Source organism: Lepisma saccharinum, chromosome 1 (assembly GCF_977018435.1).
Source record: "Lepisma saccharinum chromosome 1, izLepSacc3.1, whole genome shotgun sequence".
NCBI classification, from domain to species: domain Eukaryota; kingdom Metazoa; phylum Arthropoda; class Insecta; order Zygentoma; family Lepismatidae; genus Lepisma; species Lepisma saccharinum.
In genome coordinates this window covers 95,235,125-95,307,213 of record NC_139229.1, presented here as the reverse complement: position 1 = coordinate 95,307,213, position 72,089 = coordinate 95,235,125, and the positions used below count along the sequence as shown (strand labels likewise).

General features: G+C 36.7%; 1 protein-coding gene across 1 annotated transcript; it reads right to left on the bottom strand.

The window, feature by feature from the left end:
- Positions 1-18,894: 18,894 nt before the first annotated feature.
- Positions 18,895-71,812, bottom strand: LOC145985034 (NFX1-type zinc finger-containing protein 1-like). Its single transcript, XM_083118548.1, has 11 exons — positions 71,728-71,812; positions 52,312-55,286; positions 50,406-50,489; positions 46,906-47,177; positions 44,965-45,108; positions 41,346-42,615; positions 35,682-35,847; positions 34,179-34,362; positions 31,967-32,193; positions 22,805-23,079; positions 18,895-20,000 (listed from the first exon to the last, which is right to left on the bottom strand). Exons 2-11 carry the CDS (start codon positions 55,259-55,261, stop codon positions 19,222-19,224), a joined length of 6,351 nt encoding a protein of 2,116 aa, XP_082974674.1. The 5' UTR covers positions 55,262-55,286; positions 71,728-71,812; the 3' UTR covers positions 18,895-19,221.
- Positions 71,813-72,089: the final 277 nt, after the last annotated feature.

The following is a 72,089-nucleotide window of genomic DNA, read 5'->3' as shown; positions in this document are numbered from 1 at the left end:
AGGAAACGTTCCCGCCCGCGGTACTGAGGTCCCCAGGGGGACCAGTCACTTTTGAGGCATGTAAACAACTGAAAAACCCCAGAAAAAAGGTTGGAGCGCCTCTATGTTTTCGTGGGAATAGTGTAGATAAGTTTCATAGTGCTTTCCAGACCATTCTTGCACTGATAAGGAGAATAATTCAAAATTTTAGAAATGGCGGCAGAGTGCCGCCGCACTGGTTACGGAGGGTTAATGTCCGCAACAGACTTGTAGAGAAGGACATGTGACAGGTGGAAATAACATTATAGTGTTGACGTATCCATAAAAATAACGAATATTTAACAGTTTCATTAAATTGTTTAGATAAATGCTAACACAAATCGCAGGAAAATAGTTTTACTTTCTTGTTGTTGCTACAATATTTTACTTTTTAAATTTAATTTTGCAATAATAAAAAAAAAACACATAGCACGCCGTGCTTTAGAAATAATGCATTTGACCATAGCCGTTCCCGCTTTCGCAATACAGACTTTTCATAAGCTTTCCTTGCGTACTTTACTGCAAGCCAGTGTTAAATAAACTCAGACTTTATAATTATTTCCCCTTATTCTTTGGACTAGAGCAGTGTTCTGCAACCTTTTTTGACTCACGGCACACCCCAGACGGGCCTAGACTCAACACGGCACACCAAAATGTCTGTCCCCTTTAGGGGCGGCGCCAGAAATTTTCGACCGGGTGGGCAGAAGCTCCATATTAATAGTTTAGGGTGGGCAGTATAAATGTAAGACCATATATAGTACATACGCATGTGTATGTAAGACTTACGTATCCTCTCTCTTACACTCCCGATTTTCCTCTTACTTCTTTTCCCTTTCCTTTCCTTGCTTTCCTCTTTATTCTTTTCTAATCTATTCTTGCATCTTGTTTCATTTCCTTTCGCTTTGTCTCTGATGGACAAAATTATTTCAAGGAAGTGTTTACCCATGCGCAGCCATACATTCTAGTCACATTTATTCATGCATGTTAATAGAGTAAAATAAATGTGAATTAGGTTTATTTAAGCTTGTGTTGCAAATACAAGACACATACTTGATTTTATGTATTCGGCGACAGTGATAGAAAGTGCGATGGTAGACAATCGTTAAGTTTCTCGTAATTTAAATGCATGTTCCAGGTTCCTGAGCATTTTTCATCGTATGAGTTTTTGACTGAACGAGATTTCTTACTCTTTGGGGGTCACATTTTTAGCTTATAAGGTTTCTACAACTGAGAAATCTATCTGAATGTTTGCAGCAGCGGCGATCGGGTGCCAACATTTGAGGGGCAAGGACAATATACGTTTTCTTGGTAGAAAAGGCTTAGCATAAAGAGGCCATAGTGCGGGGGCAAGAAGTGGCAAAATGTGGCGGGGGAACTGCATCCCCCACTTCCCGCTCCTCCTAATCGCCGCCACTGAATGTTTGGATTAAAATGAACGTCTTATTAGGAATGATTTAAAACACACACGGAAAAACAATTCTTTGTTCATTGTCCATGAAGTATTCCTAGGTTAATGAAAGGCTATTTTGACAAAATATCACTCATAAGTAATAAACAAGTAAGATTGAAAAATCTGTTCAGAATTGAAGAGATTATTAGCTAAGTTGCTATTCGTTTTCTGATGTCAGGTTACTAATGCGGGAGAAGCAATACACGTATGGTTACGTGAACATATTTTATGAGGTTACAAAATTATTTAGGACACAAGGAATTCATCAAAGTTGATCATCGTACCAGTAATAATTCATCTATTTTGTATGGTGTGTCCATTTCGAACATATTAGAATGTCAACCTCTATCCTATGCAGCATACCCTGGAAACTTTATTCTTGCAGGGCAACGAGTCCCTGGCGCCTGGAACCACTGTCAAAGTAATAATTTATGAGGGTTTGTATTTTGAGTGTCAGCGTGTGTTTGTTTTCGCCCCTTCGTTACTTTCATCTAATCACCATTGAACCTTATAACGTCGTCATTATCAAAATTAGCAGAAAAATGACTTAAAATAAAATAAATCAACCACAACTTACTCTTCCAAAAATGGAGTTTCATTAGTTCATACCTCTTAGAAAGTTGAGGTGATAGTTTCAATCGCACAGCGTTTCATTAGTGGACCAAGGCAGTTAAGTACGTGAACAATGACGTTGTTTTCCGAAAGTCTCAAATATTTGTCTCAGTCAATCACCCTCTAAAAGTAGACGCATCTTCTGTGGTGATAAAATGATACGTTTGGTGCGAGATCTTTCTGTATATTTTTTCCCCAACGGCATAACGCTGCCGTATTATAATGAAGAGGTCATGTGTTCGACTTCACCCTCCTCTGGTGGAAGCACAATGCACACTGGTTCTAACTACACGTTAAACTGTAGGTTTAGTCCCGATTAGCCTACATGAGCCTAAAAGTGGGCATAAATTAAACTAACAAAATCGTATTCTGGATACTTCGTGACATAACTTTTTTCTTTAATTCAGCTGCATCTACAGATTCTGTCGACGTTTTCGGCTGATTCGCGTGGCAAAATTTATGTGTCGAACGAGGATTTCTAAATATGATAAGCCAGTCATTAGCAATTGAATAATTCTGTAGCTTTTTTCATACACAACTGGTTTATTAAAATTTATTCACTTCGGTATTGTAGTGATTATTGTGATTCCTTCTTATTAGTAGAACGAATATAACGTTGATATTTCGCATCCAATATTGATATTTGAAGATGACAGGTATATAAAAATTGTAATGAAATAAAAAAGGACACTTCTGGAATTTCAATGCAGAGTTAATTAAAATTATACTATACTCTCTAGCATACTTAAACCCGAAGGTTTATGGCTGCATGAACACAAGCTTTCCATTGTCCCTATTCTGGGCAAGATAAATCCAATCATTTCCATCCTTACCGATTTCCTTGAAGTCCATCTCAAGGTTATCCCTCCATCTTCGTCTTGGCCTTCCTACAGGTCTCTTACCATCAGGTTTCCCAACGAGACTCCTGTAAACTATTCTTTCCTCTGCATTCGTGTCGCATGGCCTTCCCATCTAAGTCTTCTTGATTAAATTATTCTAATAATAATAATTAAAAAGTCGAAATAATTTATTGTGTTGCTGAAGGAAGTAACGCTAAGATGATGTTTTTATTTGTTTATTTGGAGATTATTTTAACCATACTCAGGCCGAGATTTATATACGTATGTAGAGACCCGGAGCAGCACCAAAACCTCTCTCCATTCCAGAGGCGCAATCACGAATTTTTGTCTGGGGGGGGGGAGTACTAATAATAATAATAATGTTATTATTATAACATTATTATTATTGATTTGCTTTATTTTACTTCACTTCTTGTGCCACTTTTGTCTAATTTGCGAACCTGGGGATGAGTGATGAAATTGATGAATGGACATTCACAAACATCCATGCCTAAGCCGGGATTCGAACCCGAGACCAACATTATTATTATTATTAGTAGTAGTAATAGTAGTAGTAGCAGCGGTAGTATCAAATACGTTATTACCCTCGTAAACTATGCAAGAAGGGGTAGAAGTTGGTGCTAAAGCATTTTGTGTTCGAACAAACAATTTGAATTATTTTTCCAACACGTTCAATTTCACATTAATAATGGAAAACAAGCACGCAAACTATTTTTGAAAGACAGAAAATGCTTGATAAATGAATTCCAAATATTATTGTTTTTTACATTAACATGTATAACTTGCACGATATATGTTTTGAAGAATGACATATCGCGAGCGAAGCGAGCAAGAAAATTTTGGATACAAAATTTTTGCAGGCTGTAATGAATATTGATTTAATAGGGTGGAAATAATTTCACGAGACGCCAATGGATTCACTCTTTTACAACTTTTGTGCCTCGCCGATGGTGAAGTGGTAAGATCGTCGTCTTGTAAGGGTCCCGGGCTCGATACCCGGTGGAGGCACATGGCACAGTGGTTCGGATCCCACTTTAAACTGTAGGTCCAGTCCCGATTAGCCTTTCAGTGCGTTCGGCGACCAGGACGACTCCCGCCGCCCCCTAGCTACGGTCCTGAACTTGATAAGATTAAGAAAAGCAGTGATTGCGAGCGATGCGAGCAAGAAAATTTTACAAAAAGTGTTATTATTTGCTAAAAATTTGAAGTTGTGGGCGGTAATTGTCCCCTGCAGGTACACTTATACGTCAATGTTTTCCCCCTTTGCCCCCCATAACTTATTTCAGTCCATGGTTGGGGGCAATGCCCCCCTGTGGTTGCGCCATGCTCCAATCCCCTCTACACAGTTTCTTTGTTATTATATTCTTACCACTTTCGAAGTACCTATTTTTTTTTCATTATGTGGTACTTTTCAAAGCAGTCTTTCCCAGTGAAGGCCCGGAGCTGCAGTTCTCAAGTTCTACCTAAATTTTGATCTAATCTTGATCACACCCTGTATAATTTTGAGCCTCCTAAGTCTACTTGCTGCTTTTAATCATGGAAGTGTTCATTTGATCAGTTTTTGTTTCAATAGCTCTAGTAAATACTTTCACTTTCTAATGACAAAATTGGCTCTTTATGGGTTGATAATATGTGAACATTTCTAGCATAGATAATATTCACAAGTTAAAAATACATGTCATGAACACCAGAATACACTATTGAATCATTCATATATCCTCAAGTATATGTACTTATTGAATTTGATTGGGTGGGCAATCGGGTGGGCACAGGAATTTTTGGGTGGGTGCTTGCCCACCCGTGCCCACCCCTGTCGCCGTCTCTGGTCCCCTTAAAATCATATGAATCTTAATATAATTACGAAATATTACGTCGTTATGTAATCAATTATTATTATTATCATTGTTGTTGTTGTTATTATTATTATTATTATAAAACATGAATAGACTTATGCATTGATTTAAAATTTATTAACTTTAATTCACTGTAGAAAATACACATTTCTAATACGAATTTTAAAGTAAACAACTCTACTCATACCTTGAGCCTGCTGAACTGCACACAGACGGCTGATTCGTGGTGGAATCGTTGACAAAGCAAGCCTAATTTCTTCATCGATGGATTGAGTCTCTCTCTCTTTGCTGTTTTAATTGCACTCAACGTCGAGAAGCCCAGTTCACAGAAATAAGTAGTTGCAAATGGTAATAACACATTAACTGCCATCTCGGAGATAGCAGGGTATTCACTGCTTATTGACAACCAAAATGTATCCAAAGGCACTTCGAAAAATTTTAATTTCAATGTTCTGTCTGCTTTCAAATCTGCCAGTTCCTCTTGTAAGCGTAAATGTTTCGGAAGATATTTCGAATCCATACTGAATGGATCACGAACCCAGTCAAAAACCTTCAACGCTCTCTCCAAAATATTTTTTGAAAGTCTGCTGCAAGAGTACTAAATGTTCTTTAATTAAGTCCATCAACACCTTGTTATTGTCAACAAGGGCCCATACAGTTTGGAACATCTCACACGATCCATTTTCAATTGTCTGTATCCACAAGTTCAACTTATTAATAAATCCTTGAATCTTATCCATACTAGTCAGAATATTTTCGTTTCTACCTTGAATTTTTCTGTTTAGTTCATTCAAGTGTACGAAAATATCGGAAAGATATGCCAACCTAGATACCCATTCAACCCATTCATCATCAACAAATAAATCCGCATACTCATGCCCCATCAATAGTCAAAAATGAAAGTACCTCCTCTTTAAGTTCAAACATTCGCATTAACACTACCTCAAGATAACCATTGTACTTCTGTATGTAGCAGAAGTGTAGTGTGCTCTGATCCCATTTCCAGTGATCAGAACGCTACATTTTAAAAGTAGCTTCGCTACAACTACAGCTACTCTTCCAAAATGTAGCTTCGCTACAGCTACAGCTACATTTACCAAAAAGTAGCTCGCTACGCTACTCATGTTCGCTACTCGCTACTTCTGCATAAAAAACACTTAAAAACAACGATATGGGTATTAAAAAAACTCCCCTACTACTGGTAAATAGATTCTGTTATTCATTATAATGATTCCAGTCATTTGATAATTTTGATAGCAATGTTACTTCAGTTACTTATTTTTACTATAGTTTTTGAGAATACCATACCTATGCAAGTGGCATATCAATTCAAATTTGATATATGAATATTGCAATTAGGGTGTTACCCAAATTACATAATTATTACAATTATACACATAAAATTTCATAGAATTAAGTATTTATGTTCACATCAACATATTTTTCTTGAGAATAAATATTTCATTATCATTCTTCCTCGTTCTCACAATTAGCCGAAAGTGGCAGAAAGCAACTATAGATAAGAGAATAATTAAATAAACCATTTATCCTCATTGTCATGATTGAGAGAAGTGGAAGAATAGATGAGGAGGTAAACAAAGGAGGACAAATGAATGGTGGTGGACTATATCAAAGCGTTCGAAGATTAATATGGAATAGGGATGTACCTATGAAATGCAAGAAGGTAATATGTAACACATACTATGTGCCAATAATTACGTATGGAGCATAGACTTGGACAATGACATAGAGAGACAAAGAAAAGATTCAGGCAGTGGAGATTAATTATTTAAGGAGTCTTGTGAGGAAGACTAGAAGGGATAGAATGAGAAATGAGGAGATTTGACAGACAGTGGGTGTAGTGAAGCTTCAGGACAGAATAGATCAGGCACAGATGAGATGGTTCGGACACATGAAGAGGATGGATGCAGAAAGACTACCAGTAAGAGCTTACAATGCACAAGGAGTGGGAATAAGGCCAAGGGGGAGACCAAGATGTCGGTGGAAAGAGCAGATAGTGGAGAGTTGGTTGGTTGATTTGGTGTTTTAAGTCCACTTTATGCACACTAAGGCTAATCGGGACTGGACCTACAGTTTAAAGTGGAATCCGAACCACTTGTGCCTCCACCGGGTATCGAACCCGGGACCCCTTGATTACAAGGCGACGACGCTACCACTGCGCCATCAGGGAGGCTCAGATAGTGGAGAGTGTTAGGAGACAAGATTGGAACACCTTGGAAAGAGAGGAGTTGTGAAAGACCAGGAAAAAAAATGGAGAGGCTTGACTTCTATGCCAACCCAGCCAGAGACAGGAAAGAGCGAAGGATGATGATGATGATGTCATGATTAGCAAAAGTTACAGAAAAGTGACGCAAAAGTAGGAGAAATACATAAATTTGAAAACTATGTATATTAACTAAAGAAAATTGTCGTTTCTGCAGGAAAGTCAATAACTTGTACATACTTTTTGCAATATGATAAAATTATTGAGGAAACTGTCGTGTAAACCTGAGTGTTCTAAACGTATTGTAATTTTAAAATTTGTGAACTAATACTATCTCGAAAATAACTGCAATTCCAGAAACTCTATCATTCTTGTAACAAAAATTTCTTGCTGGTGAGATCTTATATACTGACGATGATCAATGCTGTTAACGTACTGAGCCATTTATTGCTGGCACTATTCCCTTGTCAGTGCAGTGGAAATTCCATCGCTCGTTTTTGCACTGCAAGTTGTGTCTTACACAGCAATTAATGACATTTTGGTGTCTCTTACACCATGAATATCCAAAGGATTTGTTCCGGGGGTGACGCAAACGAGGCACTTTTTTCCAGTGGTGCAGCAAACGAGGCATGTTTCTCCCCAAAATAGCGATGCAGCTAAAAAAACGTAGCTGTTAGCAGGAATATATTCATATATGTCACTTAGTTATCTGGATATCTGAATTCTTCAGATACTAATTAAATAAACTACGCAGATATATATAATCTACAATCTAGATAATCTGTATCTCCATGTAATAGACTGTCTTTATGAACCTCCTGCAACATTAAGGGTTATTGTCGATTTTTTCTGACACTGTTGCCACATTCAAAATTCACCTCAAAATGCCAAGAAAAAATGTAGCTGTAGCGAAATTTTCGCTACAACTACAGGAATTTTGTAGCTTCGCTACCGCTACAACTACAACTTTCAAAATGTAGCGTCGCTACAGCTACAGCTACAAATTTTGTAGCTAGCTACAGTAGCGACGCTACAAGTAGCTCGTTACTTCTGACCACTGCCCATTTCTTGACACAAAACGTTAAAAAGCCGCATATTTAGGGGCCGCGATTTGATTAAGTTCACGACTTTTACTACTTCGTCCATCACAATTTTCAGAGGAGATGGCAAAGACTTAGCAACAATAGCTTCGCGATGAATGAGACAATGGTCGGTTCGTAAGTTAGGATTTACTTCGCGTACTTTACCCACGAATCCTTTCACTCAGCCTGTCATAGAAGCGGCTCCGTCTGGACAAACACTAACGCAGTCCTCTCATGTTAATTCATTAAGGACCACATATTCATTAGTCGTACAAAATATTTCTTCACCGGTTGCTCGCTCGGGTAGTTCTTTGCAGAAAAAGAAATTACTTGCAATTACATCCCCATCCACATACCTTATGTAGGAAAGAAGTTTTGCGTGACCGCCAATATCGGTGGACTCGTTGATCTGAAGTGAGAACTTTCGACTGCTCTTATTTTCTCCTTCATAATGTCTTCGATGTCACTGGACATGTCACTAACTCGGCGGCTGATTGTGTCAGCAGAGAGAGGAATTTTTGAAATTTCAGTAGCAGCTTCTGAACCTAGGACTATTTTTACCATTTCTTTACACGCGGGCATTAACTATGTTTTTCTGCTATTGTGTGTGTGTTTAGGATAAGTTTGGCTACCTTATAGCTAGCTTCCTGTACTTTTTGTGAAACACATACCGATGTAGTCATGACCATCACTTGTTTTTTTATTTTGTTCCAACAACCGACGAAAATAATTCACATCTTTACTTAACAGAGAGGAATGTTTTGTTGACAAATGTCGTTTTAATTTACTGGGAACCATAGCAGCATTACAGAGTTTTTCACCACACACAAGACACTCAGGGATTGGACATGTTTTGTCACCACACCAAAAAAAAACCGTAAGATAAATAGTTATCACTATATTGCCGGTGAACTACTTTCTGTTTCTTTTTTTCGGGCTCGATGGTTTCACTACTTGCACTCGAGGACAGACCAATCCGTACAAGGAACTTATCCATATCGATTAAAGAAAATAGTAAGACTGGTGTAGCAATCCAATATTCGCACTACTGCAGAGCACAGCTGTGATAGAACTGAACTGAAATTGTTGTCTGACAATGTGTGGGTCCTTCGGCGAAGGAAAAGAGCAATAAAGTTTAAGAAGCGTGGACAAACAGGCACAAAACAGCCAGCCGTACACAAAAGATGCAGTGTTACAAACAAAGAACTCACTTGAATAGCTCTATTGTATGATTGGTGCGGGCCGCTGAAAGGCTTGCTAAAAGTCTTACACGGCTTTCTTTGTGGTGAGCACAAAGCTTGCCGCCTGTAACCCATCAAACCGGCCCAATATTTCAGGCGAGAATACATATAAGATGCGCAAACTATAACAATATTGAGTAAACAAATTACATTTAATTTCTATGAAAATATAACAGTTATCAGCAAGAATAAACAAGCACTTTCTTACTTAAAATCGACAATTAATTTCTTACAATATTGCAATAGTAGGTAAAAGTTCGGGTCACACCTTTCAACTTGTGATGGCACACCTGTTGCAGATCACTGGACTAGAGGAAGAGATTTCGAGGATAACTAAATATCGTACATATCAATATTGCCTGAAAGTCGTGTTTATGACCTCAAATTGTTCAGAATACACTAAACAACATACTGGTATACTTGTCATATCACCTCGTTATTTTGAAACTCTTTTTAGAAAAAATGTTAACAATATTCATAATTATATACTTAGTACATAGTAATAAGTCATGTGTTTTGCTGTCTCTGGTCATAGCCCCCCCCCAAAGTTGATGGTTTAGCAACATTTTAACCCCCCCCCCCCAAAGTTGAAGGTATTTAAAGTTAAGTTCATGTGGCCCAATACAGAGTAAACTTTACAAGAGAAGAAAAATAATACATTAGATCTTCTTAAGCAAAATTATTTGAGGGGCTATGCCCCAAGGTCATTAACATTGGGGGGCTCGAGCCACCCAAGCCCCATGGAGTTGACGCCTATGGTGGTGGGTATTACCTTGCAGACGACAAACAACTCGGCCACAAACATGATGGCGGTGCGAATTCTGATGTCACATGAAACCCACATATACCCTGTATAAACAACGGCAAAGGTATTAGTAGACCTCATGGCGAAGTGGGTTAGAAACCCTGCATGCTTCAGGGCAGCTTTGATAAGGCACCTGAATTGTCTCGAGCTGAACCAGGAAGTGGGCGATCTTTAATCCTCAAGGCCATTCTGCAAAACGAATGCCAGAAGATGTTTGCGTGTGGATTTCCTGGGTGATGATAAGTGTGTATGTTCTTCTTTTCTGTTTTCGTTATTTTATGTTGCTTTGCTACCTCTGGAATTTGAATGATGAATGGAGTGATTTGATGAACTGAACACCAACCCTGTGGGAAATTGGTTAGCGTAATGCGCTTCAAAGTCGAATAGCTGGGTTTAGAACCTGGTCTTCATCCCACCTCCACCTATCACATCTTTAATCTATATCATCGCAATTAACGGAGACTGGTAGAACAATGGCATGAAATAACAAAAATCTAACCTTCGGTGTCGGCTTCTGAGCTTAAAGCATTGTTGTTTCGTCAATCAATAGCAACGATAGACCGTGAGAGTGAAATGAAATAATTCTTATTTTCTAATGAATAGTAACTAATTTCCAGTCGATGGTGATAATGAACTCTATTTAGTGCCCGAAATATGTTTAAAATGAATTTATATTAATCGATGCAGATATAACCCATTACGGAGGACCTTCACGATGACGTAGTGATAACATCAAGCCTTGCAATCAAGGAGCCCTGGGTTCTATACCCGGTGGAGACATATGAAGGTTTGGATCCCACTTTATACTGTAGGCCCAGTTCTGATTAGCCTATCTGTGCATAAAATGGACTTGAAAGAAAAACCCAAACTAATTAAGAACTTACTGTAAAATGCTGCCTTTATCAAGAATGGTAACAACAAAACTGATTTCGAAAAGCAACAATACGCAAAGCACCTCAAATCCCCACTGGCTTAGAACATGATGCTATTCGTCACATAAGAATTATTATTTTAGAGTTCAAACTCTGACATTTGCAGAAATTTGCAGCCTTGAAATTCATTGTTTCTCTCAATGATTAAGTGCTTTCTTTGCTTTGCATGACTCTGGCTCGCTCAGTCGCTATCTTTCTGTGAGCTTAGATTAAATGTGTATCGTCAATCCTTCACACAACTTCGCTATATGCTACACGTTTGACATCTTAACAGAACTTCTATCGAACATCGCTCATGAAATATATCTTACTATCTGCTCTTAATTCACCTTTTAATTTTCACGTGAAGTCAGAAGGGGAACAGATTCTAGTAAAGAAATCCAGGTACAGCAGTGTCAAAAAATCACTTGATAGTACATTCAGTTTAAAGTATTGTTATGTCACAGAGGAAAAACACTTCATAATGGGAAATTAATGATTCTATAATACAGATAATGACTTTCTATATTTACCCAAGTAGAGAATTCAAATCATAAATTTGACATGGGGGACTGGAAATGTCATTTAGAAGGCTCAAAGAAGCTTTTAAAATGTTATTCCAGATTACCTAAATAACAAATGAACTATCCATGAATATTGCCAGGATAAAAAAGAAGTACGAAGTGGACTTGTAAAGGAAGGAGAGCCTGTGTCAATAGAGTTTACACAATTTTTTCATTTGAACAATTCCAGAAAAAATACGATTTTTAATGGAAAAAGGAAAAATGTATTATTTTTTTCAGTTTTTTCCATAACTATTATTCTTAATAAACTGAACAAAGTTAACAAATATTAGTAGGAAAACCAAACAATATGTATGAAAACAAAACACAAAAGTTACAAAATCCTTTATTTATCTAATAGCTATGAAAACAATCAGAATAACAGCAAATTAAATAGTGAGCACAATCAAGTTGTAATTTACTCTAAAACTGTGTGAAACTATTCATTTGGCACAAATACAGGTCCTCATCATCAACATTACCAACAACACAGATCAAACCAATCCATTTTTAATGACTTGAATGCTTCCCTACTCTTTTCACAATGTATTCTTGTCAGTGGTCTTCTTTTGCATCTCCCCATCTTCATTTCATATGCCATCATTACTAGCTTGTCCTTGTCCTTTTCCTTCTCGTAAGTCATTAACATCTCATTCTGGATCTTGCATTTTCTCTGGTAGTGTTCTGCTCATATTTTTCCTGATTTCCCCATTATGTATCTTTTCTTGCTTTTCACATTATACTCCTAAGAAACTTTTACCTGCACTTTTTACTTTGCTTTTCTTCTTCTTTGTCCTGGTTTCTAATGGTAATGTATATATTTATTTTAATCACATTACTGAAGTAGCTATACTTTCATTCTTCAAAGCAAATAAATGGCACCAACTGAACTGAAATAGCCTACTAAATATATTTTAATTCATAACTAGGCCTTGATGCAACTTTGCATTACACTCAACTAAACATGTTTGTTTATTAATACCAGTAACTGATAGTGGAACAACATATGGTAAATTAAGAGCTACGGTGAGTTGTGTGTTCTACCACCCTTCCCACCAGATGTCTAAAAAGGTTATAATCCACAATTGACATTTAAGATGAAACAATAGCCCCTTATATGTCTACAATTAACAATTGTCACTTGACATGGTGAAAATAGAAATTTCACCTCCGTGTGTCTAAGAGGTACTTGCTTGCCCCCCCCTCCCCCCTCAAGACAACTGAAAGTTATCACTCCTGAAGATTAAAAGTAAATCGTTAATTAACATACCAGTAAATATGGACCAGCCCCCATTCACTTTTGACATTTAAAAAAAGCTTTCCTTTGCATGCAAACTTACATGAGCACTTTCTAGTAAGAGGTAAAAAACTGACAATAACTTAGACTAATAGAGTACACGCAGCCTTCCCTTTTCCCTGTTTGATGTATCAAATTAAATGTACAATCCCAGAGATGATATCTAAACCTTCAATCAATCCAGCAGCTCCCCTCCCCCTCCCACATGATGGTCATTAATTTATCACTCTTATTCACTACTTCATCTGTGTTTGTGACTGGGACTGATAAGTATTGCCCCAGTCTGTGATAACATACAATATTTTTAGTATGCAAAATACTAATACTGAAAGAGCATCAGTATCCTTACTGGTACTGGCTTACAGTGGTATCTGCTTAGCCCAAGCATTTAGAAACTGAACACAAAACTATAAAACAACAATTTTATTTTTAAATTCAAACGAATGTTAAAAATAAAGGAAAGACTTTGCAGACAGTTACAATATAAGTAAATAAATATGGAATAAGAAAAGTTATCAGTGATTGTACTGATGAATTAATATTCATTCATCAGCCAATAAACACTATCAATGAATCATATCCATTTCTATTATATATGAGCAGTTAAATACACATTTTATACATTTCTTTCATAATTAGACCTTACAGTTTCTGTGAAATTTTAGGTAAAAGTAGGTATTTCAGTTTTGTTGCTACCACAAATGAAATGTAAAATACCCTCTGAACTAAGAACACTTTCAGACACAATTTCTTCATTCATTATTTTTTAAAAAAACAATTAGTACATTTGCAAATTTTCAGAAATGAACGTACACACACACACACACACACAGGTTTTTATTTTCCAACTAAAAATGATCCAGTAAGGAGAATTTAGTATGCTCAAAGGATTCTTATTTGTGACTAGTTACATGTGCTCACAAAAGGTTCTCTCTTTCAGTAATTATTTATTTCTCACAATGATTATTTCTTATCAATGTGAATAAGTATTGGTAAAACATTTACTACCCCAACATTTCTGGACAGATAAAAGCATTATATTTCTTCTACATGTTTCCAAAAAGAAACTAAAGGATATTTGCATATAACGTGAAAAAATCAAAGATCATTAGGGACAGGAAAAAAAACAAAAAAAAAAAACAAAAACTATAGTAATTAAAGTGCATAGCCACAGTTTTAACTCGTCCCCGTCGCAGTGCCTAACTTTCTTATCGGGAAATTCTTCCGGTTCATGAATCGCGAACATGGGAGAACGAAATGAGAAGGCTTTGGTGGGGGGGAGAAGGAAAGGTGAAAGAGAATAAAGAAAGGATGGATAGAAAGATCACAACCAGAGAAAGGCCCCGGGCGAAGAGAGTAAAATGCTTCGGTGGGAATTGCCGTCGAAAACCAATGAGGGAAAATGTAGCATGAACGTAATCGCGTTAAAGATTCGGAACATAAGGCAAACGCGATGTGAACGCCATCTGTAGAAGTGGCGGACCGTGTTGGTCGTGCAATGGGGCTGTTGCTTGCCTTGGCAGTACGTGAAGAGCTGCGGAAGCTGTACCTGCTTCCATTCATGATATTATCCTGAACACTTTGATTACATTGAGCTTATTCTTGAACATAATATGGCTAATGCACAGGGCTAACCTAAAGGAAATAGACACTTTCAAAGTTTTACAGAAAGAAGAGTTTTAATAATAGGGCTGAAATACTTACAAGGTTTGAAGAGTACGTCCTGAAGTTTACAAACACGACAGATGTCATTGCGATAGTCCACTTCTCCCCAAACGTGACTTTTCCCTTGCACAGACAACCAGTTTCCTCAAATGTCTTTCTCCAATCATAGATTGACTGCCTTCTGGGTGGTTGTTTACCATAGCGTGTTCTAACACGACGCTGCACGATAGTATCAGAATTTGTTTTTGCAAATTCAATCACGCAGAAAGCCTTCTCCACCTGGCTAGCGGCCATACTGCTCGAATTACGTCAAGGATGCTCACGTGATGCTGACGTCACGAAGACAAACGGAAAGTGGAGGTCGTAAACTTGAAAACCTTCTCTATATAACAGTACTAAATGCTTTCTGATGTAACAAACAAATTTCAATTTATAAAGCGTTTAAGCTGTTTCTTTAAGGCTAACCCTGTATTTTAATCAACAACGATCTAGAATTTAACTCTTAAAAGTGTTAGCATCAATCCATACGATTACAAGTAACACATCATTTATACACCATTTTCATTGTTTTTCAATATGGTTGTACACCATTTTGAATAATGTGTTAATATTTTGTGAATATTTTTTTTCTTGTATAGTGGTTGTTATGTGTTTGTGTGTCTTGTGCAGTAGTTGTGCTGTGTAGTGTGTTTGGGTTTGTCTTGTGTAGTAGTTGTGGTGCCTAGTAGTCTAATGTGTTTCTGTTTGTCTTGAGTAGTATCGGTGGTGTGTATGTATGTGTCTTGTGTTGTAGTTGTGCTGTCTAGTATGTTTGTGTAGTAGTTGTGCTGTCTAATATGTTTGTTTTGTCTTGCGTAGTAGTTATGCTGTCTAATTTGTTTGTTTGTCTTGTGTAGTAGTTGTGGTGTGAAGTTTGTTTATGTTTATATTGTGTAGTAGTTGTGGTGTGTTTGTGTTTATATTTTGTTATAGTTGTGATGTGTTTGTGTGTGTCTTGTGTAGTAGTTGTGCTGTCTAATGTGTTTGTGTTCGTCTTGTGTAGTAATTGTGCTGTCTAATGTGTTTGTGTTTGTCTTGTGTAGTAGTTCCTCCATTCATATTGGGGGTTAGGCGTAGAGCTGACAACTCTGCACTGTAAAAACACATGTCAAGAAACAACAATATAAGGCCATGGATGTTCCCAAGGTAAAATATTCCGGAGGTAAAATAGTCCCCCGTTCGGATCTCCGGGTGGGGACTACTTTGGGAGGTCTCTGGACTAAGGATAAGATCTACATTAGGAATAAATATATTAAATTAGGCACTTGGAATGTTCTCAGTCTTTACCGGCCTGGGGCATTTCAGTGTACAGTTAATGAGATAGTTAAGTATAAATTAGATGTAGTAGCTGTCCAGGAAGTTAGGTGGCCAGGAGAAGGGAATTGTAAAACTAAAAATTATACTTTTTTCTATGGTGGTACTGAAAATCATAATTTTGGAACAGGCTTTTTTATAAATAATAGAATTATCTCGGCTCTTAAAACAGTAGAATTTATTAATGATAGGATATCATATGCAGTTTTACAGGGTAGGTGGTGTAAAATTATTTTAATAAACATACATGCACCAACGGAAGATAAAGATGATAATACTAAAGATGATTTTTATACAGAGTTAGAACAGGTCTTTGATAAATTTTCTCAGTATGATATGAAAATTCTGTTAGGTGACTGTAATGCACAAATTGGCAAAGAAGAGACATTTAAACCCACAATTGGTAAAGAAAGTCTTCATGAATTAAGTAATGATAATGGTATAAGATTGATTACTTTTGCAACCTCAAAGAATTTAATTGTGAAAAGTACCACTTTTAAACATAAAGATATCCATAAATATACCTGGTCTTCTCCAGATGGTAAAACTCATAATCAGATAGATCATATTCTCATTGATAAGAGAAGGCATACTAGTATAATTGACGTTCGTACACATAGAGGTGCTGACTGTGCCAGTGACCATTATTTAGTAATTGCTAAATTAAGAGAAAGACTCTCAGTGATAAATCATAAGCAACAAAATCTAAAAGTTCTAAAATTTGATACAGGAAAGTTTACTGATGAAAGAATTAAGAAAGATTACCAAATTAAACTGTCAAATAGATTTGATGTTTTGCAGGATTTAAATGATGATGAAAATATAAATGAAACAGACGTAAATAAGAATTGGGAGCACATACGTAATGCAATAGAATCAGCAGCTAAAGAAAGTATAGGATACCATAAACCGAGAAAAAGTAAGCCATGGTTTGATAATGAATGTCATGATCTAATAGAAATAAGAAATCAGGCTAGACTTAGGTGGTTAAATAACTCTGATGATACAAATCTAAACAATTATAATAGAATAAAGCGAGAAGTTAACCGCACGTTTAGAAGTAAAAAAAGAGATTACTTGAAAAGCAAAATTAACGAAATTGAAACAAACAGCAAAAATAAAAATATCAGAGATTTATATAAAGGTGTAAATGAGTTTAGAAAGGGGTGGCAACCTAAAGTAAACTTGATAAAAGATAAAGACGGTGATTTTCTAGCTGACCCAAGTGATATTCTAAATAGATGGAAGAACTACTTTAATGACCTTTTAAATGTCCATGTAGGAGATAAATCAGAAGTGAATGAAGTACACACAGCAGAACCTTTAGTTCCAGAACCTAACTTGACTGAAGTTAAAGATGCTATTAAAAGGCTAAAGAATAACAAAGCACCTGGCATTGATTTAATACCAGCTGAGTTAATTAAATATGGTGGAAATTCATTCATATGTCAAATTCATAAATTAATTTGTTTAATATGGAATAAAGAAGAAATCCCTCAACAGTGGAAAGAATCCATAATTGTTCCTGTGTTTAAGAAAGGTGATAAAATGAACTGCAATAATTACCGTGGAATTTCTCTACTCTCAACAACATATAAAATATTATCTAACATTCTTTTAACAAGACTAACCCCATATGCTAATGAAATTATAGGTGATTATCAATGTGGATTTAAACGTAACAGATCAACTACTGATCAAATTTTTCACATCAGACAGACACTTGAAAAAAAGTGGGAATATAATCAAAATGTCCATCAGCTATTCATTGATTTTAAAAAAGCATATGATTCAGTCAAAAGAGATAAACTATATAATATATTAGTAGAGTTTGGAATACCTAAGAAGCTTGTTAGTATGATAAAAGTATGCACCAGTGAAACAGAAAGTAAAATTCGTGTGGGTATTAATATGTCTGACAAATTTACAATTCATGATGGGTTAAAACAAGGAGATGCATTATCTCCATTGCTCTTTAATTTTGCCTTAGAATATGCTGTTAGGAAGGTAAAAGAAACTAAAGAAGGACTAAAATTAAATGGTGTGACTCAGTTGTTAGCATATGCAGATGATGTAGACTTACTGGGGGATGATGTGAATACAATTAAGAATAATGCTAAAATATTTTTCAAAACTGCTAAAGAGATAGGTTTGGAAGTTAACAAAGAGAAAACTAAATATATGCTTACAGGCCGAAAGCAAGTGTTAGGTAATAATCAAAATCTAATTATTGATAACAACTCGTTTGAACCAGTTTCCAAATTCAAATACTTAGGAGTAATATTAACAAATGAAAATTATATTAAAGAGGAAATAAAAAGTAGGCTTAATTCAGGAAATGCATGTTACTTCTCTCTTCATAAAATTTTGTCTTCTCGTTTAATATCTAAGAAACTAAAAGTTAAAATATACAAAACAGTAATTTTGCCTGTAGTATTATATGGATGTGAAACTTGGTCCCTTACATTGAAAGAGGAACATAAATTGAGAGTATTTGAAAATAAGATCCTTAGGAAAATATTTGGACCTAAAAGGGATGAGGAGACAGGTGAGTGGAGAAGGTTACATAATTTAGAACTACATAATTTGTATTCATGTCCAGATATTATTAGAATAATTAAATCAAGAAGACTTAGGTGGGCAGGCCATGTGGCACGAATGGGAGAGGAAAGAGAAGTTTACAGGATTCTTGTTGGGAAACCTGATGGTAAGAGACCTGTAGGAAGGCCAAGACGAAGATGGAGGGACAACGTTGAGATGGACCTCAAGGAAATCGGTAGGGATGGAAAAGAGTATATAGATCTTGCTCAAGATAGGGAAAGATGGAAGGCCTGTGTTGCTGCAGTCATGAACCTTCGGGTTTAAGAAGGCTAGAGAGTTAGTTAGTTAGTTAGCCACAGTTTTAACTCACCCACCCCCATCCCCAGGAAAGAACTTTCTCTTTTCCAGCAGTGTAGCAACCTTCACTCTGTCTCACCTTCACAACTGTATCAATCGTACTAGTAGCAAATTTCAATTTCCTCTACGTTAAATCTCAAATGACCTTATGATCACAAAATTACACAATTCCTCTGACTTTCACACTAACGAATATCTTTTAGGCCAAGGTGCACAAATCAAGACACCTGGTCTCAAAACCTTTAATTAAGTATCACCATGAACACTGTAGTCCATGTTTTTAATTTTTCCATAGTTAACTAATAGAGAACACCACGTACTATGAACGATTCTTTGGCACCATAATACCTTCTTCCAACTTTGATCACTGGAGCTCACACACTTAAAATTCACTGAAGATTCATATCTGTACCTGGCCACGCTGGTCTATTTGTTCCATCCATTTCTGGACCAGCAAATCTGTTATCAGACAAAAGACGGTGTTGGGTTCCACCAACATTAGCCTTGCATTCAATGCACTGCGCAATTTCCATTGCACCTCCACAGTTCCCAATGAAGTAGTAGTGTCCGTTTGGACACTTGAAGCACCGGCCTGCACCATCCCTGGCAACCATTGCCTGTACGATCAAGTCCCGTTCCTTTTTAGTTACTCCTTGAACACCTGGTACGTTGCTTGATAACTCATCGAGAAAAGTGCTCAATGTGGAATCTGCCTTGGACGAGTACCGTTCAATACTGAAGAGAATATTTCTACACTCTTCATACATTCTTACTTTTTCGGCACCACAAACTTCCGTGATGTTAATTTTGCTTTGAATTTCATACAGTTGGTAGATCCGTTGCAAGCGACTCAATTCAAAGTTAAAATCTTCCAATTCCTGCTGACTTATGTAAAGTTTTCTTTCTTTAAAGTTCTTCAGCAGGTCTTCGATATGCTTGACCATTTTGTTATGAAACGCAAGCGTCAATTTTGAAGATGAATTTTCCATCAAAGTATTCATCTCCACAAGTATACTAAGACGAATATTATATGTCTGAATACTAAAATCGTCATGAATGACTCTCCTCATGTTGCGAATGGATTCATAATTAGGAGTACGACTTGCTACGTCATAACCAAACATCTGTGCAAAAGTTTCTTGTGCTACTTGATCTATCACAGACACACCTATATAAAATAAGACAATGTATCAGTATATAAATTTGAAACAAAGCAGTTGATATTTCTTTCATTTTCCTTGACAAACATGAGAGAGAAGAAAAATATTTTACAAATTACTTAATAATAATTTAAAAAAAAAAAAATGAATCCATAACACCAATTCTCTGATGTAAGTGCACCTACTACCAAACACATTCTTTTTAGACAAAAGTTTCTAAAATCCGCAGGTAAAAATCAACACTGGTGCTTACCAATTGCTCAGATGTAAAGCAGTTGAATATATTTCAAATTATGCATATGCCCCTACATCAGTGGCAAAGATATAATACAAGCATTGCTTGTATTATTAAAATATTATGTCCTGAACCTCATGTTTTTAGCCTTACGTAGTTTGCACTGAACTCAATTTTACAAAAATTTATGGCCACAAACTCCCTCAGAAACTTGGTGGCAAGCTCTGCTTTTGACTGCTATATGAGAAACCAATGCATGGAAATACAGTCAATAATGCATTCAGGCACACATGCATGGCGCAATTGTCTCTTCCAACTGTCAGGTTTTTTAACATATTACACCTAATATTTTTGAGGACTTAAATGTTCTGTCTTTTATCACAGAGTTTAACAGGATCAAGAGTAGTTTTTGAAGTTTGATTTAAGCCCACTTTATGCTCAAGATAGGCTAATCACAACTGAGCCTACTGTTCAAATTTGGATCTGAACAACTGTGCAATATACCTCAAAAGGGTATTGGACCCAGGACCCCTTGTGAGAATAGTTTCTTGTTTTCTTTACTTATGCACTTTATTCCTCATATGATCATTCAGTTTATCATGGCAATGGAAGGAATTATGAAAACAACAATAGACATGTTTTTGGGGTCTCTCTGCTGGATTAATGGTAATGCTGTAGCATTGTAATCAAGGGGTACCAGGTTCGATACCTAGTGACAAACCAGGCGTATGTGGGTTCAGTTTCCACTTTAAACTACTAGTCTAGTCCCAATTAGCCTATCTATGCATAAAGTGGAATGAAAAAAAATTCAACGACCTTCTATCCCAGGCCTGGACATATTATTTTTAAAAAACAATACGCTAATCTGTAAAACATAGTAGTCTGCTAGGTTCTGCCCACAGAATTATATATTGTTTATATAAAACAGTGCAAGTGTAGGTTAGAATTGATTCTCAGTGAGGTGAGATGCCCAACTGAAATTCGCTCCTCTCAACTCTAACTTCTGGATCCTCCATAGAATGCATCTGGAAATAGCTTTGAGCTTCCAGAAAATAGCGAAACCCAAACAAAAGCACAAGGAGACACTACCAGCAAAAAAACAGAAACACTATGTGTTTTCATGAAGACATAAACAAGCTGATCAAGAATAATAATTTATAATCAATCATGTTATAATTGGAAGCTAAAAATCATGATTTCCATACACAAAACAACACTCTACGGAAATTCTTTCATAGTCACAGCAATAAAAGAATGGAATATACTCCCCAACCACAGACCTAAGGGGAACAGCATCCTGCAACACACAAATCAAAGATAAAGAAACATTTACTATTCAAACAATAGTGACTGGCTTTGTTTGGCTGTAACTGGGCACCGTCGCTGGCTTATGCGAAATGTTCCAAAATTTCAATTGTAAATTCAATCAATGATACGGTTGTTCCATATATATGTGCTTATTTAGTACTTTTTACATGTAAAAATGTTTCTGATTTTGAAATATGTGTTTACTTTTTAATTTAAGGCAAGCAACCTAACCACACTAACTGAGCATTGCAAGTGTTAGATAGGCCTACATTTTGACTTGGGCACCATGGAAAAATCTTGAAACACTAAGGGCACCATGAAACGTCAAAGTTTGGGAACCCCTCCTGTAATGAATAGGAATGAGGTGCTGGTTTTAGTTTTAACTCTGCAAAAGTAGTACACTAATTGTGGGTTTACACTTAACTTTGAATTTGTAGGAATATATGTTCTATTTTTCATTATTTTAACTTTTCTATTGTAACAGTGATTTTCACAAAGTGTAATTTAAAGCGTCAACTGTAATATGTATTTGACAAGGGTTTGTTGTAAAAGAGGTTCTTGAGACCAAATCACACCCTCTTAATAAAGGCATTCTTATCTATTCTATTCTCTTCTATAATACAAACAATTTTAAATTTCATCCTTAAAATTGCAAATTGTAAAATGCATAAAAAACAATGACATTTAGGAGTTAGGGCAAAAATAGTATGGTAACTGTTGGGTATTTCCAGGAAGTGAAATGTCTGCACCTTACATAAACTGTTGAAAACTAACAACATATGCATAAAATTAAAATAAACAAAAGGGTGGGTTCAATACCAGGTGGAGGCAAATAGCGGTTCAGTTCACGCTTTAAGCTGTAGGTTTAGTCCAAATTAGTCTTACCTGTGCATAAAATGGACTTCAAGCAAAGAAACTCAGACTCATCAACAAGTCTTTATGTTTTATAGTTTGTTTGGTCACTATATTGAAAAAGTAACAAAGCAGGTTAATCAATAAATAGGTAATCCAAAACCATTTTTAATCGTATGTGGAATATTAGAAGGTTATTTAAATTCTACTATACTATACGAATAAGGTTATCATAAATTTTGAAAGGAAATATGGCTTTTTTTTTTAGCCCTATTACTTTCTTATAACATTTTGACAAATCCAGCGTTCTTATTTATAAAACTAACTGAGCAATGGGGCATATAACATTTATCATTAAATCTAGAATGTGATCATTTAGATTGAAGACACAATGTACATACAAATATGCATTTTTACCTTTTTTTGCTAGCACTGTCGTAAAAATGTATTCCTCATCTTCTTGCTTCACTGGAATACTTTTACTTTTACCAAATATTTTCTGTTTTATGTTGTGGAGATCAGAATAACATGCCTTTATCACATTTCCATATCGATAATTTCTGGTAATGGTTGTCTTGCATCTTGGACATGTTTTTATTGTAATTTCTTCATGGCCTTCTGTGGGCTGGCACAACCAATATTCTAATCCCTCTGATTCAATTGTATGGCCACAATCTTCTAAGTACACAAATCTAGAACAATAAAAAAATTGCTAGTGTGAGGGCAACATATGAAAATCACTACTGCAGAAGTGCGATCAATTTCAGACAAAAAAACAAAAATCACATAAAATTAGGTATAATATGAAATCTATAAGACGACGTAAGTGAGTTAATAAATTGTTTCCGCGAAACTTACTTGTAAATGTTGTATTAATATTGGTGGCCTCTGCCACCATCCACTTGGGAATTACCACATTGAGTTCCCAAGTGGATGGTGGCAGAGGCCACTGAAATTTATACAACATTTACAAGCAAGTTTCGCGGAAATAATTTAGTAACTTACTTACATCGTCTTATTATCAACAGCTTCTTTTTATTCCCCCTAACATGAATGGAATCTATTGTTTACTAGAATTGTACATCACTATATATATGAGACAATACTTTACAACACATATTGTTACATTTACAAAGCAAATCACTAAATTCTAGTTAAAAACAAACAAAACACACGAACAGCCTGATAAAAGACACATTAAAAGTTTGTACAAGCTTTCGACTCCATCTCAGAGTCATCATCAGGGCTGGTCGAGAGATGACGCAAGTGATACGGTTGTGATTTCACTGACACTCTTCGCCATCTTTCGACCAGCCATAATAATGACTCCAAGATGGGAGTCGAAAGCTTGGACAAACGTTTAAAGTGTCTTTTAAGATGCTGTTCATGTGCTTTGTGTTGGTTTTAACTAGTATGTTGCTGGCACGTGATGTAAGAAGTTTTTTGTTCTCATAAAATGATTAACGTTGTACCACATACTTGTATTCTTAAAGAAAATGTTGAACCAGCCTTGGTTCTTCATCAGAGAAGGAAAGGAAAATTAGCAGTTCACTAAAGGTTAAATTAGAGTTGAGTTTGAGTGAGTTTTGTTTTAGATTCCTTTTCATCTCTGCAGTAATCTTGGATTTGTCACTTAGTGTATGCAGAGCACACAAATCACAACAATGAACATTCATACCTAAGTGCACTATTCACTATCTCCTGAACTACAACGGCTTCTGTGATGATCTCTATAACCATTAGCGTTCTTTTGCTTTTCAGTAGGATCTGTGGCCAGGAGAGTTATGGAATTGTTGCTGTTATAGAGGTGTTCTGTGGTTTTAAATATATCTGCACTTTACGTAACCTGGTGCTCTCAAAGTCTAGTGGTTTCTAACAGCCGAGCGATTCCCAAACCACCAAAACACTTTACACTCCTATTACTAGCATGCACGGTCGACCTAAAGGGTTGGCTCAATGATGCCTCACGGAGATATCTTGTATGTGCAATTTATTTACACACCTCCCCTTCTCTGTATATAGAACATTGTATTACAGCTCCAGTACAAATACATTCCAGGTTGCCTATAACGGAAGAATGACATTTTAGGATTTAGCAAGTGCTAACCCCTCTCTCACAGTTTATCGTGCAGGAGTCCCTACATACGGTGCTCATAAGTGCAAACTAGCTGGTCAGCGCTCTCCAACTGTATGCTGGAATTGACTTCAACTCGACGTCATCTTAAACTCAAAGAACCTCTATCAGTGTGTCTCTCTGTATCTCTCTAACGAGTCGGAACCGGGTATTTATACCTCCAACTACATTGGCCAGTCTCCACCCACTGGGGTAAAGGCCCTTTTCTTAGTTTTAACAAGAAAGCAATTTGGGGGGGGGGGGTAGGGTGGTAACCATTGAATTCCCTGGCTACCGAGCAAGAAGCAACCTTGGAAGAGCATTTACAAACATATAAAATGTTACACATTAGTTTTCCCATTTCACAGCTGTGTGCATTAAAGCCATGCAGCAAGGAGTGGTGTACAGAATAGGTGAGACAGAATATCTTTACATCTGCTATTTAGCTGTTGACCATGGGCATTGAGGGCATCTCTTCCAAGTTGGCAGTAACAATGACATTCATATTCTTTACAGTTTCAAGTCACTCTACACCAGGCATGTCAAACACGCGGCCCGCGGGCCGCATGCGGCCCTCGATATATTTTTGTGCGGCCCCTTTGCTATTACCTGTTTTTAAATAGTAGAGCCTTCAGATGTAGTAGTTGCCAAAATATCTGTGTTATTATATAAGACGATGTGAAATTTCACACGTTTTCCTCTTGGACAGGATATACCCGTCGGTAGGTGAAAAAAGGTGGTCATGTTGCATTATTGGGGTGGTTGACGAATGTAGTGATTACCAGTTGTTTAGAGTCCAAGGCTAAGTCGTCTGCCTGCGCAGTTTTCCCTCCGGAATCTAGAATGAGGGGAGGGTAGAAGGGAAAGAGGAACAAGCTGCCATCGCCCGAAAACCTACTAAAGTAGCTCAAGAAAGCAAAGCTGCGGTACGCGCAAGCTACGCATTGTCGGAGTTGATAGCTAAACACTCAAAACCTTTTGCCGAAGGCGAGTTTATTAAACGGTGCTTGGTAAAAGCTGCTGAAATAGTTAATCCTGTAAGTGTAAAAGCTTTTCAAGGCATTTCACTATCCCGCAACACGGTTGCTGAAAGAGTAACCGAACTGGCCTGTGATTTGAGTGATCAAATTGAAACAAAAGTGTCAAATTTCATTGCTTATTCCATCGCTTGTGATGAGAGTACAGACATTGGTGGTGTAGCTCACTTAGCTGTGTTTCTTCGTGCTTGTGATGAGGAGCTATTGGACATTGTACCGTTGCATGACACTACTACCGGTGAGAATATATTTATTGCTGTTTGTGAACTTTTGCGGAAGTATGATTTACCTGTGTCAAAGTTATCCTGTGTAGCTACGGATGGTGCCCCTTCAATGACGAAAAAAAAACAATGGTTTTGTGACAAAATTGCAAAATGAATTTCGTGAAACCTGCGATAAACACATGTTCCATCATGTGCATTGCATTATTCACCAAGAGGTCTTGTATTCAAAAGTAATCAACATGGAAAGTGTGATGAAGCCTGTGAAAAAAGCTATCAACTTCATAAAATCTTGTGGCTTAAACCAGCGACAATTTTCTGCTTTCTTAGCAGATTTAGAAAGCGAATATTCTGGAGTGCCCTACTACACAGAAGTGCGCTGGCTATTGTGTTCTATGGTTCTTGAAAGATTCTGGAACTTGAAAGATGAAATATGGCAATTTTTGGAAATGAAAGAACAAGACACCAGCCTTTTTTCGCAACTAACGTGGTTACAAGATCTTTCCTTTCTTGTTGATATAACGAAACACTTGTCAGATTTAAATTTGAAACTGCAAGGAAAAGATCAATTAATCACCAATATGAATGATGAAGTCAAAACATTCGAGCGTAAGTTATTGCTTTGGGAAAAACAGTTAAGAAACGAAGACTTGACGCACTTTCCAACTTGTTCTAAATACAGATCAAGTTCAAAGGACCCTGTTTTGTACAAAAAGTACGCCGAAAAAAATCAGGTCTTGAATACTGAATTCGGGAAAAGGTTTCACGATGTTCGTTCTTTCGAAGACAAGATCTCCTTGTTTTCAGCCCTGTTTACGACTGACGTACAAAAAGTGGCAGCACATTTGCAGATGGAAGTAATTGAAATTCAGTGCGACTCAACTTTGAAACAAAAGTACAGCGAAGTGGGTATCCCTGACTTTTACAAGTACTTTCCTGCACGTTTTCCAGAAACCCGGAAATTTGCGTGTGAAATAATTTCCATGTTCGGTAGCCCTTACCAGTGTGAAAAACGTTTCTCACTCGTGAAAGGAAACAAGTCACCAACGAGATCCAAATTTTCAGACGTTCATCTTAGCTGTGTTCTGAAAGTAGCTGCTTTGAAAAGATGTCTCCTGATATTGATAAGTTGGTGGCAGAAAAAAGATGCCAGCTGTCAGGCAAGAAGCAATGATCAAGTTTCAATGAATGTTCAATATACTTTATTAAGTGTTATGTTAGTCATTCTTTAAAATAAAGTAATAAAGATAATTTTTTTTTTTTTCCTTGCGGCCCGCCCTATCTAACACTACTGACTATTTGGCCCAGTTCATATTTTGAGTTTGACATGCCTGCTCTACACTATATACATTGAAACTATATACTATATTACTGTTGGAGATTTATCTATAAAACTAACCACATTTATTCTCTCTTTATGTCTATTTTTATGTTTGCATATAGCTTCAATTGTTTGTGTGTGTATATCAAATGCCATAAGAAACCTGCACTCCCATTGGCTAATTCATTCTGAGCACGGTGTCTTGTTACCGCCATATCTTTGCACTCTACAGTTTCAGTGTGCGTGGAAACCGTTGCGGACAGTTATGGATATCGTAAGCCTAACGTGGCTATGTTTTTAGTGGCATGTTATCGTGACACCAGCTGCAAACTTTATGTAAACAGTTTTCCCTAGACAGGAGTGCAGGGAAGTGTGATTTCGTGTTGTGTGTATAAATTATAATACATAGTTATGGTTATCAGTGTGTACCTGTATTTTTCTTTACAACTCGCAACCACAACCTCCACCATAACAACTGGATTATACTGTTTGAAATAGAAGCTCCAGAGGAACCCTCCAGGATGAGAGACAACCCCGTGTTATTCAGATGATGAGAAGAAGCACAACGAAGGAGAACAAGACAAGAACATCGTTCCCTACAAGACACACAAGAAATACATCCGGAGGATTCTTCCCAGGGTTTAGATATGTCTAAAATTAACCCTTGATTCCCAACTAACTAAAATTACGCTAATATTCTATTTGATACACGTAACATTTTTTTTCTCCTTTGACTTTCTTCTCTATACATATGTTTTTTTTTCTCTTTTTCTCCTTCTTTTTCCTCTCATCTTCTAACTCTTCAATATACGAAATTTCCTGACGTTCCCAGAGGCAACACCTCCTGAAGTCCTCAGGAAAGCCTTTCTTCCAAGTCAATACTGAAGAATTATCAGTACCCGACTACCCCATGCTGGTTTTCCCACATGATAGTCTTTATATTTTCACTCACTAGCCTAGAAACATAATTCTTCTTTATCCTCAGCATGTTGAAGACATTTAAATTAATTAATGTTATATGTGCTAATATGAAATAATGTTACGGTATTTCACAGTTATTGACCCATTATCACCCATAACCATGTATATACATTTAAATTATACTTAATTTACTTTAGTCTAATTGCTACTATTAAACAACCAAAGGTACTCACTCTCTTGCTATTATTAGTTTCCACACTAAACCACTAACATAAAAAAATATCAAAAAAGGAAAAAAAAAATAGAAAAATATAAATACCTCTTCCAGTATGTTCCATCATCAATGAAAAATGCTGAAAGTCTAGTTGTATCATTTGTATTAATTATATTAATTGTATTATTTGTACAATAAACATTGTTTTTCTGGATTTCTGAACAACGGTGTACATGTAATGTTCATTTTAAATAAATAAAGAAATAGAGGAAAAGTAAGATGGGGGGGGGGGGGGGCTAAATTCAACAGATATGACATCCTGGTGTAAACTTCAGGTACCAGGACAAAAAGCACTTACACCTGAATGTATGTGGGTGGAGGTTGGGCTACTTTCGGGGGTTCCCTTTCTTATTTATTAATCTCACTATATTACATTATATATTAACATGTTGACTGTCACAATAGAAGAAAAATTCCCTGAGGTCACGATGTTTTATTACAAGAATATAATAAAAACATTGAAAGCAACATGTTTCTTGATGATTTGATGGAAAAAATGTAATTGTAATTTATTTTATTGGCACGAGTCATAAGCAACTCATGCAGTGCTAGAATCAATTTGGGTTATATTTATTACACGAATATTACGTTGCACATCACGGGAGTTATATTTGGGAGAATTCACACCAAAGAAACACGTAACATGCAACACGCAACACACAACACGAGTGTTTCACACCGAAGAGACAAGATGCACACGGCAAGCGACACTGCTTTCTTTGGTCAATTTGCATGATGGTACCAATATAATTGCATTAATCATTTTATTAGTCACCCGAAAATAACATAACAATAATCATTTTATTAGTCACCCAAAAATAACGTAACAAGAGACATTGTTACATGTAAAATGCGTTGTAAAATTTGTGCAAGTTATTGAAACTTGGGAGAGGCATGTTGCGCACAAGAAAACTGAGAAATGATATGCACTGACCTCAAACTGTATACGCTAGACTTTTCAGCCTGAATAAAGTGAATATCTAAACACTAGAGAAATGGTTCTCAACCTTTGAAACCATGTCACACTTTTTTTTTTTAAGTCAATGCCCTTAACCGAAGAATTTTTCTCGTAAATCTTTACAGGATTTAATATTTTCTGCATGAATTAACATGTGCCTATGAAATTAAATATTGATACATAAATTCTAGCATAATCATAAGAGTAATAATAGTTTGATTATGTGTGTAGGATTGTTGACAAATATAAAAATATGGAAGACAAAGTGGTAACGTCGTCTTCTTGTAATTAAGTGATCCAGGGTTCGATAACCGGGGAGGCACCGGGCAGATCCAGTTCTGATTAGTCTATTTGTGCATAAAGTAGACTTAAAAAATGAAAACTCACAACTCAAATATGATATTTGGATTATGATAGTTGTCAACCAGTTTCAGCAGAACATTTTGGTGTTCAGTATAGTTGATACGACGGCACGGTATCGAGTTGCAGCCCGGCGGTTGAAAAACAATGCACTAGAGTACTTTACCATGTTGACTAATATATTTTGGATTAAAGTGCCTCCATAAGCTAACTTTTTCAAATAAAAGCAGTCAGGTATATGGCCAAAACACGGCCTCTTTTCACGATGTTGAAGGCAAATTACAGCCGATAGATAACTGCATCAAAAAACTTGATAAAGCAAAATGAACGTTGTGTTTAAATCTTAAAACATTTTATATGGATACTTTATTATATCAACAAATTAGAGGTTCAAGCATAATGCCAGTTGTGCTCTCTTCTAGTCTAAATACAGCTTGTTGGAATGAAGCATTCGCTGTGCATGCGCGAACAACAAACTGAAGCAACACGATGCACGGTATTGAGAAAACGGGACTAACTGAAGCAACACGATGCACGGTATTGAGAAAACGGCACAGTCCGAGAGGCACGTAAGCGACACGTGCATCTTGCCGTGTTTCTTCGGTTCGAAAAGTTGCATTGATTACCGAGTGTCGCATGTCGCGTGTTTCTTTGGTGTGAATTCTCCCTTAGACTCACAGCATATTTATTGTTCTTTTTTTTTCAAGTATAATTTTTTCTGAGTATTGTTATTATTTTTTTTCTGAGCATTCAGTCTTTTGTTATTTGTAACATGACTCTGCATATACTATTCCATATCGATCAAGGGCTGGTCAGCAATAAATCAAGTCCAAATGCACAATCGAAAAAACTTGAAAAATGTTCAGGAGTGAAAATGTTTCTCTGTTTACTTGTCAGATTTAAGTAAAATTTAAAGGCAAAATTAATTATGAAAGAATCTATTCATCCACGCTTTTTATATTGTTTGTATTAATTGTAACAACAACAGCATCACTAAATAAGATTTTCATGAACCAAATGCAAATTCTTGTCCACGGGGCCACTCTTCATGTAACATGTATGTTATAGCACGGTAGCGAGAGTTGGCGGTGAACCACCACAAGGCTCCAAAGGTAAAAACATGTGAGTTAAATATGTTTCACAAGGTCTCGGGCATAAAACTAGCATGAGTTAAATACAACTCTCGTGGCAGCTAACATGCTGAAAAGCATGTAAAAAGTAAATTGGTTAAGTTTTCTGAGTCATCTTAAATTTTTAGCTCAAAAGTGGAAGATTTTAACTTGCCAAACCCGTTTAAGGAAATAGTGAAGGTCAGTACCATCAGGAGGAGGGGAGGGAAGACAAGAAGAGTAGGTCACAGAATGAAGGGGAGGGGAAGAAACAACCAGTTATGATACCTGGGGAGGTACAGCAAGGTGGAAAAATCTGTTTTTCTAGGAAGAAACACAGATATTCCTTAGAAGTGTAGAGTGACTGGTCATGTAAGGTTGTGTGTTTATCTTGGCCTGAATAAGTTCTGGGAAACCAGGATGAAATTGTGCAAGAAAAATAAAATAAAAACCACTTAAGATAACTGTATACATATTATTTTGCATCTAAGCCTACACCAGTTAACAATAGTGATTCATGTTCAGTACACACACAAGGGTGCCCGAAGGATTTTTTTAGGGGGGGGGGTGCAGAATTGTAGAAATGTTTTATTATTATTATTATTAATATTAGCACTTTGTTTATGAACGAACAGTTCTTTTTCTTTTTGTACTTTTTTCACAATGCACAGATATGAATCAGAGTCAGAGACCACTTAATCTACTGTTCTTCATGATACCTCTGATCCATGTTTTTACGTGCCAAAGGATACTGTAAAATAATAATAACAATAATGATGATGATGATAATAATAATAATATTAATAATAGTTGCTGTAACTTACGGCCTGTAAGTCACAGAAAACAATTTTTTTTCTTATAAAATATCGCTACAATTTCACAATTCAAATTACATTAAATCTTTTCACAAATGTCAGGGGGGAAGTGCCTCTTCTGCCCCCCCCCCTTTTGCAGGCATTCTTGAACACAAAAATAATTTGAAACAAGTGATCAGCGATACTTACTTAAACCACAGTAATGTCAATAGCGTCCAGAAAAAAGAAGAGGAGGCTGGGTGAGCTCCAGACACACATACACTGACAATAATGAGAATGTTCCCACCTGTGATCACTCATTTCAGGAATTAAACCTTGGTTTTATTATAGAAACGTCGGATCAATGAAATCCATATTATGGAAATTGTGTTGTAAAAGTATCATGTCCTAAAAATATGTATGTATCTTGCATATAATGATAATAATAAACAGCCTATTTCCTACTCTTACCTCGAATCTTCTTCACTTTCTGTGCCAAGCAGGAAGAATTCTTCAGTCAGTTCATAGACATCACAGGTTCTGCACAGAGGTGGACATGGCTCACCACAATATCCAATGCATGGATGACCACAACCCTTTAGTGTTTTCTTACAAGGCTCATTGCAAGGAGGCCTGTCACACACCTCATAACATCGTTTGGTACACTTATAGTGTTCACATTTCCACTCGCATTTCTCCTAAAACAAAAGACCAATTCAATGAAATAATTGTCAGCCATTTCCTGCTCTTGAGCAAGGAACTCACAATACCATCTTACAGGAAGTTTTATACTACTTGACCAGTTTTGTTGAGTTTCACTCAAAATTAATTTATAGAAATATAGTTAAATTGTTAAAAAAAATAAAAATATTGGCTACTTTATCATTACACCAGTATACATACATTAGATAAATTGTGGGATGATGAATATTGATTAATTCATCTCTACTAAGAGACATGCTAAATTGACTCAATGGTCATCTATTTCTAAAATGCCAGTGTTCTACAAGGGGTAGTTTCAAAATAAGTTCTGCAGTATTAATATGTCAGAGGCGATGTAGGGGTGGGGAAAATAATATTGTAAGCAGTTAAGAGCACTTGTCTGAAGAGTGTATTCCTTTCATTTACAGGAGCACACAGAAGTGAGCAACAACCAAGGAAAGTGTGTTTGTTTTGCTACGGTGGGAATTGTAATGGCATCACAAAGATGAAGGGATTATTTTTGCTACAGTTTCTTGAAGGTGGAACGTGTGATTGGCTACAGACAATGCAACACACCAACATGGTTGAAAGCAGCCAGATCTTCTTATTTCTTGTGGTCTACTTTTTGATGACCTCACAACCACCTGGTCATTTGTCAAAGTTAGATTGGGATCAACTAGACACTCTCTAGTCCTGACATGACACTCATTTCACAAGATGGATTTTTCTGTGTTAGTACAGTGAGTCTTTTTACCCACAATATAATTTGTCACAAGAATGAGCTTCCACATTTAACAACAATTATGAGAATACATTAAACTTTTAAAATTCTTCACATTTTCACCAATTCCTACACAAGTGAATATATCATTTCTTTTACACACAGATATGTATCAACAAAGAACGTTCCTCTTCCTCGAATTATTACTGGACTTCATTATTGTATTGAATGTTCACTATATTATTAGGGTGACGTCCTCTTTTATCTGGACATGTCCTCCTTTTTAGGTGGCTGTTCTGTGTCTGTGCGGATTTTTTAAGAATCGGTCAATGTCCTCCTTTTTTGGAAAAATGCTTCCACCCATAACAATCAACCAGGTGTTATTTTACATGTAAAGCATATCACTTGAGGCGCGATAAGTATTCTAGCAATGGTCATTGAGCACCTGGGAGTTCAACCACTATCATCTTGTTCAAATCAGCCTTCAACGCATCCCAGACTGCAGTTCCTTTTCGAGTCATACATACGCGACACAGAAACGCGTAATGAGAAATTTGATTATTAAGTAATATTTACATTTATGAAATACCAAAAGGGGCCTCCCCGATGGCGCAGTGGTAGCATCGTCGCCGTGTAATCAAGGTGTCCTGGCTTCGATACCAGGTAGAGGCACATAGTTGTTCGGATCTCACTTTAAGCTGTAGGTCCAGTCCCGATTAGCCTTACTGTGCAAAAAGTGGACTGAAAACACCAAATCAATCGATCAATCAATGAAATGCCAAAGTGCCTCCGTGGTGGAGTGGTTAGCACAGAGTGCCACGATGCAAAAGGCCTCTGGTTCGAATCCCAGAACTGGAAAACAGTGGCGGATTCAAAAGTTACAGCTGGTAGGGGTGAATTTCAGTTTGGTATCTCATCCCACAGAAAATCAATTCCAACCTACAGTTGCACTAGTCTATACAAAGGAGAAGAAGTACTATAAACAGGAACAATATTGTTTTGCAAAAATAGGGATCCATGGCTGGAATAGATTGTTGTTATATGTTGGAAGAAGCACATTTTATCTATTTATGAAATTAATGGTAATGACAAATGTGCTGCAATTTTTTGCATTTTGCGGTGTCCTCTTTTTTTATGTCCATGTCGTCCTTTTTCGCCATGCCCTGCCCTCTTTTTTGAATGTGTGTGTCTGGTCACCCTATATATTATGATCATTTATACTATGTAAGTACTGACTACAGACACAACTACTTCACTTACCTTGCACTCAACACAAAGCTGCCCACATTTATTTGGACATTGTACAGATTTATAGACATGTATGCAGGGAAAAGGTTGCTTGCAGTTCTTCTTATTGCACGTCAGCTTCTTATCGAGATGCCAGCAACGATATCCACATCTCTTATTGCACGGTGGGCAGACTCTTGCACATGGCACAGAACAACTGTAAAAGAAGTAAATCACTGTGCAGTCACCAAGAGAGAAATAGACTCGGTAGTGAACTTAAAGAAACTAATTCAAATGCATTTCTGTGATGATTAGTAATACCTGCTCAAATATTGCATATCGTTGAAGATAAAAAGCCACAGACAGTTTCAGATATTTTCAATACTCTAGAATTTATAGTAGTAATATAATTTATAAAGAACTTGTTGTTGTGCAGCATTTAAACAACAAAATCACAGATACATTTTGTTCCCAAACCTTGTAAACTTATTTTACATTACTTTTTAACACTGCTGGGTTAATCTCAACGCTGAGAATTTCATGACACAGAGGAAGAACAAACTGGTTGGGACTCAAACACAGAACCTTTGATGAGACGATCCTCATCAAACAAATAAGTATAAAACATAGGCTACATCGCAGTCGGTGAGAGACTGTATGAGAGCTGCAATCTTTAACCTAGAACTGTCCTAAAACAGCTGCATTGCAACTGCACCAGATTACAGCTCCATGCCACGTCTTCCTGCCTGTGCGTGTGTGTGTCACTCTCCGACCACTAGTGCTGCGTATAGGCACCATTGGAGCTTTTTTCAGGACATCCCTTGTATATAAACTTTCAGAAGCTGTTATTAACAGTGTGTTCCTATTTTAATGTGTTGGCAGCTAAATCAGGTACCTATGCAATGCAATTCTATAAATTCCTTGCATTAAATTTCTAATACCTACATACCCTTTTCGTCAGCAATAATGGTATAACTGCATGTTGTGAGTTTCACAGTACTTCACTTGGATATACTGATACTGAAGCAGAAATCCCATTGATAATGTAAGGAAATATGAAACTCTCTTTTGTACAATTCAATTGTTTCACTTATATGCAAGAGTGAAGTTGTTTGCTTTACAGAGAAGAGAGAAGTAGCTTTATGCATCGAAAAATATGTCCGCACTGTCTGGCAAGCAGAGGGTTCCAAACCTCAGTGGAAATATCAACATATAATACCGAGAATGTATAAGGAGACTGATCAATTACAAATTGTATTTCTTAATCAATCACTCTTCACTCTTATCTCATTTAGTCGTAACTTTAAAAATAATCAAGTATTTTATTTTAAACTTACTGCGTATGATAAAATTCCGTAATCCTTCCCTAGCTTGTGAATTGTAATAATTTTCCAAATTCACTATTTTGCTGTTTGAATTCAAATCATAGAAAATAGAGAAATTAAGTTAATTTCATAGAATATAATATTGGTACTTAACAAATCCATACCTGGATCAGTGCATTAATAATGGTAATTATAAGGCCTGTATTCTCACCTGTGCCCACAGATTAATGTTCTTCCACACTTTTCTGCACAAGGTTGATGAATACGTCCCTGCATACATCCCCCGCATGATCCTTTGCACTGATGTCCACATTGCAAAACAGTTCCACAAGGCTCCTTACAATGAGCCAGCAAAGTTTCGGATTTTGGGTTGAGGTCTGCAATAAAAGAAAAGCATAAAATCTTGACATATATTACTGGTGCGATCATTTAATTACATTCAGATCTCAAGAAAGTTCCTTAAAGATAAATTCCATAATGGATGAACAATTTTGCATATAAGGATAATGTACTAATACCACCCTTCCTTCCCTGCTTATGAGAGAAACAGTATGGGATGCAATCTTGAATCTGTACTGCATGGTTGCATGCATACAGCATATAAAATGCCATTCAAGGTGACCACTGTAGGACCATGATAAAATTCATGTATAATTCCCAGTTTTCAAGGCGAATTTTCCAAAACTTCTGTCTTCTCTATTTCAACCTTACATATTACTGCCTTTTACCACCCACACACAAATATATTAACAATATAAAGAGCCTCTGTGATTCCAATGCATTCAAAAATTCTAATTTAATTTCATTAAACATTTCCCGGCTATAACCGGAAACCCTATCCTAAGCATTTCCCAACTCCCGAGAGCACTATACATGGGGTTAACAACCTGTCTCAGGAGGAGAAGCCAACAAGCATGCCAAGGGATAGAGATCGGGTTGCAAGAGCGCGACAGTGCCGGATGCGGAGAATCGACCACAGGGCTGCCCAGAAGCCGTGGGGCCCAAGCCGGGGTCTGTCCAGAGGCGAAATGCCTCAGGCCAGCCAGCGGGACCAGCACCGAACCGACCGTTCCAGCATCCAGGGATCCTGAGATAAGTACCTGCCCCTTTTATGGTGCTAATCCCTTCACCCCTAGCTACTCCCTTTTATTAATATATTGGAGTGTTTACGAAATAAACGAAATAATAACTATTCAATTTGTGTTACGTTACGTTACCTGCTCTAACTCTGGCTCGTTGCCCGTTGGTCAACGTGTCCTACCCTCTAATACAGAGGGTGAAATAGATCGTAACGTGGTGAATGGCACCTGGGTTAAAACCCGGTAGAATGTAGCTCTTAACGTGGTAAGAGGCACCTGGGTTCCAACCTGGTAGAATATAGCTTGTAACGTGGTGGGTGGCACCTGGGTTCAAACCAATTAGCAAGCAGAGTAACGTAGACTACAGTGTAGAGATTGATTCATTATAATACAGTAATTTAAATAAAAGTAAGTGCTAATATTAACGGAACTTAACGTAATATAATTATAAAACCGAGCTTAAATAAGAAAAGCTAGTGGAATATAGCACCACTTAAAGAACGTAGCGTAATAAAGCAAAAATAAGATATCAGTTAAAAAGGAAACTGTATTATTTAAAATACATCATTTAAGGGGAGGAATTTACATTCACCATTTCACATACGGGTCAATCCATATGAAGTCATACAACATGGTTGCTTGACAATTTTTAAAAAAGTTTATTTCTTGTGTCGTGTGAGCCTCATATGTTGACAGTTCAGAACCACTGTTATTTTATTTTTACTATCAACGATTTGAAGATGGCGAGCACTTTTTTATCATGGTGCATGTCATTTTCTCCATTTGTAAGCATCAGCGGCAAATTTTTTATCTCAGCTCTGGTAAGTCCTATGACAATGAGACAAAATCTGTGATGTTAAGCACATTATAGGCTACAATTATATTTCTGTGTAATTTTCTAAATATTATTCCTTCATAATAAATTTTAAGGTCAAAATTGTGTATTTTAATTGCTCAAAATGACATTTTTGGACATTTGTTTTAGGGAGGAGGCAGTTTGTTTGACACTTGAATTTTTTTGTGCAAATACCTGTGTACCAATAGTGTGTGCCAAAATTATTAGAAGCTTGAGACTTTAATCCTTTTTTTTCTACAGGGTCATAAGCATGTACTTTTTGTTAAAAAAGTCCAAGTTCAGGATTAAATATCTCTGGTGGGCAGTTGTTTAAAAATCTGAAATTTGTACACAATACAGTACTCCATGATAAGTAACTTTAGTAAAATAATTGAGTTTGAAATTCAATTGGTTTAAGAGATACAAAACGTGAAAAATTCAATATTTTGCATTAAATATGGTATGCCTAATTTCATTTCTTATTAACATTTTGTGTTAAAAATTTTGCAAACTGTAATTTGGAATGTCAATGAACAACATTACAATCCTGAAATGGATCTACAGTAAAGTATATATACGAGGGCATGCTGAAAAGTAAAGCTTCCTATGTTTTAATTTTCTTTGTTACCTTGTAAACGCCTTTTGGATTTTGAGCAACCATACATTGCACTTATAAGACTTTCCCGCCTCTCCATTGAAGATTTCAAACTTCTATCACCGGGGGGTGATGAACTATTGCGAGGAAAATGGCAGCATGCAATGTTGGTGAAGCACCTGAAGTAGCGTGCAGTTATCGAGTTTCTAACCGCAGAAAATGTGCTACAAATTGACATTCATCTGAGACTGAAGACATTTTATGGGGATGACTGTGTAGACATCAGTACCGTGCGATCTTGGGCTGTTCCTGCTCATAAAGAAAACCATAGCTGAACACGATTCCGATAACCTCCATCAGTTGCAGTTCGCGGCCATCCACTCCATTCTCTCACATACGCTGAGAATTCTTCAGCTTGGGTTTTCTATATGAGCATGAATAGTCCAGGATCATACAGTACTAATATCTATGCATTCATCCCTACAAAATGCCTTTAGTCTTAGATGAATGTCAATTTGTAGCACATTTTCTGTGGTTAGACGATAACTGCACTTTACTTCAGGTGCTTCAAGAAATGAAATTACGCTTACCATATTTAATGCAAAATATTGAATTTTTCACGAGTTTTGTATCTCTTAAACCAATTGAATCTCAAACTCAATTATTTTACTGAAGTTACTTATCTTGGAGTACTGTATTGTGTACAAATTTCAGATTTTTAAACAACTGCCCACCAGAGATATTTAATCCTGAACTTGGACTTTTTTAACAAAAAGTACATGCTTATGACCCTGTAGAAAAAAAAGGATTAAAGTCTCAAGCTTCTAATAATTTTGGCACACACTATTGGTACACAGGTATTTGCACAAAAAAATTCAAGTGTCAAACAAACTGCCTTCCCTCTAAAAAAAAATGTCCAAAAATGTCATTTTGAGCAATTAAAATACACAATTTTGACCTTAAAATTTATTATGAAGGAATAATATTTAGAAAATTACACAGATATATAATTGTAGCCTATAATGTGCTTAACATCACAGATTTTGTCTCATTGTCGTAGGACTTACCAGAGCTGAGATAAAAAAAAGTTGCCGCTGATGCTTACGAATGGAGAAAATGACGTGCGCCATGATAAAAAAGTGCCCGCCATCTTCAAATCGGTGATAGTAAAAATAAAATAACAGTGGCTCTGAACTGTCAACATATGAGGCTCACACGACACAAAAAATAAACTTCTTTAAAAATGGTCAAGCAACCATGTTGTATGACTTCATATGGATTGACCCACACTCAGACTCGAAATACATATACAAACATAAGTCACAAATGTTACAGGATACATTAGCCTACGAAAACTTGTTAATTGTACAAGAATTTTAAACTTTTACTAATCAACTTCAAGATAACTTATCATGCAACAATCTTCCATCTGTCAGAGAGATTGTTCTTCATCTGCAAAGGACACTAACAAAGTAAACAGATTTAGAAATTTCTGTTTTATTTTCCATGCAGCTTTATTTTACTTCCTTGATAAAAATAAAAGCTAAACTGTGAAAAACTTGCCTCAGATTGGATTAATAAAAGTTGCAATTTTTCATGTCTACGGATGAAAAAAATTATGCAGAATCTACACATAATACCCGGAGGCAATAATTTAGGTATAATTCCCAGAATTCAACGAATTCCCAGTGAGTAAGCCACCTTGCCATTTTTTGAAGGCTCACATCTACCAAACAAGGTCTTAACTAGTAAAATGTTAACCAAGTAAAGTTGTTCATCTCAATGTCCTCTATATGCAACGAATGCTTGTCCATGTTGTCTCAACAAAACAGCCCATATTTTGACACTTATGATATTGGTAGGAATAATTAGTATGAGTATTCATGGACACCGGGACAAAAAATATAAACAAGAAAGTGTGCTGAAGTGGGATGTGTATTAATTAATAATTGTGTGAAGGTGTCCATAGCATTTTATTTTCAGAGGAATGGATGGTGGCATGCCATTTCTCAGTTATTGTGATTTTGCAACTATCTACTACTCTCATTTGCAATTATCAGACCTTAAAATAATAATAATAATAATAATAATAATACTGCAACTTACTGTGAATGAAATGGAACTGCATGTGTGAAATATTTAGACTTGCATTCATTTGCCTTTTCATGAATATAGATATGTTTTAATAGATGCACAGAAAAATAGTGATAGCGAGAGATTCAGTGAGGAAAAACAAATAAAAGTGAGTGATGAGAGACAGAAAGAGGTCTGAGAGTAGTGTTAAATCCTGCGGTAGGCAGAGAAAATTTCCTCCAAAACAACAATACTGTCATCAAAAATCACTCCCCACCCCAAAAAAACATTTCCAGCGGGAACAATTTTGTTATAACAAGTAAAGATAAGCAATTAATCTGACTTCAAATATACTTTAACACTTAGGTACTATGGACAGCCTGTCAGACCGCTGTGTTACTTTGTTTCCATTTTTCTACCTTACCCCTTCAAATGAAAAGTGGACTCTTCCATGTACCTTTCTGTTGAGACGCAATCTACACAAGTTCAAAGTCTTGCATTATCGTCTTTGATTTCTGAATACTTATTCAGTTTTGTTTCTGGTGAGCGGTCTGTCAGATGTGCCATACTATTTACGTGAGTTTTTTTATTAGTAGTTAACATACTGTTTGTTTATATTATAGCAGCTGAATTGTACTGACAAGAAGGAGAATATATATATATATATATGTTACTCTCGATTTGTAATATTATGAGAAACTAAAAAAGCAATAGTAATGGTATTTCAAAGGTAATGGAATTGAGTATGAATAAGTTTTAGTATTTTCTTATCATTTACGATCTCGTTGTTATTAAATTGTCTGTATTGTTTATACTAATATTATTTTTTAAAATTTTATATATACCATAATAAACTAACTTCACTTAACATGACTTAACCCTTAAAATAAATACAGTTTTATTTCTGTGACGTAAGTGTCCTAAAACATAGAAAATGACGCAGAGGTCTCGTAGACCGATCCATAGTAGTTGCGTAACTATTCACATCCATAGTACCTAAGGGTTAATAAGATAATACCTCACCCCCCCCCCTTCTCTATAATACCATGACAGGAAAGATGGTGAAATCTACAGAAAAACAAGAAGAGAAGGTCTACAATTATAATGAAGTTAATAATAGCTAATTTTTCCATATTCGAAGGGAGGCGGGGGAGGGGGGTAAGTGAACCCTTTGACCCTTCCTGGCGGTACTCATATCAGGATAGACATTAGTTCAAAGTGGTATCAGATCAACCCTAGTGAGTAAGAAAGAAAAAGAGAGAACATTTATTACGTAGGATAATGAAGACTTACCAACATCTCGTCCTTGATAACAAAAGACTTGTACATTGTGACCACATGCAGATTTCACTGGATTTAATACCAATACTTTGCAAGTCTGAGTACAAGGTTCATTGCACATTAATGTGCACTTGTGACCACAAGATAATATTCTTTCACAATTCGCAGTACACTTTTCAGAAACTGGACTTTCGTAGCATTTTAACTCTATGCTGTGCCCACAACTATCAATAGTTTTAGTAACTACTTCTTTGCACATACACTCTTCGTAACAGGCTAATGGGCATGGATGCATGCAAGGTAATGTTTTCTCGCATTTCCTCATACATGTAATTGTCTCCGGACTTATGCTGCAATCTATGTCATGGAAATGCCCACAAGAACGCTCTTTTATAACTTTGTAAATGCATCTCCCGCATTCTTCAAAGCATAGTTTCAAACATTTGTGATTCTCCTTGCACTCAGCATTTAATCTTGCACACGGTTTAGTGCATTCATATTCCAAATGATTTGAATCAGTTAAAGCATGGCATGTTTGCTCACAGCTGTGACCACAGGGTAAGCGCAGTTCACATGGGGAAGTGCAAGAAAATGTGGACGGATCTGTAGAGCATGGCATGGTAGCTTTGTGCTCACAAAGAGGAATTACTTTCTCTACTTCCACAGGACACTTCAACTCTTCATTTATCTTGTAACAAGGTACTAAGTTCTTGTGCCCACAGGAAAGTTCCTTTTCAAGTTTAAACAAACACTTTCCACATTCTTCGAAACAAAGTTTTTCACACTTGTGCTCAAGGATGCACAGTATGTTTTCACATGCTTTTAAACATGTGTTCTCCTGATGTTGCTGATCCATAATATGACACACTCGAGAGCACGTATGTCTGCATGGTAACTCAAAGTCACAAATCTCTAAACATCCACCTTCAGGGGCATATTTGCTGAAGTCTTCTGCAGTTGCAACAGGAATCAGTGTTTCCGGATGTCTCTGACACTTTAACTTCAAGTGAGTTCCTATGGCATCCTGTGATTCCAGAGTGTCTTTAATTTTTGGCCATATTTCACTGTTTTCTGCAAGCATGTCCATGTTGCCCGTAATATACAGACCCTTGCGTGCTCGTGAGAGGGCGACACAAACTCTATTGTCAGTCTTCAAAAAGCCAATGTTCCCATCTTCGTTATTCCTCACTAAAGACAGAAGAATAATATCACTCTCCTCTCCTTGGAAGTTGTCAATGACAGTGATACAAACTTCATCAGAAAGATGGCGTTCAGCCTGCAGCTGTAAGAAAATGGAAAAATCTAAATACCATATTTATCATTTACGAAATTCTTAGAAACCAGAAATGGACTGATATTATTATTTTTTTTTTAAATATCAATGAAGTCTTGATACAAAATTTATCGATACCTATAACTAGTGTTTTTTTTCTTTTCTGGAAAGAAAGGTTTCACCACTCAATCATGTTGGTTTGTTATAGTGTTCATCACAAGAACTGCTCAAAATATTGTGTATGTTTATCAATGACCAGGTAGTTATATACATACACACATTTCTTCAATTAAAACAAAATGTTATTAGTTATATTCTCACCAATAAAAAGGTGCCTGTATGGAGTACTGTTGCTTACCATCAGAAAAAGAAAACACTATATGTAACTGATATTCTACCACTCTGATATAAAATTACAAATATTTATTGAAGAACATAAATATTTAATTAACCTTAATTAATGTTTCTGAAATTAGAAATTTATTTCTTTGAAATGATAATTTAAAATGAAATCACCTGTGATCATTTGAAGTTATGTTGAATTAATGAAAAATAAATGTTTCTACAAAGTAATTGAGAACTCATGCATGTATAAGTTTTATCAGCAATGGCTTCAAAACACTGGGTTCTTTGCATCTTGAAGCCTCCACATTTGATATTTTTTAAATACTTTACCTTGTCAATTCATTCTATACTAAAAGCTCCAGACATTATTTAATGAGGCAACTCATGATTTTTTTTCCAGAATGCTAATTTTCTGGGAGAAGAGACATGATTTATTTTTCCGTATGGCCATAATTTGAAGTTTTGTGGCTAATGTCATGCTAATCTAGGCTTTGCGACTAATATTGGTCATGGGCAATGACTAATGGGTGTGGGAATAGCAGGTTTATGGGATCACAAAAGAAGTACCCTTAAATCTTATTTGGCAACACCAGCAGTCCAGAATATTGTCAATAAGGATTGGTTATCCATTTAAATGAAAAATCATAAATGATAATTTTGCCTTGGAATTCTAAAAGAATTCTGGGTTACACTTTGCTCTGATTTTTCTATGACTTATTCCAGCTTTAGTGGTATTGCAGAAAAACCACAGCAACAAAATTTTCTGCTAAAGTAAAAATCAGAGCAAAATAAGATTCGAGCAAAAAACATTGATGATTATCTATCCAGTTATACATGCAATACTTGGGTATATGTTGTCTGCATCTACAAACAAAATTCTGGACTGATAGTTTCTTGCTAAAACTATATGTTGCTAAAATGCCATTTTTTCCACTCATCCCATATATCCACTATTCTCAAACCCATCAAGTATTGCATATGAACAACATTGGCCACAAACCACAGATTAGTATGGCTTCAGTCAGGAAACATCAAATTATGACCCTGCAAAACAATTTTCACATCTCTTTGGGAAAAATCTCTCCAACTTGCCTCATGAAATAATTTCTGGTGCTTTCTGTAGAGAATAAATAAAGTGTTGAAGAAGGTGCCACTTTATCTGAACAGGAGTGAACATGGTTTTGAAATGAGACTGAATTTCCTGTGTCTTCCCTAAATACATGTCTGCTGATGACCCTAATTAGTTCTTTACCTTGCACATTTATTTCTTAAAAACATTAACAAACACACAAACAGCACAATAAAAAACACTTTACGAGTTTCTGCTGTTTGTGTTTTTTTAGTGTTTTTAACAAATATGTTGCTGGCATGTGACGTACAAAGTTTTCTACTGTCATCTTGCAAATTTACTTTACAAATCAACGATACATGTATTATATTCAACAAACAAGATGTACTCAATTTGAGAATATCTATAGAAATATAAAAAAGGCAACGTTATCAGCAATGTTACTGATAAACTGATACCCTAATATGCCTATATTGGCTTACACTGATAAGTACATTAAGTAGACTAAATGTGACATACACTCATAAACACATGGTTTCATCCAGATTTTTCTATTTGAAGGAAGGTGTAAGTGTAAATTCATAAATTTAAAGTCAAAATAGGTGTGGAAAAAATTCTGGATGGATGTTACAGGGTTTTGGGGGCATGTGGGTACTATTATATCATTGGATAAACGAGAATGAGCACGAGTTATAGTGATTTATTTCTTAAAAAATAGAACCATTGGCATATTTTTTTATGAATTTCAGATATATCCGGAAACCCACTGAAAAAATATACCCCTAAAAATAAAAAATGCTAGTGCATTAATAAAACAAAGGATAAACTTATTCCATAAATGTTACTAGAAAGGGTACTACTTCCATGTATGGACTCTACAAATAGGCATGGAACTAATGGATTCACTGAATAAATAAATACATATTAAAAAAAAACTATATTACCTTTTTTAGTAAGAACATTTGCCCTTTATATGCAGCTAAAATCGTAATCTCTGAAGAACTGTAACCTTGCAGCAAAAGATGTCTGCATAGAGCAATCAAAAATTCTGCTTCGTGCTTATTTTCATGGGTTGTTGAATCAAATGCCTGAAATAAGAAGATACTGTAAGCAAATTGTGTAGATTTAGAGTTAGTGTACAATGAATGAAACTGTTAACAAAAAAAATGATATGAAATAAAATTGACTTGGCACTCAAGAAACAAATAAATTTTACCTCTTGCTTTTGAGTTTCACATACGGGTACTTCTATTAAAAACTATCCATATTAATAACAATTATGATGGATCATGAAGATTCTGGTCAGTGGTGTGGCCAGTGGTGTTGAAGGTTTTGGTCCAGTTTTCCTTAAAAAAGAATGTCAAAGGTAGGAAAAGAGGACTGGCTACTAAAGAAAGTAAACTTAACCACCTCCTTTCGAAAATACTGGGCACACCACTGATTCTGGTATTCTTCACTTGATAAATTGAAGTGAGTCTTGCCTCTCCATTTTGCTCAGTTCATAACCCACCAGAATCTCTTTACAATTTGTCACCAAGAAAGCTTCAAAATGCAGATACATATTCATTCACCCGTAGAATATGTACATTCATGTTTCATCCAGTAGTGCAGCCAGGATTCTTAATTGAGAAGAGTGGGTTTAACACATCCATGAAATATTTAGAGCAGGATTTCTTTTATAAACTTAGCTTGATGCTGTTATTTTTATTGTTTTTTTTCTTTTAAACAATCAGGTTGCATACACACAAGACATGTACATGTGATAAAAAAAAATATCTTTGAGAATAGTTTAGACCTCTTGGTCACAGTAGAACTGCCAAGAAGAGAGAGAGAAAATGGGCAGTTTGCCTCTGGCCTGCCAATGTTTGGTACATTTTTCTTATTTTACAGAAGACAGTATGGGCATTAACACTGGCGATTTACCCTCCTCAACAAACAATATATTTTGAAATTTTGTTTGTAATCTTCATGAATATGGACTGGACAGCGATATGAAAATATGAAGAAAATTTTGAACTTTTGCAACATAGAAAAAATCTATTTTGGTCCCCACATTGAAATACTTCACATGATTTCATATAGTATTTTCCCTTTTCTTTTTGTCCACTTTTGACATTTCCAAAACTCTTTGGTGACTACATTTTCAGAGTTTAGTCATGTGAGATCATAGATTTACTAGAGCATAATATGCACCACAATATCAATAAAACATGGGCCTCCCCGATGGCGCAGTGGTAACATGGGCCTCCCTGATGGCGCAGTGGTAACATGGGCCTCCCCGATGGTGCAGCGGTAACATGGGCCTCCCCGATGGTGCAGTGGTAACGCCATTCATTGCCTTGTAATCAAGGGGTCCCGGGTTTGATAGCTGGTGGAGGCACATAGTGGTCCAGATTTCACTTTAAACTGTAGGTCCAGTGCCGATTAGCCTTACTGTGCATAAAGTGGACTTAAAACACCAAATCAAACCAATATCAATAAAACTTAGATATAATACATGGTTAAGAGGATCACAGGAAGCCAAACAACCAATTCTGTGACCTTCTTATCTGCAGCAAATTTAGATTTTCAGTTAGACATTTAATAGCTCGCAGATACCTCTGGGCACTGGTTCAGTTTTACATTTAAGCAAAACTGTCAACTCATTTCAACATGACAAGCAAAAAAAAATTGATTTTTGCTATGTTGAGGCCACTCCAAATTCTGTTGATGTTTTCAAACTGTAGCCAGACTAAATTATTGGAAATTTTGAAATAAAAACTAGTAATTCTAAAACCATATGACGAAATTGCCATAACTACAGTTCTGTATGCAAACAATTACTAACACATCACACAATTCAACATACAACAAAATTCAGTATATTGTGCAATTTTTATACTTACAGTAGTTTCTGGATAATCATGCGTTATGAAAAACACATTTTTGTCAACACCATACACATCACCAAAACTCAGAACCGAGGGATGATTTTCCAAAAGTGGGTAGATTGTGGGCACAATAAGTTGAGCTATTTCTGGTCTCATTCGATGCTGGACCTTCAGCTGATCACAGTTCATCCCATTTTTAATCATCCTTTCAAACAAAGAAATTTCTAATTTGTACTTCCTTGCAAGTTCATATACAGCTGTTGAAGGGCGGAGTTGCTGGTGGTCACCTGGAAAAGCAAACATGCATATACATGACTGCAAACAAGCAAACACTCATATTTTGCACTAGAACAGTTTAATGCTGGTTTCATGCATTATGTAATTACCAGATACAGGTTCAAATAAACTGACTGACAGTGTGATATATTTTGTCATATTAGAAAAGGTAATCACTTGATTATTAATAAGCTGTGGAGGAAGGAAAAATAAAACACTAAAGTTCAAAAATATGAGAGAAAGTAATCAAATAACAGGAATTTTATTCTAAACTTCATGTAGTAAATTAGTGGATCCACTGGCCGATCTGCTTTTTCACTGCCTCAGTTGCCAAGCAAATTGGCCTCCCACTCCGGTGTTCATCACTGATCGTCTTCTTTAAATCTTTCCACCCATTCATACACTCTCTGCTGACTTAAACAACTGTCTTCGTACTGATCCTTCATTCAGCTGTAGATTTCAAAAGGTTTCACTCCCTCTGACCACTAAAAACAAATAACAATTTGTTGCTCTTCTACGGAGTAAGTCAAAGTCAACAGTGGAGCGGGCACGTTGTATGAGCTACTGTGCATGTGCATAGTAATCGATCGTCATGATACCTTTATGGCGTGTTGCTAAGGAACAATTTTGAGTCCTGAAATACAAATTTTCATTGTGCATAAATCTCCATTAAGTTTAGAATAAAATTCCTGTTATTTAATGACTTACCCTCATATATATGGGCCAAAGAAAGGTATATTTTCTTTTAAATGTAATACGGTAGATAAAAATCAAGATATAGATACATGCAAACAATCACATGATGCTAGGTAGCACAACCATTTCCAGGTTAAATACAGTGGTTGGTGAACTAAGGTCAGTGGCGAAGCTTGGTCTTAAGGGGAAGGCAAGCAATGCAGTACTCCGAAAGAGTGGGAGAGGGGGGTTGTTGTCCCAGTTTTTCTAGGAGAGAAAGGGCATTTTAAATAATAATAATAATAATACCCAACTCCTCTCTCAACAGCCATGCTTGTTAGTTCAAATTCTTGGTCACGTTATTGATATAGTATCTATATCTTGCTATTACTTACAGTTTCCCGTACACAATTTGAAATATCCATGTTTGTTTTGGTAAATTCTCAGCACACCAAACAAAAGAGAACTCTTACTTGAACCACTCGTTCTTCCCACACAAATGGAAAATGTTCCGAAAAGCTCCGAAACTAACAGAAAAGTGATACCAACTTCGTTGTAAAAATCATTGTTCACGGTAGAATAAAATAACTGACTTGAAGCTTAAAATTATATGAAGCATTGGAATAATAAGTCATTAGAACAGGACTAAAATACGCCGGTTCTTTTTTTTGACTATGTATCATATTAATAAAAATAGTATTTTGAGTTTGATAGCATTTAGGACTTAACGTTTTTGCTATTTGCAGGTCTCAGAAGAGTGTTTCATTGCTTTCTTGACATAAGTGTTATCGAAAAAACATCAGTTTATTGAATTTGTTTGTATGGAAACTCACGAAAAATATCGTGTAAATTATTTGGTAGTAGTTGTCAACACTGGCGTGGCGTTGCAATTTGAGATGAGAGAGTGTGAGGCGGACAATAGCCAGCTGTTCTGCAGATTCCAGTGCTCTCCAGCGCCGGGGACAACATGTTTTACAAATCGTGAAAGTTAAAGTAATGCTTTAAAGTATGTTTACGTGGAATTGGAACAGTTATAATGATTTATTTCAATAATTCTGTGTTTATAATAAAGCAAATATACATCTTTGAGATCATGTTAACACTTATATGTTTTCTGCTAGTAGTGTCTGCTGTCTGCTTGGCTCGGCTGTTTTCGAGAGAAGCCGAAAAGCTCCGAAAAGCAGAGCTTTTATTAGTGGTTTGGGGACCGTACCTTCACCAGCATCTACCCTTCGCCATATGACACTTCAGAAGCGTTGGTTTCCCGTGCAGTGGCTGCAAGCAGAGAGTTTGGTGCTTGCCAACGGGCTGCTGAGAGAGTTTGCGGCCGTAAAATTTCGCGAAATCGAGTGCGATAGAAACTAAATAAGGCACTCAACATTAAATACATTAAATACTATTTTAATAGTGCAAGCAGTGCTTGCATTGCTTGTACTATATCTTCGCCACTGACTAAGGTGGTTGCCCCTGATATGGCCATGCTAAGGTTTGAGAATTTTTCTAGCCGCCATTTTGAAAAAAAAAATCAAAACCATATTTTTTAAAATCGTTCTCAGGCTAATGGACTTTCATAAAAAAAAATTACATTCCCCATGAAAATAGTTTTACTGTTCAAAAAAAACCAAATTCCAAAAGTCTACCTAGTGGCCATATCAGGCACATGTGCACATGATATGGCCATCCTTGTTCCATGTTCTACAAATCGTGATTTGTTTCAATTTCATAGTGCAATTCTGCTAAAATTAAATGATTTTGGTGTAAAAGGAATAAACATGATACTAAATAATCCTCTTGTAATCCAAAAGTGGATTCAAAACAGGATTTTCCATTAAAAATGAAGTTGTTTACAAAACTGACGTTACAATTTACTTATTTCAAAACACAAAAATGTGAAATCATTCAAGAGAAGAGTACAAGACAAAAATGAGATTGTTAAAACAAATTACTGGTTACAAATCACAAGTTAGTTTTTGTTGCTATGGTAACATAAGCTTATTTTATTTTTAAACACCTGGCTGGCCATATCAGGAGCAGGTCAGCTTTTACGAAAATTGTGTGATTATGAACAACTCGTAAGAGATATGCCATCAACGACAACACCAATTGAAAGAGCATTAAAAACCTAATAGAGTACGATGGTTTTCATGAAAACAGTTTTTGCAAAATGTGCATACAACAGGAAGAGGTCACACGAAAAACACAAAACAGGCAAATGACATCATATTGCTCAACCTGGCTGGATGGGAAATGATCACATGACACATTAGGAGGCCCCCTCACTGGATGCTGATGCCATCTAGCGGAGTTTTCTTAAGCTAGCTCACAATAAGGGGGGGGGGCATATCAGGAACATGGCCATAACAGGGGTCACCCACCTTACTTGGTTAATGGGAATTGTAGCTTTCCTGGCGATGTGATTCGAACAAGTGTTCTTGCGTTGCCATACAGGTTCAACCGGCGTTATTTCTATTGTGAATATATTCTTTAAAAAACAGTATCATGAAATATAAAATTATTCTACAAAGACAGAAAATGAAAATTGATAAATAGCAAACCATGCTTACCAATCAAAATCAAATGCTGGCAGGCACTAGTCATTGAAACTAATATGTGGGCCTCCAAAACTTCTGCAGCCTCCTCAACAATAACTACAAAAAAAGAATCTTCATTAGAAGTCCCAGGCAATTTTGAGAGCAAATTTTCAGCAACAGAAAATACAATAACTTGTTCACTTTCATTTACATAGAAATTCGTCAATTTAACAAAATAAACAGCAAGCAGATATTAATATTTTTATTTTTGTCCACCTGCATACATTTGAGGATATGCGCTTATGTTCTGATGCCTAAAAAGACCAGAATGTCTTTTCCACAGAATATCGGTTCCTCCGTTTTCATTTCCTCATGACTTTATTTGGTTCAGAGAATATCTATAGATACAGCCCTGCAAGTTACAATGTAATCCACAGGATCTGGTACCGGGGTTGCTCAGTAATCCAGAACAAGACTGGTTTACAAAGTTTGTTAATATGATATTTGTTTTGTGGTCATTTTCTTAGTTATGTAGTGTATGTTTCAGTACGACTGTTTGACTGAGATAGTGTTAGGAGTTGAGTTGGTAAATGTGACATTGTGTGGACTCTTCTCATGTTGTTTGATGAGTTTAAGTGTGTTAAGATTTGTTTATGAGTAAGTGTGTGAAGGGAGTGAAGATTATTTGATTAAAAGTAATGAAAGCAGTGAGAAGAAGTTATCAAGTGAGAAGGTTAACAGTTTGGACTTGGCTTAAGTATGAAGTATGATAGTAGTGTCAAATATAAGGGGGATATATGTTGTGTGGGTGTCTTGAGGTAGGGGGGGGGGGGAATGGTATGTTAAGAGAGCATCATTATTGACTATTCTGGAAGCTCCAGGAGAGTTAATCCTGAGATTCATCAGGATAGCAAGATTATGAAAGATGAAGGTGACAGAAGAATAGTATTTAATAGAAGTGGGTAAGTTAAAGAGTTCTAGATGTGTGTGTAATTCTGTCTTGGTTTTGGTGAATGGTACATGGAAGAGAGATGCCATGAAGGCACACTTAGGGGATGTAGGGGTAGTGGCCCACACATTCTCAATCTCAGCTATTTTGGAGAAGATATGATCAGCACCATGCTTCAGCCACCTTAACCTATTGGAGTATTGCAATATTGGAAAGCATTGGTATATGTTTAATCGAATGTAACAAAGTACAGTTAACTTCCAGAGTATGCATGCAAAATGTTGGTTATTGACAGTCCAAATATTCTGGAAAACATACTATTTTCATTAATTTATGCATGTATTGAGAAGGGTTACCCCCACACCCCCTATACGCCTTCATGGCGTGGTGCTAAGCACAGGGGAGCACTTTACCTTTTTTTTTATTTTTATGTATTGAATGGTAAAAGATGATTTTGTACTTAATGTAATTTAATATTATGACTAATACATGAATAATTGATAGATATAATTGCATGAAATTCTTCAAACATGTAAATCTATTCTCATCAATGTTATAGTGCTGACAACAGTGGAAACAGTGCAGTGAAACCTTGATTGTATGTTTTCAGGGAATTTAGGTGAAAATAGGGTACAGAAAAATTGAATGGTAAGGGGGGAAAAAGAAGGAATGTCAATTTTTGCACTTTTTAGGGTGCTGTGCTCGTTCTGTTGGTGTTACTTTACGGAGTATTCCATACATGGCGAGATGTCGAAAAGTCCATGGAAAAGGCAAAAGGATTGGCGAACTGGGAAAGAACAAGGAATGTCCCAACATTAAAATGCCGTTTTCTCGAAAAAGTGTTTTTGTGACATTTCTTCTTTTTTCCCCTTACCCTTCAATTGTGGAATCTGTAATGAAGTTTCTGGATTCAGTTCTACCAATAATCCAATAAACTATTGATTATATTGTTAGCTTGTGAGAAAGGTCAAAGAACAGAAATAAACTTACCAATTTTTGGTTTCAAATCCTCCAGCAATGTATGTAATCTGGCTGCTCCGGTTGTGGTCATTCCAATGACCTTGCTCTCCTTAAGGATGTTGAGGTCCTGCAGTTGTTGAAGTTCCAGATACTGCTTCCACTTCACGTCATATTTCATCTGTAGAATCTGAAGCCTCTTCTGCAACTTTTTCTTTAAGGCAACAGTCCAGTAAGTGTACAGTCTCCACCTTTCCTCGTGTGTGATTGACCAAACCTTCCCAGCTGCAGTTTTCTCGAAGGTGTCTTCACTTGCAATTCCTTGTTCAAATTTCTTCTTGAGATATTGTCTCCTGTGAAGTAACATGTCATACTGGACCCTTACCTCATCCTCAATGCTATCATACATAAACTTCCCTTCCTGCAGTCCACTTATCTTTTTTTCTAGCAACTCAAAATTGACATCAAATTCTACAGGAGGTGGAAATTTGTAACGCGAATCAGTGTCCATATCGGAGAAACTAAACACATCTTCAATTATTCTGTTTCTCTCATTCTCGTTTACATTTTCACAAATATCTATGTCATTACCATCTTCAGAAAGTGATGTTGGTAGCCCTTCGATATTTTCATGCGGGGTGGATACATTTGAACTCTTTTGCTCAAATATGTAATCTACATCATGTAACCATTCAACAATAAGGCCATGCTCGGTCTCAGTTTGCACAAAAGAAGTGTACAACTTCTGACTGATTACTCCAAATTTGAGGAGTGTTTTCAGAGACACAATTCCTTTATTCTTCTTAACTTCTTCCAAGCTTCTTTGCATGGCTTTAATTTCACCAACACACTCCATTAACAAACCATGAGCTCTTCTCAGGGCATTGAATTTATACTTATCTGACTTGAAATACTGTCGCTTCTCTCTCAAGTTGTAATCAGCCAAAGCCTCACTATGAGACTGGCCTCCAATGCGAACCAAGTCTCTTGTGAACTTCTGAATGCCTTCCAAAAACTGATCCAAGGCATGATTCGTGTAGCATACAACAAGTATCGAGTGTTTCTTGTCAAACAAGTCATGTCTATATGATAATATTGGATACCTACTTTCTTCTTGGAGGGAGAAGTTGTTTAGCAAAACTTCAGCAACCTTCAATCCTAAGTAAGTTTTCCCAGTTCCTGGTGGTCCTTGAATGATGACAAATTCCTTTGTCAAGGCAGATTTTAGCGCAGAATGTTGTGATGGATCAAGCTGTAGATTTTCTGCACTTGGCCAATGTTCACTATGTAGAACTGGAACATCAAAGTTTCTGATATTGTACACTGGATTTCGAAATTTCCGCAAATACTTTGGGGGCCTTGCTTGTTTCCGTACTTCAACAACATACTCCTTCATGGGAAAATTTTCAGCTCTCATGTGCTTTAAAGCATTCAACACATGCCTGTATGGTTCAAAGAACGTCTCTGACTCAACCATCAGAAATGTTCCCTTTTCAATATTTGCGCTTGGATGTTCAAACAATTCCACAATAATTTCAACACACTTCCTATGTATCGCCTTTCCAATTACCAATGCAAAAAACATGGACTGAAAGTTATCATTGGTAAAACAAAGCAAAGATCCATATATCAGCCTTTTTGACTGTTCCCAATTTATTTCCCTCTTCATATCAACAATGACAGAATATCCAATTTTGTCTTTCAAAAATTTGGGTCCAGGAAAGAAAACATGCTTATAAAATTTTACTGTTTTGTTATGTCCATCCACATTTCCTTCAATATAACACAATATCGCTTCTTTCAGGGGCCCAATAAAATCTTCACGAAGCAATCGGAACTGCACATCTAAGTAATGTTCAACATCATCATATGCACCATGAACAATATTGGGCCTTATGAAGACAGGTTCTTGTGACAGTATGTCTTCTGCTGAAGGAAATACATTCATTTCTCGAAAGTTGTTTGGGGGTGGTTGCTCACAATTGTTTGATTCAATATTCCCATCTTTCTTGTTTGTCTTTTCCCTAAATGCTTTCAAATTTGAATGCAATGTCAAGAAATGTGACATCAATTTATCATCTAATGATTTGTTTCCAAGTTTTTCTATTCCAGCAATTGCAGTGATCGAAGCAACAACAATATCTTCCAACTTATCACATGCTGTATGTGGAAGCTGTGTCATGACAGTTTGACAGAATTTCAAAACATTTTTGACAAATCCATCTGCCTGCCCACTTCCGTCTTTCTCACTCTTCACTGCCAAGAAAAGAATACATTTTTTCAACTTTTGCAAAAACTCAATGCAACAGGCATTTGTCAGTACAACAGCTCTGTTTTCAGGCATATTTCCTTCACATGCTTTAGCTAAAATTTTCAGAACAATTTCTAACAAATCAGGTTTTAATGTCTTCAGGAGATTCTCAAATCCTGTTTGTTCATTGGAGAGCACATATATAATATGTGAAGAGTCCTTACAGCTTAATTCATGTAGCTGCTTATATCCCCAAATGTTCTCTCTTATTTTGCTTCTCGCACCACCATTACTTTCATATCTACTTGGTTGATATTGCTTACTCCCTGAAGCTTGTCTACTTTCGCCTCTACTTTGTCTAGCACCTCCTCTATATTGATTAATATTTTCAACTGATTCTTGGTCAGTATATTTTCTTTCTGGTGACACGTTTCTTCCAGGATGATCTCTAGTTCTATGAAAATGTTCTCCAAGCTTCAATTCCTTCTCATCACGATCCTTAGCAGATCTCCAATTAAACTGATGTGGTTGCTGTTTATGGCTGCTGAAATGACCTTTTGGTTTTTGTTGGTGAAGTAGTCTCATGTTTTTGGCACCAATCTGAATTTCACTTGCTCGACTGCTCACATTACCTAATGATGTATTTGAGATATTTTCTTCTTGTCTGACACCTGACCTAACTCTTTCCATCCATACAGGTTTAAGACTGAACGATGCTTTTGCTTCTGCCATATTTGTATTGTCTTGTTCTTCTTTCCTGAAAAACAAAATTAAATGATATAAACATGCAATCTGAAAACAATTATTCTTAGAATAAAAGTACAAAAATATTAAAAGATACAAAAAATATCAATATAAATATCACTCAATTTGACACTTACGCATGTAACAACCTCAAGTCTTTCACCTTAAATGTGGTTTCTTCAGGATTGAACAACATTAAAATAATTATGAGCGCATTTTACAGTTAAAAGGTATAAAGCAGGAAAAAGTTGGTAGAAAAGTATGTTAAAATTACAACAACCCTGTCAGGTTGTTCACTTCTTCTTTTAACCATAAAATGAACTCGTAAAATATTTAACCTTGTTCAATTCTCCTGAAGAAGGCACATTTTGTGGTGAAAGGTTGAGTTTAATAATACAAAAGTACATGTGGAAGTGAGTGACATGGTGTAACCTTTGCATTACAAAAATATCAATTACATAAGTACATGTAAGTCAAAATGTAGGACACAAAACATTTACAACAAATAATAGCCTACATATTTCTATAGAACACCTTAGAAAGTAATTTAAAATTGACACTTCTCAGTTAAAAAAAAAAAAAATTAATGAATTGTTAAATGTAAAATTTCCAAAACTTGTAATCATACTAAACAATGATAACACTGGCCAACACACATTTTGGTGCTTCAAATGTTAGTTCAGTTTCTGGCTATTTGACCTGCTGATTCTAAAAATGGTACCAGTTTTCACCCATCAGCTCTAGTTTTTGAGATATAGTACATATCTCATATGCCACTCTTCCTTCTGCTCGCCCATAATAAATGTATAAAAATCAAAACGTTTTAATGTTCTTTTAAATTAATATATTTTAAGCATGAATAAAAACACTTCAAAAATTGAAATAAAAATGTAATACTTGAAAATCTACTTATTTAATACCAAAAGCACAGATTTATGATGTAAACTTTCCAGTCATTCGACACACAAGAAGCTCCTTTTGTAAGACTTCCGGAGAGTGGGATCTACCGGTACAATATTCCAACAATAGTCTGCCATCATGTGTGCATTAGGGTGATGACTTTTTTACAACCTCATTTCCCTGTATCATAATTTGATGAGCTTTCATTTAAGATTAGATAAAATCTTACTTTCAAGGTGATTAGATAAAAAAACCTCACGCACAAAATGATTTAAAAAATTTTATTTATCAGTTTTTTTGCCCATTTTTTGAAGTCACTGTAAGCAGATATAAAATTGAACACATGCTTTAGAGTCACATATATACAACATTATATAGGGTCATCAAACACACAAGAAAGTCAATTATTCACGATAATGTCATTGGACAGGATGAATCTCAGTGGGAGGTTGTCCTTGTTGCGCCAGGAGTCGTGCAAGTCTTGCATAACTTTGATTGCACGCTCACAGCACTGGTTGCTTCGGGCAATGTTGATTGGAGATTCATCTGCTTTCTAGTGGGTTTTCAAGCATTTGAGACCTGTTGGGTAGTCATTCAGAACTGCAGATAGTTCTTCAAAATCTTCAGTGCGGAACAATTGACTGCTGAACCAATGGTCATCTCATGAGTAGGAAATGAATGAACAAATTTTACGCAGCGTGTTCCGGGTTTCAGGCATCAGAATAAACGCAAGAAGGGCTAGAATGGCACAAGAGTTGCATCCTGCATTGCTGATGTTTGGGATCAGTTTAAACTTCACGAAGGGGATCTCATTCCTGTCAGTGAAGTGAAGGAAGACACGAGTGAGGTGGTAGAGAAACTTTAGGTCGTCTCTCCTGGCACCTGTTTCCTTAATCTCAGTTTTACCGTTGCTGAAAGTTGCTTTCAATGTATCATAATTGCTCATCAAATCCTGCACAAAGAAGTACTCGATGTTTGGTGATTTAGTCGAACCATGGAGCTCATCGTCCATGACAACGCGAAGAACACGATCCAGCACATGGTGCTGGCAACTGATGAACTTGGGTTTGGGGTGACCTTTCTCTTCGAACATTTGCTGCAGCTGAACAACAACGCCTGTCTTCTTGCCGGTATTCACGCTTGTTGTGTCGGCAACAATCATCACAATTGATCCCCATAGGTTGAACTCCTCTAACACATCCTGGAGTCCTTCTGCAATTGTTTGAGCTTTCCCATCCTTCAATTTGAGTACAACTTAATTTCTTTTGCTTCATTCTTGAGGACCACGACCTGATGTTCAAAGCCATCAATGTGTTTGTCGTCAAAGTGTATGCTCCACTTCTCCAGATGAAGCATGCTCACCAAGTGCTTCTTCATCTGAGCAGCTCTCGTGTAGATAGCCTTGTGGATTGCTGACTGACATGGGGTTGGGATTTCAATGCCCTCACCATAAAGCTGGTGGCACACCTTTGCTGCTCCGTGGGACGACAGCTTTGAGCTTGTAACAAGGCATCTTGCAATGCCTATTGGGTTATGCTTCCTCGTGCTCGTTGATGCTTCATTCTCATCCTCCAAAGGACTGTCTTTGCTGTTGTCGGATGAGTCCGTGTAACTGTCAGAACAATCAGGTGGCACTGAGCTAGTAAGTGTTGACACAGTCGCTTCCATTGCCTTCTTTCGCTTGGATGGGTGGATGGTCTTTGCACTAGCACATTTGCAACTGAAATAACCAACCTGGCCCTTGCTCTCAATTTGCAGTTTGTAGAGGTTCTCATCCTCTTTGCACATCCATTCACCTTTCACCTTGGTGACGTCAAACAATTCATTCAATGAATCAAAGTTTTGTTTCTTTCTGCATCGCTCATAGTCTTTCAGAAGGTTTGCTAGTTTTGCACAAATGGCTTGATCAGATACATGCGGGAAGTTCAATGTTTTGCTCCATAGGGCTTTAAGCTCCACAGCAATTAGACCGATCCTATCTCTCCATTCTTTGGCAGTGGATTCAAGAAATTTGAAGCATCCAATGACGTGGCTTTTCAGGGGCATGCGACTCCGTTCACTCAAGGGTGCTTCATAAATTGGCACGTTGCCTCTTCTTGATGGCGCTTGAAACTGGACTAAGTTCTTTGTCCAGGTTTCCTTGTTCTTCTCCGTGTTAGAAGAGCTCTTCTTGAACGACATGTTGTCTTCTACTCAGCAACTGAAATAGAAAAGGCCTTAACGTAAATATTAAATACGTAACAAATTAAAGAAACTGTTATTGAGTTTCCATACATTTTATTTAATAACAAGCAAAAAACAATTATAGAAAATAAAAAATAAGACAAACACTAATAATATATTAGATGCTCAATTATAATTAGCAAGAGAGTTCAATGAAGCTCACCAAATAATACAAGGATTTCTTTATAATATACTCTGGATAATGCGCAATTGCGCATTGCACAATAGTTATAATAAGGCAATAATAATGTTGACACCAAATTAATCTAATTAAAACTCAACTACCCGCTTTGAACACCTTGCTTATATAGCAGTTTATACCACACTGCGAAACAGCTGAAGAAAATTTTAGTGCTGTACAAAAGCTTCCCGAGTAATTACGTCACCGTGACATCTCAGTCCGGCCAGACGGCGCACAGTGTTCTATGATTTTCTGGAATATTCCATACAATTCTCTGGTGCATAAATTATTGCACAACTCCGTTTGCTGAATTATATTATTTAATACAATTTTATGAAATGGTAAAATGGCATATATAAAATTTAAAAATGGTTTGTGCGTCACCTTTTTTCAATATTTCAATGGAATATACCTCATTTTAGTCATTAATAGGCAAAAGTTCATCCATTTGTGGTACAGGAAATAATTTTTGAGAAAAAAAAAAATGAAAAAGTCATCACCCTAGTCTGCATCCCATCTTCCTTGGTATCTGGCTTCCATGGTTTTTCTATCCTGGTGAAATCTTTCATCCTGCTCTTCGCTTAAGTCACCAACGTTCCCTGGAAAGCATTCTAAGTGGCTGTGCAGATAATGGAGTTAACACTAATGTTAATGCCAAGTCTGTTGAAATGAAAGAGCATATCCTGTACTAATTCTGTGTAGTTGACTGCCTTATTGTTGCCAAGATAGTTTTTCACAAGAACAAATGAGCAGGCACATGATTTGATTTCGTTAAGTGATGATATGAAATGTGGGTCATTCTTAACCATCTTCAAGTCTACACAAATCACCCATTGATGTTCTTAGTACTTTATCTTTTCCAAGACTAAAGATATAGTCTTGTACTTTTCTTTGTCTGACTGGAGTAGAACCATGTCTTTTGCCGTTACTTAAAATAACACATTTCAAACTACGTTTTGAACTGTCAATGAAAAGACACCAATGACTTGGTTATATTCTGAAAGACCAATTTCCTTCAGAAGGCTTCCGAAGTCATTGCAGAATACTAAGTTCTTGTCTTTGGTAACGAATGGCAGCAAATCTTTTTCTATTGTTCGATAAAATGTTGTTTTCGTTCCAGATTGAAGACTTTCTTTTCCTTTAGTATGGAGGCAAGCAATTCCAAAGACTCCTTAAAAAGATTTAAGTACATGACCAATTACTCAATTCATTGTGGCCACTTCCCCTCCCCCCCTTTCTTTACCTGTGTGATATCAGACATTCAAGACTCATCCCCTGAGAGCTGTGGTAGTTCATGGAAAGGTGGGACGGGTACTAGATTCGAGTGCGGAAGATGTCTCCTGGCTGAAGGCAGATCAGGGTAAGACCACTTGAAGTGCTTATTTCAAGTGATGCCTGTGACATTAACAACAAAAAATAACAGCCATCGAAATGTTTCTTCTGTTCCCTCCACACCATTTTTACTCCAAATATCAGGCAGATTCTCATTCCATTTGTCCCTTGGCATGAATGATCCGTTCAAGTTTTGCATACAATATGAGTGCCCATGGCTTATCCTGATCTGCAAGCTTGACACCAAAATAACCTACATATGCTCTTATTACAAACTCGGAAATAGGTTTTCTACTTGCTTTCAGTTTGTACTAGCGACAAATATAACAAAACAAGTCTGGATGATTCAAGCAACTCCGCCTTGAAGTAGCCATAACATCTACGGTGTTCGATCCGCAAAAATGAAATGATATGAGTGGGAATAGGTATGAAACAAAGGTCAATTACATTTTCAAAATGTGGGTAATTTAAACACAATAATTGCCAAGTCAAATATGAAAGCTTGTCATGACATCCCGGTTCTGCAAGAGAGATCTCTTTAAGGAATGGACTAAAATTGTATACATTCATATCTATCATATCATATCCAAGAAACTAGAGCTGATGGATGCAGCCTATCCAATGCAATTTTCGGAATCAGCGAACCCCAAAACCCCAGGAACAGGTCTAAAAACCAAGGCAGTGTAATCATACTAAACAATGCAACTTTTAATAGATGTTTTAACTGGTGCTTCTCAGAGGAGCCATTTTTTCACAAAATTTAAGGTTTGGTCAAAATATATTTATGAGAGACTAGACAGTCAAACATTTTGAAATTATAGGGACCAATACTAAACGTTTTACGGACTTTATGAAGCAATTATTTATCTTGTGAGTGTGTTGTGCTGATGGTAATGAAAGTACTCTCACAACATTTGCATTATGACCTGTAATGAGAAACAATTATTCAGCAATTACTGTAGTTTGAAATGGTTCAAAAAATTTCATCTTGGGTAGTTTTTTGTTCAATAGTTTCAATAACTGGGTGTCTACCAAAATAATTCCAATATTCTTGACTTTTCCAGGACTTTTGCTTGACCTTTTTTTTTTCTTAACCTTTATTTATTGGACCCCTACTTAGGTAAAGTTGGAAATTATCAGTTAGGGAAATAAATATTTATTTAATGATAAATGGCCAAAAGGCCATTTAACATGAAAACTGAATCTGTATTTAACAAGAGAATTATATAGACCTGCTTATCTATTAGTGCATCCTGAACTGCATTTGGCAGACTAGCAAGGCTCTGGCATCTGAACTCACAGCCTGTCAGTGCCCAAAAACAAAATAGAAGTTTATTCTGCCAGTGGACAAAGTTAAAAACGAAAGCATTTTTTTATTGGAGGCCAAGAAATTAGTATATTTAAATAAAACACTACTAAAACGAGAGCGAGAGGGAGCCTGAGCAAATATCTGTTATTTAATCATTATATATTCCATATTTGGAAAAAAAAAAGAAAGCATAACATTACTGTCTGCACATAATACATTTCCATTTCACAAATAATAAAACTACATCCCAAATTTTACATACATATTGTACAACGTGTAAAAAGTTGTGGTGTAAATACAGAGAACATAAGTACTGCAGGTAATCCCCCCCCCCCGAGTTCTTTAGAGGATTTACAAAGAAATCGAAGGAAAACCAATCCCCTATTTGTCCCATAGGAGACAGACTAAGGGACCTGAAAGCATGGGCTTTCAACCATTGCAGGGCGGGGGGTGTTGGGGCAAGGGAGGTAGAGGCAGAAATCTCCCCTTTCCCTTCGGGTGGTCATTTCTACCTGGAACTGGTGAGGCGGAGGAAGAGCGAGCTAGGCAAGCTTTGCCTGCGCGGATCACACCGAGGGAAGAAGAAGCACGTGAAAAAAAAGTGTTGCATATGAACTGTGGCTTTAACAAGACAATAAATATTGTGATTTGAAAATAATTAGGGTGTGAGATTGATTGATCTATCTCTGCTAGACTAGCTACTCCTCAGTGCACGTCACTGGCCCAAGAGGGGTTGGTGTGGATCATAACCCTCGCCCCCTCCTTTAGGGCCTAATATTCCTTAAAAAAGAACTTCAAAGACAGAAAAAAATTGCAAAATGAGGAATGGCTACTAAAAAGAGTGCACATAACTCCAACCCCCTTTCGAAAATCAAAAACGGTTTCCTTTTTCTACTAAGCCAGAGATCCTGGGTTCGAATCCCGGCTTGGCCTTGGGTGTGATAACAACAAACAACAAAGATGAGAAGAAAGTACTAACTATTCGGACATGTGGGTATCTCTAATGCAAACTGCATTTTTTTTAACAGTGGTAATTTTCAATTGGATTTTTTAAACACTATCTTCGTATATATGATTAACATTTTCTTTTCTAAAAAATGCATTGATTAATTTCCCCAATTTTTCCATCTCATGATCACATTACTGAAGGATCCAGGCTCAAACCCTAGCCTGTGCATGAGTGTTTCTTTGTAACCATTCTTCACCCACTTAATTTAATCAATGTTCATCGTCATGGCAGAAGTTAGGTAAAGTGATGGAAGAGCAACGCTGCATAACAAAAATACAAATAATTTCCTCCCAAAGTTCTCTGTTTATGATTGTCCCTCATGACTTCCATAACCCCATTAGCTATTTACCGCGATTAAATCTATACAGCATGAAAAAGTGATGGGAGGTGGCAAAAATTCAATATATTAAAGGAGATAAATAGGTAACAAAACTTTTTGTAGTTTCTTCAATAACATTCATTTGGCTTTTTGAGTTCTGGGATAAATTTTTCATTCAAAATTATTTCATTATTTACTACAGAGTAGAACACATGGGAACAAGAATGCACGCTCATCAATTGTTCAAATCCCAGCCTGGATTGTTCTCTGTGGGGTCCCTTCATCAATTTCATCATATCATCACTCATCCTCATTTTCGCGATAACCAAATGTGGCAGAAAAGCAAAGCAAAATAAACCAAACCAAACCAACAACAACAATAAGAATGCATGTTCTCTTGCCCCAATAAATACATCCCTATGTATGATTATTTAGAGAACCCATATTTTTTTATTGGAGTCCAAGAGATTAGTATATTTAAATAAAACACTACTAAAATGAGAGAGAGTGAGCAAATATTTGTTATTTAATAATTATATATTTGATATTTTTTAAAAAATAAAAAGAAAGAAAGCAAAGCATTTTTGTCTGCACTTAATAAGTTCCCATTTCATAAATAATAAAACTACATTCCATATTATACATACAACGTGTAAAAAGTTGTGATGTAAATACAGAGAACATAAGTACTGCAGAAAGTTTCCCCCCACCCCAAGTTTTTCAGAGGATTTACAAAGTAATTGAGGGTAAACCAATCCCCTATTTGTTCCTATAGGAGATAGACTGGAGTACTATAAACCATCTTTCAAACATTGCAGCGGGGGCAAGGGAGGTAGAGGCAGAAATCTTCCCTTTTCCCTCTAGTGGCTGTTTCTACCTGGAACTGGTGAGGCTGAGGAAATTCCAGCTACAGTAGCTCCTTCCAGCCTTGTCTGCTGGAGGGATGAGAAGCACGTACAAAAAAAAAAGTACTACCTATTAACTGTGTCTTCAACAAGACAATAAATATTGTGATTTGAAAATAATTAGAGATGTGAGCGTCACTGATCTATCTCTGCTAGGCTAGCTACTCCCAGTGCATGTCACTGGATCCAGCCCATTACCAGAACTAAAATAACGGAACTGTAATGCCGTACAACTAAAATATTAAAACATTTGATTTCGATTAAAAGCTGAGGCTGTATATGGGTAACTCAGTACACATAAGGACAACGCACAGAATTATACTGGCCCCAGGGCCAGATTCTAGAGCCTCGTTATCCGCAAAATGCAGTCCAAGGTGTACTACGTGGAAGTGAGGTGAATATGACAAAAAAGTATTGGTAAATAAATTCTAACCAATACTTTCCGATACCAATACCAGGTATCGGCTCAGCCCTACTCACTTCTCATTTACAATTGCCAAGGTACCCAGGTAACCCCATTACATATACAAAAACGTCATGTGGTATAAAATCATATCATGCTGTCCCTAAAGAGTCAGTAGAATTCCCCCCACTGGAAATTTGTTAAATACCACACTGGGTAAAGGTAAAGTTTCCTGTGCATATAGGGTCAATCCATATGAAGTCATACCAAAAAACCCAAGCTGAAGAAATCTCAGCTATGTGAGAGAATGGAGTGAAAGGTCAGGAACTGCAACTGATGAAGGTTATCGGAATCATGTTCAGCTTGGGTTTTCTTTACGAGCATTTTAAACTCAAGATTGCACAGTACTGATGTCTACACATTCATCCCCATAAAATGCCCTCAGTCTCAGATGAATGTCAATGTGTAACACATTTTCTGCGGTTAGGAACTCGATCACTGCACGCTACTTGAGGCACTTCACCAACATTGCATGGTTACATGCTGCCATTTTCCTTGTAATAGTTCATCACCCCCTGGCGATAGAAGTTTAAAACCTTCAATGGAGAAGCGGGAAAGTCTTATAAGTGCAATGTGTGGTTGCTCAAAATCCAAAATGCGTTTACAAGGTAACAAATAATATAAAAACATAGGAAACTTTACTTTTCAGCATGCCCTCGTATATATACTTTATTGTAGATCCATTTCAGGATTGTAATGTTGTTGATTGACATTTCAAGTTACAGTTTGCAGAATTTTAACACAAAATGTTAATAAGAAATGAAATTAGGCATGCCATATTTAACGAAAAATATTGAATTTTTCACGAGTTTTGTATCTCTTAAACCAATTAAATCTCAAACTCAAAATTGTTACTGAAGTTACTTATCATGGAGTACTGTATTGTATACAAATTTCAGATTTTTAAACAACTGCCCACCAGAGATATTTAACCCTGAACTTGGAATTTTTTAACAAAAAGTACATGTTTATGACCCTGTAGAAAAATAAATATTAAAGTCTCAAGCTTCAAATAATTTGGCATACTCTATTGGTACTTGCACAAAAGAATTCAAGTGTCAAACAAACTGCCTTCCCCCCCAAAAAATGTCCGAAAATGTCATTTTGAGATAATAAAATAAACACTTTTGACCTTAAAATTTATTATGAAAGAATAATATTTAGAAAATTACACAGAAATATAATTGTAGCCTATAATGTGCTTAACATCACAGATTTTGTCTGATTGTCGTAGCACTTACCAGAGCTGAGGAAAGAAAGTTGCCGCGGATGCTTACGAATGGAGAAAATGACACGCGCCATGATAAAAAAATGCCCGCCATCTTCAAATCGATGATAGTAAAAATAAAATAACAGTGGTTCTGAACTGTCAACATATGAGGCTCACACCACACAAAAAATAAACTTTTTTAAAAATGGTCAAGCAACCATGTTGTATGACTTCATATGGATTGACCCTATAGCACCATGCCATGAAGGCACATTTAGGGAATATGGGAGAAGGGCCCCCCCCACACATTCTCGATCACAGGCATTTTGGAGTTGATGTGATCAGTACCACACTCCACCTGCCTTAACCCACCAAGGTTGGCCCACCCATTGATTTGAGGCTGGGTAAGCCACAGAGCTGCTTTACATGGGGACATCAACCTTAGATCAATCTTTACGGGAAACCGACCCAGGCATGGCAGTCAGACACTCTAGCGACTAGTATCGGATTAAAAATTATAGAAACTCGAGTTTAGACTGCAATTAAAAATTAACCAGTAAACCTACAAAAATAAGAGATACATCAAAATTTAGCTTATTCAATTCTGCGTTAATCTATGCTAACAATTTTTTTTTTCGAGTGTCTTATTTGTTTTCATTGTGAGAACCAAAAAAAAGGGCCAGTTTTTGGAGTTTTGAAAACGATCGCTCTTTTTGAAATTCTATAAATCAAAAACTGTTTGTCCGATCATGATGAAATTGTAGTATGGTGCAGGTAGAGAGGTTTTAAACCCAAATCTTAATTTTCATATTTTTAAAATTTGTTAAAAAACCGTTATCCTCAATTTTGTGAAACAAGTTTTTCTTAGTATTGGGTAGTCCTACAAATACAGTATTGGTCTTGTTTTGAAGCTCTTTGAATCTGTTTTTAAAATCCATTATCATTGTCAATTCTCATTGAGAAACCATTTTATACAGATTTTTATTTATGGAGTAAAGATGTACATGGAACGTGGAAACACAGCACACAGCCATGTCCGTTGAAAGGTGGTAACTGCCGGGCTGGCACTACGAGTTTGTGTTTGCGGTGTTGATACGCTCCGCGTACATCTTTACTCCGCTGAATAAAAATCTGTATAAAATCGGTTTCTCAATGAGAATTGACAATGATAATGAATTTTAAAAACAGACAAAGAGCTTCAAAACAAGAGGACTCCCCAATACTAAGAAAAAGTTGTTTCACAAAATTGATAACGGATTTTTGACAAATTTTAAAAATATGAAAATTAAGATTTGGGTTTAAAACCTTTCTGCCTGCATAATACTAAAATTTTATCATGATCGGACAAATTTCAAAACAGCGATTTTTTGCAAAACTAAAAAAAATGGCCCTACAACGATAAAAAATACAAGCCACACTCCAAAAAAATGGTTAGCATAGATTTACACAGTACTGAATAAGCTAAATTTTGATGTAGCTTATTTTTGTAGGTCTACTGGTTAATTTTTAATTGGAGTTCAAACTCAAGTATCTATAATTGTTAATCCGACAGTCAGGCACGTATCCAGGAATTCCTTTTGGGGGGGGGGGTGAAGAGGCAGAACATCATATTTTTAAGGTTTATAGATAGAACCTCACAATTGTATGTTTAAGGCCAGTGGTGGGGATTGGGTTCCAAAATGGGGGAGGGGGAGGGGGTGCAAGGAAGTTTACTTTTTCTTGGTAGACAAGGCCTAGGATTAAGAGGCAAATAAATGTGGAGCAACTATCCCCTAAATGGTTGCCACTGTTTAAGGCTGCCATATTAATCAGAACGTGAAATTGGAACATTTTTTACCACTCGACTCCCCTGTTTCCATCCAATAACATTGTGTGCCGGAACCATCTGAGTGTGTGTGTTTGTCCATTTCTCCTCATCAGGCATCAACACATCTATTGTGTCTGAGTGTTTTTACGAAGCTGTTACACATGCATGGGATGGACAATACACTCGACAATGCGAGATTCAAACTGTGGGCTGTGAGGTGGACGCAGACAGTTCTCGAATATTTCTCTGATTCGAGCCTGCACCACTACTGTGACTTGTCCTCCCATGTTTGCAGCTCTTGTAAAAGTTCATGTTCAGGCCTCTGAAAACCCTTCCGTTCCCAACACATCTAATTTTTTGTCTCCCAATATGATCAAATGCTTACTTATTTATTTCTAGTGACATGCCCAAGGGAGGATTGGTGGGGTCATAACCCCATTTGATCCAGTATTCCTTAAAAAAGGAACGTGAAAGATAGGAAAAGATGGCAAAATGAGGACTGACTACCAAAAATAGTATTCGTAACCCATCTCCCTACCGATAATCCTGGGCATACCATTCTTTATCTCGGACACATTCTTTTAAAATCAACTCACCAGAAGTTTTTATCATTTTGTATTCGGGACTTAGGTAAAGTGCGTTCTTCCTGCAGGTTTGGATATTATCCTTTAGGGTGCTTTCGCCTGCCTTTGCACCAACCTTAACAAAGCTCTAATTTTCCATCCTTGTGACTTGGGATCTTCAAGACTTAAGTATATTTCAGACCGAAGGGATACGCGATACATGACGTATGGAATGAGCCAATCAACAAAAACGTTTCACACCGTAGCGACACAAAAGGCCTCACAAACCAACATTCGACTTGTGAAATCCTCAGGCAACACAGTGTGAAATCTCCCTTAGTAGGTCACTGTCATCGTCAAATCGAAGCGGTAGCTCGCATTGACCACCGAAGAAAAATGTCTCCTCAACCGGTACGAATGCCCCTCAGATTTCTTCTTTCTCCTTTATTTTCTGTGCTTGTTAATAAAACTGGTAACATCTTACAATTTGACATACACAGAACATGTACTATGTAGCCTATACATTTTAGTGCAAACTCAGTCGAAATCAATGGTGCCTCAGTGGCTCCATTGGTAGAGCAATGGCATGGTATGCCAGAGCCCTGATTCAGGTCCTGGTAGAGCCTGCAATATCCATTAAAATAACTACATATGCAACATCTTCTTGCTTTCTCTTCTCGACATTCATAAAATTTTCGGCTGTCCCTTCATGGTAGTTAAGTATTTGTGTGTGTGCGAACCTATAGTGGAACCACAAGCAAAAAAACCTGCGCAGAAGCACATCGCGCCGACGGGTGCGGGAAAGGGCAGGGGGGAAGGAACATTCAGCCGGCTCACATTAGCGTTGCCAGGCCTATTGATTTCTCGGGAGAATTCCTTAATAAACTATTGCTATGGAACCTCCAACGGCCAGCTCAAAAACATGTTTCCTGCTCATCTTTACTTGAACATGGAGGGGAGATGTGGAGTGGAACTCCACTCAGTCGTGAAAAGTGCTGTTTGAACTGTGAAATTATGTCAAACGCTACTCAATTGTGCTAGGAAATTATTTTGTTACTTTTACTACATTACGCGTACTATTTTTAGATGGCTGTATTTTATCCCACCCTAATCTCTATTTCTATTTTAGTTATTTTACGTCGCTTTTGTGCCTCTACGGGTAAGTACGACAATATGGATGAATGAAAAACTGATGAAATGGATGAAGTGACTGGGTAGAAACACTGACTTCGTAGCGTGGGCAAATTATGATATACATATATGTGTTTGTGGGTGTGTGTGTGTATTTCTAGCAGATGGGGAGGATGGGTGGCACCCTAGCATAAGCGTTGCTATCTTGAATTATTGAGGAAGACATGCTGTCTAATTCACCAAATATATTTCACATACGTAATGCATTTTTTCATTATGGTGCAGGATGCGTGCCCACCCCTATCGATAGCTGTACACCGAACACCAGCAGAAGGCAAATTGATTTGTTATTGTTAGCATTCGACTTGAAAGATTGTGGAAAATCGCCGACAACGAAAGGCGGCACGTTAGCTTCATCTGTGAACACAACTTTCTACCATTTCCTGTCATAAAAATTCCTCACGATAATAGAGGCATCCCAACCCCTTGTGTCGATTCTGAGAAAGGGCAAATTTGAGGGTGTTTTCCATGCACCATCTAACCGGAAAATGCGGAAGAGATGAAAGATGTTGGTCGGTTCCTTCGGGCGGTTTACTTTCTTTTGTTTGAAACATGTTCACTCCTGAAATGGAGATCTTCGGTATATTTTCGCCAAACACAGGGTGCTGGGTTTAGCTCCATTGTTACAAAAGTATCTGTGACGTTTACACTGTAAACAATGCGAGCCACTCCCCCTTGCCCCCCCCCAGTGCGCACAACTATGCCACCCCTCCCCCCAAGAACGTCGTTCATCCCCTTGTATTAGATCATCGGATTTTGTAGTAGAACTTCTGGTTTCCAAGGAACAATCTCCCGAATTTTTCAAATCTGACCTGGCAACACTGCCCCGAACACCGATAACGGCAGGGAAGTTGCACGAACGGTTTAGACGGAAGGTTTTTTTCCTTGTGGTCGAGCTATAGTAGGCTTAAACAAAATTATTTCTTTTATGCCATGAAATTCTCGGACTGCATACATGAAATTTTGTTCGGGTACAACTAAATCATCACTCAAAACTTTGATTTTCAGTTGATCTGTGAAGCTTATTTCTGTTTTAATAAACCACTGAAGAGAGAGAGACCTTCGATCTATTCGGCCCTCGACCTGAACTAGCTGCACTACACTGAGGCTCCGGAAGTTCCGCTGTTGTCAATGTCTTCAGCTTTGACCCCGAACTAGTAGACTTTGTTACTTTATGATATTCAGTCCTTTTTATTTTTGAATCACTAGATCTTAAAAAGAAAGCAATAGACACTCACAGATCACTAATCGACTGTATGAATTGCCATACTCTGAAAATTCTGAAGTCTTATTAATCGATTCTGTTGTACAGATCAACCGGTAAATTGAAGCCGCATATTTATATCTCATTATATTCTAGAACGTTCTGCAGATAAAATGATTCGTTAATATTGCCAGTAGTTCGACTCCTTCTCTTATTCAAGAACGTTCCCTCTCGCGCTTTCCAGAGATTAAAAATTACAACGAATCGTCCTACTTGTGGTGCTACCTTTGTTGTGCAGCTTCCAAAAAGTTTGCTGCGACAACACCAAAAGCGCAAGAAAAGTTTACGTACAATATTATTAACAACAGGGTTATATAGAACATTCTCAGTCTTTATAATTACAAATCTCTTTAAATTATCGTCACACTATTCAAGAAGACAAAAACATAATTTTATGTAGTGTAAACTGAAAATTTCCTGTTTGTGTGTGTGTGGGGGGGGGGGGCTCAAGCACCCTGATCACCACCTTGGATACATGCTATTGACAATAACAGAGTTATAGAACATCCTCCGTCTTGTCTTTATAATTATGTATCTCCTTAAATTATCGTCACATTATTCAAGAAGACAAAAACATAATTTTATGCAGTGTAAACTGAAAAATTTCCTGAAGGGGCGATTCGAGCCCTCTGATCCCTACCTTCGATACATGCTATTAACAATAATAAGGTTATAGAACATTCTCAGTCTTGCCTCTATAATTATTACTCTCAAATTATCATCATATTATTCAAACACCAATGACCTAATTTTATCTAATATAATCTGAAAAATTTCCTGAAGGGGGCTCAAGCTCCCTGATCCCCATCTTGGATACGTGCTATTAACAATAACAACTTTATAGAACATTCTCCGTCTTGCCTCGATAACTATTTTTCTCCTTAAATTATCGTCACATTATTCAAGAAGCCAATAGCCTAATTTTATCTAGTGTAAAATGAAAAATTTCCTGGGCAGGAAGGGCTCGAGCCCCTGATCCCCACCTTGGATACGCGCTATTAAAAATAACAGGGTTATATAACATTCCCCGTTTTGCCTCGATAATTATTTCTCTCCTTAAATAATTGTTGTCACATTATGCAAGAAGCCAAAAACCTAATTTTCTCTAGTATAAACTGAAAAATTTCCTGGGGAAGGGGGCTCGATCCCCCTGAATCCCTACTTGGATACGTGCTATTATCAATAATACGGTTACAGAACATGCTCCGTCTTTCCTCGATACTTATTTCTCTCATTAAATTATCCTCATTTTATTTTATTTCACACAAGGAACCAAAAACCTAATTTTATCTAAGTGTAAACTGAAAACTTTCGGGGGGCTCGAGCCCGCTAAGCCCCCCTTGGATAAGTGCCTGCCGACAGTAGACCATGCCGGTTCACGAATATAAATACTGTAATCTCCAGCACACATCACTAAACTAGTATATCGGGTTTGAATCCCGTCCTGTGCATGGATGTTCTTTGCAAGTGTCAATTTCATCATATCTTCACTCATCCTCATCTTCACGATTAGCCAGAAGAGACGTAGCAGAAAAGCTACGCCAAATAACTAATATCTGTGCCTTACCGGTGGGAAAACCAAAACAATAAACGACCTAGCTCACTACATCGTTATATTGACGTACCCTTGAATTACCTTTAGATCCTGACAATATTTGGGTTACGCAGTTCCTACTGTATAAGGCAATATGACAAAACACAAAACCGGAGATTGCAGTAAGATAGTAAACTTAGTTTATAACGAACTGAAAACTTGTAGTACAAAAAAAGCAACATACCTTGCAATTCTCAAAACCAATTACATATTTCATGCGCTGCAAAAAACAAGTTTTCAGTAGTTGGAGGCTTCTGTCAACTTTATAAATGACAAGTCCCTGCGCAATTCACACCCTATCCCTCGCAGCTGTAAAAGCTAAAGCTGGCTAGGGATTTCCCTTCGTGCGCTAGTCAATGCGCAGTATGCTCAGTGTTGCTAGTGTTCCAAGATTGAAATCCGTTAAATTTTTGACTGAAATAATGGCATTGTTTAAAAACTACTTGTGCACAAGAATTAAACCTACAATTTAAGGTGGAATCTGAATCACTGAGGTGTCCTGCCACCGGGAAATGAAAAGCAGTATGAGGTATTCTAATATTTTCC

What these genes read in the sequence shown, in the direction of transcription:
- LOC145985034 (XM_083118548.1), bottom strand. Translation starts at nt 55,261, where the DNA reads ATGGCAGAAGCAAAAGCATCGTTCAGTCTTAAACCTGTATGGATGGAA. An exon ending in AAATGTTCTTACTAAAAAAG is followed by an intron (nt 42,616 to 44,964) that starts GTAATATAGTTT and finishes ATTTTCTTACAG; the next exon opens with CTGCAGGCTGAACGCCATCT. An exon ending in TTATCAAGGACGAGATGTTG is followed by an intron (nt 35,848 to 41,345) that starts GTAAGTCTTCAT and finishes CTTTTATTGCAG; the next exon opens with ACCTCAACCCAAAATCCGAA.